At 38.6% G+C, this 72,089-nt stretch overlaps 3 protein-coding genes across 5 annotated transcripts; 1 reads left to right on the forward strand and 2 right to left on the reverse strand.

Annotated features, from left to right (window-relative positions):
* Positions 1–2,693: 2,693 nt before the first annotated feature.
* LOC148740311 (uncharacterized) lies at positions 2,694–12,505 on the forward strand. Its single transcript, XM_088750511.1, has 4 exons — positions 2,694–2,920; positions 4,785–4,924; positions 5,026–6,042; positions 11,260–12,505. Exons 3-4 carry the CDS (start codon positions 5,689–5,691, stop codon positions 12,307–12,309), a joined length of 1,404 nt encoding a protein of 467 aa, XP_088606637.1. The 5' UTR covers positions 2,694–2,920; positions 4,785–4,924; positions 5,026–5,688; the 3' UTR covers positions 12,310–12,505.
* Positions 12,506–18,041: 5,536 nt separating this feature from the next.
* Positions 18,042–36,776, reverse strand: LOC111319576 (uncharacterized). Of its 3 annotated transcripts, XM_088750467.1 has the most exons (12): positions 36,665–36,774; positions 33,169–33,964; positions 31,586–31,992; positions 29,828–30,536; positions 29,021–29,117; positions 28,268–28,517; positions 26,940–27,740; positions 25,405–26,635; positions 25,119–25,214; positions 19,499–19,755; positions 18,791–19,058; positions 18,042–18,466 (listed from the first exon to the last, which is right to left on the reverse strand). In XM_088750467.1, the coding sequence occupies exons 2-12, from the start codon at positions 33,956–33,958 to the stop codon at positions 18,462–18,464; spliced, it is 4,911 nt and encodes a 1,636-aa protein (XP_088606593.1). In that variant the 5' UTR covers positions 33,959–33,964; positions 36,665–36,774; the 3' UTR covers positions 18,042–18,461. The 3 variants fall into 3 exon arrangements, 2 of the variants coding, with proteins under 2 accessions (XP_088606593.1, XP_088606594.1); XR_015997105.1 differs by lacking the exons at positions 18,042–18,466; positions 18,791–19,058 and adding an exon at positions 23,896–24,196 and having other exon boundaries at positions 19,633–19,755; positions 36,665–36,776; XM_088750468.1 differs by lacking the exons at positions 18,042–18,466; positions 18,791–19,058; positions 19,499–19,755 and adding an exon at positions 23,518–24,196 and having other exon boundaries at positions 36,665–36,776.
* Positions 36,777–42,759: 5,983 nt separating this feature from the next.
* LOC148740312 (uncharacterized) lies at positions 42,760–62,302 on the reverse strand. Its single transcript, XM_088750454.1, has 12 exons — positions 61,691–62,302; positions 57,791–58,859; positions 56,205–56,623; positions 54,064–54,766; positions 53,029–53,125; positions 52,275–52,524; positions 50,608–51,408; positions 48,542–49,772; positions 48,259–48,354; positions 45,816–46,072; positions 43,449–43,716; positions 42,760–43,124 (listed from the first exon to the last, which is right to left on the reverse strand). The coding sequence occupies exons 2-12, from the start codon at positions 58,851–58,853 to the stop codon at positions 43,120–43,122; spliced, it is 5,190 nt and encodes a 1,729-aa protein (XP_088606580.1). The 5' UTR covers positions 58,854–58,859; positions 61,691–62,302; the 3' UTR covers positions 42,760–43,119.
* Positions 62,303–72,089: the final 9,787 nt, after the last annotated feature.

Consider the following 72,089-nt stretch of genomic DNA (forward strand, 5'->3'; position numbering starts at 1 on the left):
TATCACTTAACACGATCCAATGTACTGAAACGGTCAGCGGATAATTTAAATTCACTGAAGTGTGCTATTGATCAATACTGAGTAGTATGGCATTGGCCACATGTTTGCTCTTTTTTCTCGTATCTCCAAGATTTTGTTTCGATACAGACGTTGGTTACATAAATATTTCGTTGATAGTCATCCTCAGTGCTAAAACACAATATCACGCAAGGCAACTCCAAGAGTTGAAGTCGCTTTGTACCTCGCGTATCATCTAACGCGGGAACTTGCGGATTCGGATTTGGTTGATTTTTTGAGCGGATCGACGGATTTAGCCATTAATTGTAGCGGATCGGCGGATTTATATACCCCTATTCACCCCCCTCTGGAATGTACCGCCATCAAGTCAAAATTTTTTGGGCAGAATACTACTAATTTGTTACATGCGGGTTTTCACTGTAACTGTTGAGTGTATGTGCTACTGATAACTTGACCATGTGGCCTATTCTACATTGCAAACTTTGGAAGATGGAAAAATGTAAACTTTTACGTTTAATAAATCCACTTACTTTAACTCAATAAACTTCTAATTTGACACAGAAATGTAAGTCGATAAGCTTTATCTGATGAAAGGATCATAGCTTTGATTTTTTTTGCAGAATCAGCATTTTTTATCAAAACCAGGATAAAACGCCTTAAGTTCTTTGCATGTTTTCTTACTGTTTGAAACAAACTTTTGATATGTTAAGGATCTTTACCATAAAACGACACATGCAAAATTTCACGCTCACATCGTAAACGAAACTGAAAATACGCTGATGTAAAAAGTTAAATGTTTCGCCATTTGGAATTGTAAATAAGGACGGCTGATACCCTGAACATTTGAATTTTTCCCTTTGAGTGCCTGACACCCGGTTATCGATTGACAAGAACGTGTCCCTTTGTTATATTAAAACTTTCCGAAAAATCAGAAGCTAAAGCTGATTATAGTTTTTGTGGTGTCCTTACCCACGCTGTTGAACCTAAGGAATTTCAAGAGTTAATCGATAGGTGGCTTGATAAAAGAATGGAATGAAGTGTGATTGGGAGTAAAACCAGATTGTGTTATGTCTGACTCTGGAGTTTTCAATGCAACCCTGGCAATTCCGTTTATACGGTCAATAATCAAGGGCCCTGAACCGCTGACAGTATTACTGAGCTATCGGCCAATTTAAGAGGTCGTGACTGTAAGTATCGAGAATCGCTGGCCAGGCTAAAAAAATCGAAAATTCTGATAATTTCCCTGGGAAACCCCTTTAGGGAGATGTATTCGAAAAAAATATTTCAAAGTTTGAAAAATCAAATGTCTACGAGAAAATGGGGAAAAACGAAAATTCGGGTTTTTACCTAATTAATTATGCGAAAAATACAGTAAAATTGAGCAACTTTAGTGTGCTAGTACTGAGGGAGGACGTTTCGTAAGAAATCGGCGGTATTTTTAATGAAAAATATAATTCATTTGATTGTTATTTATGGCACTTTTAGGAGCTTTGGTTTAATTTTAAAATTTACATGTGATTTTTTAACAAAGTACTCTCAAACACTTGTAAAAAGCGAAAAATCGAGCAACTTCAAGCCTTGAAAACACGTCTTGGTATTTGAGAAATCATGTCAAACTGCCTGCTGGCACAAAGTTTAGTCCTTATACAAAAACAAATATGAAATAAAAGTTTTGGGTAATTCAGAAAAGTGCCGGCAAAATAAAAGAGTTTGCGACGCACTGTGGCTAAGGTCAGAAATTTGCATGATGATCAGTTGTAGAAATCGTACTGGAGAGCTACGAAGTAAACAAGATAGTTAAAGATGGTTAAAAAATTTTTGATATGGAAATGATATGAAATTATTCAGTAAGAAATCCGTAGACATTGCTGAAGAGGACTGTAAATTGATGTGTAGATACGAAATTTTCTGATAATTTGAATTTCAGAAGACTCTGTTATTGTTGACCCGCTATTTCAACAGCACTACCGACACCTAACTATAGATAAGGGCCGCTGTATAGTTCACCATTTTTGTTGACCAGGTGTTTATTATCGACATTATTCTTAGTTGAATAGCTACGTTTTCTGCAACTGCGATAATATGATTTCTTTTGAATTATCGCGGATATCTTGAAAAAAGTTGTGTGAGTAAACAAAGTCACGCAACACCGTAAGCTTCTGCCGTGTATTTTTTCACCACAAGATAACAGCCAAACTGTTTATTACGATATTTATCCTAATATTTTTCGGAAAAATGGCCACATTTCTGTCATAAAACTTGATAAAAAGGACTTATGTCACGGTAGCAGTTAAACCGTGTTGCAATCTGGGCCATCATTTTCCATGATGCAATCACGCTCTTCCTCTTAAAGATAAACACGTACTAGGTCTTTCACAGAGCAAGAAAAGATAACGATATCATTTTGTAGCATTGCTTCTCTTCTTGGGGGGGCTTTTGGTGCAAGTTCTGAAAATCCAAACGTGACCGACTTTGTCGAGTTGAAAGAGTGTACTAGAGATGTTACAGCTCACTTGAAGAGTTGTAACATTTTGACGGATGTTGAAAACGTCAGCAACGAGAGGAAATTATTACTTACACGGGCAGGTTAATAAAGATCATTTTGATTTACAATTTTCGATTACAACATGAATACATTTGGACTATTCATTTATACAGTAATAATTTAAGTTTTCTTTACCAGGGATTTTCATCACACAGGACAGTCAGTTGCATATGACGGTATGCCCTAAACACAGAGACGCGTGCGGTACTCGCTGGCGAACAGGCAAGACTAGATGTTGCATTCCAGCAGAAGTAGCGGGTCACAAGTCGACAACCTGTCGAGGTGATCGTGGAATTGACAGAAAACAATCTTGTTTTGTTTTTAAAGAAACTGGAATGCTGGTCACAGCTGGGTCGCGTAAGTGCAGTTAAACCGTACACTGCTTTAGTAGGAGAAATAAATATTTGTTATTTTCCGGCTGGGAGGTTCGTACGGTGAAAAACGGTGACCTCGGTTTTGAAAAGGTTGCCCGAAGCCGTAGGCCAAGGGCAGCCTTTTTAAGACCGAGGTCACCGTTTTTCACCATACGGACCGACCCTTAGCCGGTAAATAAACCTTTTTTTTTTTTTTAACTTAACGAAATTCTTTCCGAAAGAACCCGAATCGTGATTTAGAGCTGTAAATACAGCAAGATCTTCCATAAGCTGAGCAATTTTTTGAGCGAGTAAATGCCGTGGTTAAAATAGAGGTGATGCAAACTATAGAGAGATGCTTTACTGAAACATTTTCATTTGCGTATTGATAAAGGTGATTTAAAACGCTTCCAAACAAACTATAAAACATTATTTTTACAAGTATCTATCACAAACTGACACCTGTCAATTAGAGAGTGCGTAAGAAAAAAAAAGCGCAGGTACTCTTTTGAAAAATAACTAGACTAGTTTGGCAAGGACTGTCTAGTCTATGTTTTCTTTAAGAACAGTCAATGATCTTATGAAAACTAATGTTCACTCTCATCGAAAATTAATTGATGTACGAGGATTTACCTCTGTTCGTTAAGTAAACGGCGAGGAAAGTAATTGTAAGTAAATTCAAATTTTTTATTTTGAAGTTGTGAGAGTTTGCTCGTTTGTTTTCTGCAATGGCGTGTGTAAATCTGATCTTTCCTTCATAAAAACTAAATTCGAATGATACACTCCGACGAGACACAAGAGCATTTAATGCGGCCTTTTCTAATCGAATTCCTTCAGTTTCTGTTGTGCAATTCATGGTTAAAATTTTCAAATTGAACGGACTTGGAAAGACTCACCGAGAGCGTATATTTGTTGGAGAACTGAAATTAAAACTTTGCTTGCTCTTTTATTACGAACAAATTGTTTGAGAAAATTCAGATATTGAATGAATGAAAGTTCCAGCGATTAGTTCAGCTGTAACCAAATACCTCACATTTTAACTTTCTAGGTACTTTTTGTGAACGATTAAAATTAATTATAGACGGTTTTTAGACCCCTTGTTAACCAACGTAATGACACTATTGCTTATGCAAATGAATTCTGAAACCAATACGAGATATATTAATGAAAAATGGCAACGAAAGTAGGGATGTACTCGGCGACTCACGAAAGCGTTACCGTTACCGTGGGTAGAGATAGGAAAATACTGACCGGGTAAAGAACCAATCAGATTGCAGGATTCGTTACCGTGCCCTCTGAGAAAAATGAAGTAAATCAAATACACTGTTATTGCTTTGACCCTCTTTTGACAAATGAAAGGGACGCACTGTGCCCAAGAGGATGAGGAACGCCAACAAACGGCCAATATTGCAGACAACTGAGTCAGTGGTCTCTTTCCTTGCCTAAACTATCGTTGGAAATGCTCCTTCGGAGCAAAATAGCCGACCGAATAGCCATTTAGGGGTGGAACAGGGGGTCTCCTGTCGGGTTCGGTACGGGTATCTTGCCTTCCGGCTCCCACCCCTTTTTTTCTTAGCTTCCTGTCTTTATCCATTCTTCGATTGCCAAATATTTAAAAGCATTGTAGCGTGGTTTCAACAAATTTCTCCCACTTCCCACTATTTTCTAACTCGCTCTTCCTGCCCTTTCCTCTCCCGCCCCCTATTCTCCCGGGCGCTCACTTCCAAGTATCCCCTTTTAGGTTACGCTAAAGTACGAGTGAGCGTTAATCAGTAAGAAGGACTTAGAATACCACCGTTTCATTACCATGCCCATTTATCCTTCCCTAACTCTTCTGTTTTTTTTGTTTGTTTTTTTTCGATCCGTAGCTATTTGCAGGTAATGCCGGGATCATCTGGGTAAAATGATGATGTCTACTTCTGCGAACTCTACAGAAACTGCCTTTTCTTCACCAACAGTTGTTGTTGAACCCGTGTCCGTACAGAAAAGACAGGAAACATTTTTATTGGTAATTGTCGTTTAAACAGGTAGGCAGTCCACACGTTTAATCTGTATCTTGCATTAATTTGCGATCATTAAATTACTTTTCATATTTTTTCCTCCCATAAGGAAGCCGAGGCAAGTAGTACAGAAGATATATGTGAAAATGTAAAACACCTTTCCATTGACGACAGCTACATTTTTGGGTCATCCGAAAACACAAGTACAACTAGCTCAGGTGAAGTGGTTCTTTGTGCCAACAAACTTTTAAGGCTGCTTAATGAATTCCTTTCGGAGTGTGACGTAAAAGCGGTTGATAATCCACAGTTTGAGTGGTTAAAGAGTGCTGATAGAACGAAACGAAGGTACATACAACACACTAGAGATATCCTCGTCGCAGTGTTAAAGGTTGTGTCCCCCGAAAACTCAGGTTATCTTTGGTCAGCACTACAAGCTTCAAGGGCCGTCAATGATGAGCTTGGTTTAGAGGGTATAATGCTCCCATCCCAACGTCTTTACCTCGAGGCCATAGCAGAAACTTACAAAAATGCCGGCAGCTGGGACACACGGAGACAAATCCTTTCAATTATGACTGCCGCTGCGAGTTTTCCTACTATACAAGAATTTATTCCCGGTCTGACCCAGTAGAGATACACTGTGGCGAACTTACATCGCCTTCAGCATGGAGTAGCGACGCCCGTTCCTGTAGGGCCTTCAGCGAGGGTACGGATAGACGAGGCCCAACTTGACCATTTTTTGCAGTTCATTACAAGCCCACATATTATTCAAGATATGCCTTTTGGTCAAAGGAGTCTACGACTGTCCAACGGTAACGTATTGGAAGTACCAAATGTAGTTCGGTGTCTAATACCAGAGGGAATTGCTGTTCAATATGAACAATATTGCAAAGAAGTCGGATTTACCCCTTTCAGTAAAAGAACACTACTGCGTGTATTAGCTGCTTGTAGCGCGACGGTCAGAAAGACCCTCCAGGGACTGGACTATTTTGCAGCCGATGGAGCCTCTGCATTTGACAAGATGATTTCACTCCTAAATCAACTTAAAGGCCTGGTTGAAGATACCACGGTAAGAGGATGGCAGGAAAAGCTCAAGAACTCAAAACTTTACCTAAAGGCGGACTTCAAGGTAAGATATTGCTTAAAGAAATAATAGTCTACTTTCGGGTTTGCTATGACCGCTGAATGAAAGAAGTGAAGAAGCATTTTTTACAGGCTTAGCCTCCATCTGAAATTCCCATCCAACGAGAAGAAGACCTGTTTGTTATTCTATCCATTGTGTATTTTTAAATTTCAAACACTTACCAGCCGGAATTTGTGAATATTTCACCTTATGTCGAGGCTAACCTTGTATGAGTGCGTTCATAATGTCTGTCTTCAGCGGTAACTTTAAATTCGAAAATGGAGTAGTTTTTAAAGTTCATTAACTCCCATTCTCTCCCTGTTATTGATTTCAGGGTGGGCTTTAACATCGCCTACATTTGTGATTTTCTCTACCTCGGCCCTGATCATCCATGCTACTAGTAGTAGGGAAAACCGGGGTTCTGGGACATTTTTGTCAAATCATGTGCATCTCATGTTAATTTGACGTATTTTGATATTTTCACATCTTCAGCATTTTTTTCATTTATTGTGCATTTACGTTATTTTTATAGTAAATGCACCATTTTCACGACCGGTTCACGAGTTTTGTCCCAGATTTTATCGTCCTATCGCATGTGTGTGTATTTTGTCGGACAAAATGATTCGCTTGTCATCATCACCGGATAATGCAACTTTGTTGATCTCTTCCATGTACATCTCATGTCCACGACTTCGAAGGGTGTTCATTTTTCGTAACTGTTTTTCACCATTAAACAAACATTTTTTGTAGTTGTCAAGACTGATGGTTTGATCTACCACTCCTTGTTTTACCCCCTTACACTTCTTTGTTTCTTTTTTGCTGTCAAACATCTTGTAACTGTATAGTTTAGCCCTCAAACCGACAAACTCATCGATGATCTTTCCACCAGCTTCATCTTTGAACATTCCAATCACTTTCTTATTTACACCGACCGGTATTCCTGAAGAGTGACCTTTTCAAATGTTGCTCGTGTCAAATAGACGGTATACATCACCGATCACATCTTTGTAAAAATCTTCGGTTGTTATCTCATAACAAAGACTGTCAGTGTCTGTGAAAAGAAGCTTTGATTTACTCTCTGGGTATTTAGGTTTGATATAATTGTAGTGAAAATCATACATCAATGTCTTACTGATGTCGAGAATGCTCATCCCCAAATACAATGGTTTATTGAAGTAAATCTGTGTTTTTTTCATGTGTATTGCACATAAATCTTCAGAGAAGATGGTACAATATTTGAAGTTTACTTTGTTTGTTAATTTTTTTGCCTTTTCAGCTGTTGTGACAAGTCTGACATCGACACGATTTCGAATATTTTCCATGGTTTTTCCAAAGACTGAGTTGTTCATTAGCTTGTAAAAGTCTTTTTCAAAGTCGTTGTCTGCTTTGGCTCTCAAATTTGTGTTCAAATCAATATACTCTTTCATCCAAGCACTCTCTTCAAACCTGATGATTCTGTGAATCTTTCCAATTTCAACTCCCAGTGATTTATACATCTTCAACGTCTCATGATGAACGATGTAGTTCTTTTTTTCATTTAACGTGCAAACTAATTTTTTTACTTTACCGATCAACAGATTTTCAGGAGCTGGTGGATAGTCATTAAAATGATCTTGAAGCTCGTCTTTTATTCTCTCAAGGTCAACTTCAAGAATGCAAGGAAAGGTCTCCCATTTGTCAAAATCTTTTTCGTTTACCCATTTGAAACCACCTGTTGGTAATTTTTTACTCATCGCCCAACCATACAAATTATTTGCATCTAGATACGTGATAAACTTTGAAGGTTGTTTACAATCAAAGTCTTTTTCCATGTATTTGTTGTTTGCTTTTGAATACCTTGTTGGAATCATACTGACACCACCACGAATACCTGCTTCAAACATGTGTAACATGTTTATATCACTCAACAACTCAAGTTTTATTTCAGTCAACTTGAGACAAGCATCCCAAGCCAAACCAGGTGCGGTGTAATACCAACAAGGTTCAAGATCGTAGTTCTCTTTGCAAATTTCTCGAAAGTTTTCAAAAACATCGGCTAGTAAAAGAACATCACTTTGATTGTATAAATTATGATAATCTCGAAATGTCTTACACCCAAAACCTCTCCACACATTTTTAGCATGAGTATAATCTTCATCTGAGATACCTTTACCACTCAACACACTAAAAAAAGCTTCTTTTGGTGGAAGACATAACTTATCGAGCTTGTCTATCGAATTAACCCATTCATAAGGATAAACACCCTTTCGCATCAATAATTTAAGCTTTTCTCCAGAATAATATTTTCCTGTATTTTTTAAGGAAGACTCACCCTTTTTGACAAGGTTTCCAACAAGCTTGTCAAGACTGGAAGCCATGAATTTGAAGCTGTCAATGAATCTCAACTCTCTCTTTACCTCAACGTCTTTTTCTTCCTTTTTATTAAAAAACTTGTCAACCACAACGTGTTTCGTAAAGCTGATGTATTCGGTACACCTATTGAAGCTAGAAGAGTTCCGAGAAAACCTCCACTCTGACTTTTTGTCGGCTTCATTATCAAGTTACCACCAGAGTGAAGAGCATTTGAAAGGTCTTGTTTCTGCTTTTTTGATAAAGCGTCCACATACGGCAAAAGTTTCATAATATTTGAATTTGGAATCAACATACCGTATTGTTGTAAATACAAAGCTGGTATGTATATATTCACATACATTGACGGTGTCAAGTCTCAACATCTACATAATCTCAAGTTTACCTTGAGCAATTCGTTTGTCACCACAGCAAGCGGCATATTGATGCCGTTGCCCAACACACGAAACGCTTGGGTTAATACCGCTAATAGCGTTTTGCTGTATTTCCAAGCTAACACATCGCTGAGCATAGCGACTGATAACAGTGCTACTATACTCGATGGAACTGGCAACAGTTATCTGTTGATTGCGAAGCAAGATTAATGCGGCTTTGCCGCATTAATTAATCCTGCGAAGCAGGATTAATCGCGAAGCGATCGCCTTGTCCTGTGAAAAAAAAGCTAATTTTATTATGAGTCACTCATAATAAAATGTCTGACGCAGAATCGAAGATTTTCAACTTTAATCACATCGACTACTCTATCGGTGAAGAGAAGATCGATGAACTCAAGGCTTTATACAAACACTATCACAAGAAGTGGTGGTGCTCTCGCAAGATCTACACCATCTTCAAACGAAAGAGCCTTCTCTGTAAACTGGGGAGTACCACGCTCATCATTGTTGGTGGGATAGCCGGTGGGGTAACCCTAAATCCGATACCCCTCGCTACGATATCTGGCACCGGACTCCTTCTCAAAACGTTTACAGAAGTGAAAAAGTTTGACCAAAAGATCAATATGAGCAAATTTGCTTTCACTACCTATGAGAAGATATTGACCGATCTGAGAAGCTATCTGAGAGGAAGGACCTTCAACAGCGATTCGTTCCTCGATGAGGTGAAGCAAATCGATGACACCATCACAGATCTTTGCCCGATATTTCAGTCGAACAAAATCCTCAAGCAGTATGAAAAACGCTTCGGTAACCTCTAAGGTAGACCTCTTCCCCGAAGCTTCACTTCGGTGCTTTCCTTTTTTGTTTCGAAAAAGGAAAAAAGGTTGGAGATCGTCTGTTTCACAAATCTCTGCGAAAATTAACATCGACCCAAGCGGGGAGTGGTTTTAAAAATCCGCCGGATAACTGTCTCTGCGAAAAATAACATCGACCCAACCGGGGAGTGGTTTTAAAAAACCGCCGCATAACTGTCTCTGAGTCAATTGCATTGATAAATAATCACGACCATCAGATAGAAACATAGTGAAGAGGGCTTTCTTTTGTTTCTTTGTGAGAAGATCCATTGCTTCTTTGCGAGCTATGAACTTAGGAATGTCTCGGTCATATATGCGAAGGTACATGTCTGAGACCGGCTCTTCCTCAACCTCTTCTTCAACCTCTTCTTCAACCTCTTCTTCAACTTCTTGAAATATAATCTTATCTTCTTCAAGAATAACTTTGTAACTTGTGAGTTTTGACATGGTTGTAATACTTGTAATGAGCTTGCTTTTAGTTATCTTTGTAACTACTAAAGATAAAAAAAATCAAAAAAAAGAGTGGTTCCATACCGACCAAAAAAAATCAGCACACTTAAAGACAAATGTCGCGCCGTCAAAATTATACCATATGCGCAATAATTTGACGTGAATGTGCAGGGCCGAGCCGCCGGAAAGTACCAAATTATTGTATATTCGCAATAATTTGACGTAAATGTCTTGGGTTAGGCCATAAAAAGTACTAAATTTCGCTAATTTAACTTAGATTTACACTAATGTAACAAAAGTGAGCCGCACGAGGCCACACGAGGATCACGAGGATCACGAGGTGCCACTTAATAAACAATAAAATATCACGTGCAAGACAATAGGAAATTCCAGATGTCCCTAGTAACTGAAGAGGTTGAAACCGACTTGAAATTTTTTTTTCGACTCCTACGGTTGTTAGGGACGTCTATTGTCTTGCACGTGATATTTTATTGTTTATTAAGTGGCACCTCGTGAAACACGTTACACGCGAGACAGACCTTCACGTCTTATGATTACATCATCTAACCGGTATGATTGAAATTTGCATAAAACCACAAAAACCGGTCACACAACACACTTAAAGACAAATGTCGCGCCGTCAAAAATATACTATATGCGATCGGGTGAAATGATTGATAAAATCTGGGACAAAACTCGTGAACCGGTCGTGAAAATGGTGCATTTACTATAAAAATAACGTAAATGCACAATAAATGAAAAAAATGCTGAAGATGTGAAAATATCAAAATACGTCAAATTAACATGAGATGCACATGATTTGACAAAAATGTCCTAGAACCCCGGTTTTCCCTACTACTGCTACTTTTATAACTTTAGTGTATAAGCCTCGTATTTGTCTTTGCCAAGTTACTGCTGCACGTGAAAATCAAGCACGCGAGCCGCGAAGCCGCGAGCCGCGATAAACGATGACGTCGTGATTTGCAAACACGCTGGCTGAGATAAGAACTATACGGATGACAAAATGCAGACTGCAAGCAGTCTAATATAACTTAGAAGTGATCAGTCTTTTTTTACAAATTACAACTAATAGTAACAAAAACCATTTTACATACTTGAAACGGAGGGTGGGGCGAGTGCTTTAAGTTTTTGTTTTTCTGCGTTTACATACTAAGAAAATAATGGTATATTAATAGGTGCACGTTGACGATGAGGCTACCATAGCAGATCATTGTATGTCATATGCTTTGAGTGATCCGAGTGACAACTGTTTTCAGCAGAAGTGCCAACATACCCATGAGGACCACTGTTTTCAATGTGAAGAGCTTGGTACTGTTCTAGATGAGATTCAAGGGGCTGTTGAAGAGGCTTATTTTCACACGAAAGATGATCATGACGAAGCCACCTACTTGGTAAAACACAGCAAGGACGTAATTCATGCTTGGAAGGCTCACCAACTCCGTACAGTGAGGCAAGACCAGTCTAGATTGAAGATTCTCAGAGAGCTAGATAGTGGTTCAGGCTTTATTACCCAGGACTGGGTCATGAAATTTCTACCGCGCAAGTATCGTGAATCTCAGCCAGACTGGTTCGGTAAGCGCGGCATCTCTTGGCATATATCCGTTGTCGTGCGCCGCCGAGCCAACCAGTTTGAGTCACAGGGATTTGTACATATTATCCAGAACTGCACCCAAGGAAGTTCCGCTGTGGTCTCCATTATGGCACATATCCTTAGAACTTTGAAATCAGAGCACCCGGAAATCAATCAAGCATTTTTTCGTCAAGACAATGCAGGGTGCTACCATAGCACTTATACTTTATTGTCAGTGCCAACAATAGAAAAAGAAGCAGGATTTCACGTTGCTGAGATAGGCTTCTCAGATCCCCAGGGCGGAAAAGGGCCTGCTGATCGTATGGCTGCAACAATTAAAGGACACATAATACGATTCATAAACGAGGGGAACAATGTTACCAATACGAAGGAAATGAAACACGCGATTCTATCCCATGGGGGTCTACCAGGGATTCGTGTAGTGTTGTTAGACAGTCTTAGGGAACGCGAAACTGTTCCCCCAACGCAACAGAAGATTAATGGCATCAGTAAACTGAACAACTTCAGTTTTTATCCCGGTGGAATGAGGGTGTGGCAGGCATTTGATATAGGCCCCGGCAAATGCATCTCTTTGGAAGGAATTAATAGTAAACCTTACGTTATATTCTCTATCCAGTTTCTAGCTATAATGTAGCGTGATCTCTCTTTAGTTTTGAGACTGAAAACCTCAGCGAGGGAAAGCTTGAAATCAAGATCACTTAAAAACATCAAACCTGTCGTCAGTTTTTGTTATAAAAATTTATTTCAGTTTTTTTTTATTTAGAACACTATACTAGAAAAATAAACTTTTACTATGTGAATCGCAGGAAATCTCACTCTGGATAATGGTTTGGTGTGTTTGATTTTTTTTTTTAATCTTTGATGTTATTATTTTCCACAGAACGCTATTACCAAAATATTTCGGTTACTTTTTCCCTCGGAGAATTTAAAGAGATCGCCCCAAGGAGAAAACTTAAAGAGCCCACTAAAACTTTCACAACGGATCCCGCAGAGGAAGAGGACTATGGCCGTGAAGCGAAAGGCGATGATCAAGTGTTTCCATGTCCAAAAGAGGGCTGCACACGTATTTTCCAACGGCACTCTTCTCTGGAAAAGCATCTCGCGTTCGGAACATGCACAAAGACGGTTGAAAGAGAGACACTTCTTGATAAAGCGAAGGTTAAGTATGCTGCAAGGCTAGTGGAAGGTTCAAGTTCCGTGCCAACTATTCCTCTACTTCCTGAAACCTGTCCTCGTAGCACTGGATATGTGACACCGTCGGAAGGCTTCGCTTTAAAACAAGTTAAGAAAGCTTACCCGTTTGACGAAAAGCAACGAGAGTATCTAACTGCTAGATTTACCATCGGACAAGAAAGTGGCAAAAGGGTCGACGCGGAAATGGTTGCAACAGAAATGAAAAGAGCAAAGGGATCGAACGGGGAGCGCTTGTTCAGTGTCTCTGAGTTTTTGACAACTCAACAAGTAGCTTCATTTTTTTCCAGAATGGCAGCAAAAGTGAAACAGCAGACAGCCCCCTGCGCACAAGCTGTAACTGAGCAAGATCTGGTTGCTATGGAGGAAGAATCTAATTTTTCAAATGCTAAGGAGTCTATTTTTGAGCAGTTAAATGTAACTCATCCTATTAATTACCAACAGTACAGCATCTGTTCCATAGTCGAGAGTAACACACTCAAAAATCTCAAACTTGCAATCTTAAAACTCCTTTGCGAGAGTTTCAATCTTGCATTACCACCTAAGGTTGATCAGAGAAAAAAGACATCTTACATCGCTCTGCTCGAAAACCTTGTTAGATGCTGCTCTTGCAGTGCAGTTTAAAAGGCAAATGGCCAAAGGCTGCTTAAAAAAGATGATATGAATGTCAAAACATTGGAATCAAGCCCAACATTCTATAGGTATTGAAAAGAGCGTATATTCTACAAATTAAATAATAGATCATTTCAATGAATAATTCCGCACTCTGTATATTTCTTATAGAAGATAGATTTGTTATTAATTCTTATCTCTTTATTATTCCAAATTACATAATGGGAATAATTAATATCAGAGAGAGCATTTCTTAAATCTGCCTATCAGTCAAGTAACTGTTGATAAAAACCGTTTAAACTTAAATTGAGATCCCTTACATCATAATTGCATTTTAAGAGTAGAGTTCCTCCCTATTTTTTCAAATGAAATTCAATTGAAAATACCACTTCTATGGACCTACTCGCTCGTCAAGAACCTGTGGAATCCAGGAGAACCTTAGGGCTTTAATTTGGGCTTCAAGATCTGTAAGATTCAGACCACCGTTCTTCAGGGAGTTCATGACTGACAGTCTAGTCAATTTATCTGGACCTTTCCACAAAAATTTATATATTATCCTCTCCATCTGTTGAATGATTTCTTGTCGAGTTTCCAATATTGTAGAAACACATAACAGCTTTAATTTGGTATGACTGAGAAACGATTGTTTGATGTTCACTCTGCCAAACAAGGACAAACCCCTCAGGTTGATGGTTTTTTTTTTTTTTTTTTAATTTGTCTTATTTCTTACTTTCTTTCTGCTCACAGAAAATCGTTGTTTTGGTAATTAGTGGAACTCAGTGTTTTGCATAGTTAAAGATATCATGGCTAGAAATCATGTAAGGAATTAGCATTTATAGTGACTCTCAAAATTTTAAAACAAGTACCTTAAGTTTGATGGATAAATATGATTGCTCGGCTCTTTAAGGATGGTTGACTCATGTAATTGTTGAATAATTTTCACTAGAGTGATTCCTGTGAGGCTCACAAAAGCCGTGAAGCTCCATCAGCACGTGTTATTGAGCCTTTACCCATGGTAGCCCCCGCTCTAAACAACATGTGCGGTAACAGCAGTAGCAGTAGCAACAACAACAACAACAACTTGATTACTAGTCAGAAAGCAATGCTACCAAGTCGCTTTACTTATTGAATGCACGTTCCCTTTTTCTGAAGCTAGACGAATTAACAGCATTACTGGCAACGTATCCAGTTGACTTATTAGTCGCTATCACAGAGTCGTAGTTGCGTAGTAATATCGATGACAGCCTTTTATCAATCAGTGCTTTCGATCTCAGTCTTCCGCAAAGATCGAGTAGCTGGCCGAGCTGGCGGAATCTGCGTTTACTTGAACGACGCAATACCTTGTAGGCGGCGATTGGACTTAGAAAACCCGAACCCATTGCCTGTGGCTCACTTTTGCGCCCCAAACGCCTGCTTAGACCTTTATCTGGCATGGCTATCTGCGTTGTTTATCACCCTCCAGATAGACCTGCCTAAAGTCACAAAGAACTGAATGACTATTTATTTAATGCTACTGATCGTCTGTTTGACGAACATCCTGACCATGGTCTGGTTCTTCTAAACGATCTCAACGATTTCGATTGTAGCGACCTGGTTTCTCATCACAGTTTAAAGCAAGTCGTTCAACAACCTACTGGAGACTCTACTATCTTACATCTTATTGTAACAAATATGCATAACCTCTATAGCAGCCCACCTATCCATGCCCCGCGAGGCTCAAGTGATCATAACATCGTATTTTGGCAACCTAGTCTAGCGCACAGGCAGTCCCCGCGGGTTAACACCCCTAAGCACGCGGTGCATCGGCGTTCCCCAGGGAACAAAACTCGGTCCAACATTGTTCCCGCTAATGATTAACAATGCTGATGATGATCCACTGCACGTAACCTCCAACGCTAGCATTTCTGCAAGCCTTCCAGGCCCAGTTCTTCAAAGGCTGATTAGTGCAATCCCAGGGTTAATTAACCATGGTTTCTCTATTTCTTTGTTTAAAAGCCTTTTCGGACAATCTTCTCTTTTCTTTTCAGAACATCTTATTAACAAATTGTAGACAAAAAAAAAATCATATTGAATTTTCTTTCAAAGCTTTGAGATCTAAAATCAGATTTCACACTCACCCTGGGTTTTCTTAACCCATCTTTGAACAACCTGATTCCGGTGTGCAATCATGAGTGAAGTAATGGATTATGAGAGTGTAAGGGCTTATTCAAAAACTCAAAACAATACAATGAGCATAGTCGTTGGACCGACTGACTGTACGACTGATTGACTGACTACATGTCATCTTAGTGAATGACCGGCAACTGGTTGGCTGACTGCATAATATTTAAACAATATAATACTTTGAGTTTCCGAGCAAACACAGGAATAACTACACGGATACGAATAAACAAAACTACAAAACTTGACGTGTACTACAATCAAAACTCGTTTCCATGGATTTAATCAAATAAGGAGCGACATTGGAAATTGCAGTGGTATGTACATTCATATGACACAGCATGATACTCTACTAAGAGCAAATCCTAGACAGTAAAATGCGAATATTCCAAGGTAAGAAATATGCGTAAGAAGTAAAATGTACGCTGCTTTATCTTCATCTGCAGTCTTTAGTTACTGCTGGGGATCTCCTTTTTACTTCTTCCAGACTTGATGACCGAGGTTAGGTTCCTGTTTCACGCTTGATTCATTCTACAAACCATTCCATGAGATCCTCAGATCATTTGATAATGACACATACAGTGTACAATGAAAATTTGCGGGAGTTTCATCTAGCGGAGAGCAAGCTTAATTTTTCTTACTTTTTCTTCGGGAGCACATTCTTGAGATTTTCGCTTTGAAATCTTTACGAGTTTGATAAAGGGGTTTTCCGGATATTCTGTGTCCTCTTGAGGTATTAAGAGCGACTTTTTTTCAAGACCGCGTAAGAGGCGGCACATCGACCGATAAATGACTATCCTCATTTCAGTCAGAGACACCTTATGGTGAACATAGCGACGTGGTATGGTTTTTTTTCCACACATGCCTCTTCATCCTAAAAAATTCACAAAGACTAAAACGAGCGTCGGTAGCCGTGAAATGGCGGATATCAGTGCCCCGAGTAGAGGCAAATGAAGTTACTCATGAAAAGTGCGAAAGAAAGCAGGCCCATATTAATTTTATAGATTTGTGTACGAAGGATCGAGGTATTGTTTAAGTAAACGGGACCATTTCATTTAATTTGGAGCCCATGGTACGCTTTTGAAAATCATCAATATTCTAAAATCCAAGTATCGCATTTCGTAGGAAATTTCCAATTATCATTTTCCCCATGCGGTATAACTCACAATCGGTTCAGGTTAAGCTCAAGTCAGAACTGACCAGAACGCTCGGATTTACCACAACCCTGTCCTGCCATAGTAAGTTGTTATAACCTTCCAGCTCAAGGTATTTTCGTCAAAATTTTCTTTCTTACCGAGTTTTATTGTTTGAAAATACATCTCCTTGCAACCTTTTTACCTCGTGTTTGCGTTTTTCTGCTCGAATTTCATTGTAGGGAAAGATCCACTTATAATTTTAGTTTGTCTTTTTTTTATGTAGGTGTGGTTATTAACTCAATCGAATTATTTTTACTTGGCGTACTAATTGACATTCTTTTTTTAGATTTTCAAGTTAAAAAATTGTTGAATCGGTGTCAGTGACGCTGTACATCGATTAATTCGCAGCTTCACATCTGGGGCAACCCACGGGCTTTTGGCTGTCGTCCTTTGAACCTTACCAAGCTGGGGAAGGGAATTTGAACTGGAAGGGTCAAGCCTTTCCAGTGGAATAATGGTGGTTTATTTTTTAATATGGAGGCACTTAAAGCGAATGGCTCAAAAGAGAGGTTCTACAAGGTCTACGTTTTGAAGCTTGAATAGTCAAATCAATCGGTGGTCAATAAGTAGAAAGTCACGGTCACTGATCTTGCCTTTTACTACAGATGCGACAATCAAATGAGGGCCCCTAGGGAAGATGACTTTCACGGCTAACGTTGACATTGTGGCCATTTTATACGGCGAATGCTAAAATTCTCTTCCTAATCATGGCTATCCCCATCGACAGTTTTTCACGAAGTGTTCGCCTTAATGGGTCGCTGCAACTGAAGGGGGAAGGGGAGGGTAGGAGAGGAAATAATCAGGGGGGAGGGGTACACTTATTTACTTTCGCTGCCAATAAACTATCACTTGTACATTCGATAAATCTCCGTATAAAATTTCTTATCTTCCCTCCTCGTTCCCGCCCATCTCCCATACCCAGTCAACGGTGTGGCTATGATCACGGATGCTGTCTAAAACAGCTGCAGATATTCTTGAATTCTTTTTATCGGAAATTTAGAATAAGTATTAACAAAGCTGCATTGAGGGGAGACCTAGGAGAACAGAAACGCTAGTATCCCTAAATCGTGTCATAAAAAGCCTATTTGTTTAGATATTTTTGTGATTTGTGAGCACTAACCGCTCTAGCTGGGTTTACAAGATGCGTATACAAGCACAGCAAGTATTTAAGAAATAAATTTACTACACCAACAAAATGTTTCAAACCTACACTTTAAACATTGAAGTTTATTTAAAAATGCTTTATCGCGCTTTATGGAAACAAAAATATTCCACGTGAATTGTTCAAGTTGCGTGTTTTCAAATTGACCATCCACCTCGTCCACCGTCCATCTACAGTCTAAACCGAAATTAAAAATTTTTTCTGGCGCTTTCAGTAACATAGCGAAATCATTTGTCCGTGAATTGTCTTATCTTGATGATTTTCTGTTTTTACAGAATTATATACACCGTGACAAATACTCAGTTTATCGAGAGAGACTACTTCCGAAAAGAAAACTTTTAAACTTCTGAAAGACTTTGTCTCTTCTTTCGCCCAACGGGAAACGTTTGGAGAGATCGTCACTCGGTCGGGTTTTCTTTACAGAGGTCTGGGCCGAGTATAGTGACTGTGTAGATAGCCTGTCTTTTAACCTGTAAAAACAACAAACACAACAGAACGATTAGAAAGCAAAGGAGAATAAACTGCATGAAATGCCGTTTCAATCTAGTGGGCGATTAACCGTCAATTAGTGCTGGAAAGAAGTTTATGAAAACCACCCACGTCATCACGTATGTTAAATAAGCAAAGACAGAGAATGGATAGGAAAATGGAGAAAAAGCCTTGACGTTAAAGCCTGAATTTACTGTCATCTAAGAGTTAAGAGGACGATTTATAATTCTATGTAACACGTTAAACAAAATACACTGTTATGAAACTAAGCCTAAAATTACTAACTGTGCTGTAATGAGCTGTACCTTGAGCGGGTTGAAGGCTGACATAGTGCACCTCATGAATATGTCCCAGTACAAGTGCTTTGCTTTCGTCAACTGGAGAATGTGGCGTAATCATTACATCATTGCTATGGGGTAGACTGCTGACCACACGAATGCAGGTTTCATAGCAGTTTGCTGCGGCACACAGAATCACGTGATCACCCCAAGCGCCATCTTGTTCCATGTGTGTTAAGTATTCAGTCCATGTTTGATGTCCATGGACAAAGTGAAACAGATCTGTTCCATTCGGCTGTAAGAAAATCATTTCAAGAAACAAAGTTAAAGAGGATTGTGGATCGGAACTTGAGCGCGTGGAGTACGAGTCATGGAGTAATTTTTTGTAAGAATGGTACGAGACGACCGTTAATTAGCAATTTATTGTGGAATAACAAGGATTCGCAAACAGCAGAAAAACAACAGGAAAGATCCATTATCTGATGAATATTTAAGGGGGGCATTTTTTAAACCGAAATATTAAATGACTAAAACCGTAAAAGTCTGCTACTTCGAAGGCCACATTAAGTAACAAATGGATTCAACTGTAACCAACATCATTGTGCAGCTTCTTGAATAATAAAATTCTGCCGTGAACACTGGGATATGCTCTGGTGGTATTGACCCGTTTTCACACTTCACCTTAAAAAGAACAGCAAGTGACAAACTCCGTTTGACATATTAACGTCAACTTACTAGTTTTGGATTACTTCTGAGGTACTGAACCAAGGTTCGTCTTAACGTGCCATGTGTGATTTTGATTCCTTTAACAATTTCCAGTTGTTCTGACAAGGCATAGAACATGCAATTTCCTAATCCTTGATTGTCAGATATCGTGAAGCCCTTGTCTGATGCAGTAGCCATCAGCCCCAATGATAAATCTGTTCTGCTCTTGACTATGCTTGCCTTAAGTTGCATCTGCTGAAGTTCCCGGATGATTCGGTCAAGAGAACCTAGAAGGGACAAAAAGGTTTTTTTAATCTAACAGCATGATAGAAACGAAACAATTCCCCATCTTTACAGAGAGGTTTGGGGGTAAAAAAGGAAAAAAGGGCTTCAACCACTAAACAACCAGTGTATTGTCCAGCTACTGAGCCTTGAAATGATAAATTGTGACTTTTTATTTGCAAACGAATATACTAAAAGTCAAGAGAGAAGATGCAATGAGGAAAACTTTACAACAAGGTTTACACTCTGACATATTTGCATAACTAGAAAAAGAACCCCAGCGCCGGTCATTTAAACAAACTTCACTAAGCCGTTTTCTGACAAAACCGCGTTCTAAACTATATTAAATTTAGGAAGGCTATTTATTTAATGAAAACCATATTAATATATGATTACTTATTGATTAATATATGATTACTTATTGATTACTTATATGATTACTTATTATTTAATGAAAATCATATTAATATATGATTACTTATTGATTAATATATGATTACTTATTGATTACTTATATGATTACTTATTATTTAATGCAAACCATATTAATATATGATTACTTATTGATTAATATATGATTACTTATTGATTACTTATATGATTACTTATTATTTAATGAAAATCATATTAATATATGATTACTTCATTATTGTGTCGGAAAACGACTACACTCTGAATAGCCGGTACAAATACATGTTTTGATAGCAACAGCATTTAAACTTGGGCTTCGTTTCGGGAAAAATAAAAGGAAACTGTGAATCAGTTGTGGATACATCGCGTTGGAATGAGTTTTGAAGATAATTAAATTCCAATGGGTAACTCCCTGATACAGTTGAAACTACTTGGTATTTCTTTGAACTGCTAGGGTGACGTTGGATGAATGGTCAGAATTCACATTTTAGCTCAGTGTCGGTCAGTACAAAATGCAGACTGCAGATTGGGTACAGAATGCAGACTAGAAATTTTGAAAACTGTTATTCAAGTAATAATAACAACAACTGTTCCTTCGACTTGATATATTTTTAACGTTCAGGGGTGTACACACAATGATTTTTACAAATTAATTGTTACCAAACAGATGAGAGGTAAAACCATCAGAAAAGTAAACAATTGGCCAGTCACGAAAACAACGCCTTGCTTTCCCCTATAAAAATTCGCCGGTTACTCATTTTAGCGATATATAACGATGTAAATACTGACGGCTCGCAATGAGAAGAATGAAGGCTTGAAATTGTATAGAGCGTTTGCACATGACGTCACAAATTTCGCGGGAAAGTTGAGTCGCCATGTTGGTGTTCCACATTTTTCAACATGGCAGGATATCCTCTCTCAGATTATGCGAACACGCTCGATCCCCACGTGAAAAAACGTTACTTAGAGAAGATTTCTTGTGTTGGAATCGATCCTCTCTTGTTCTCAGACAAAAAATACGATCCAGAGTGCCTGCCTCTAGTCGAATCGATGGATTTATTGTTGTTTTTGGTGATTGACACGAGTTATTACAGTAAAGACTATTTTAAGGCTTATAGAAGTCTACAGAACATGGTTGTAAACATGAAAGTGTTGCTACTGAAACTTATGAAAAGATCATGAAGGAAAAGCACATCAACTTTCAGGTAACGAAATGTGGCACGTTTATCAATAAACAATATCCATGGTTACATGCCACACCTGACGTTTTGTGTAGGTGTGATTGCTGTGGGAATGGATGTGGGGAGGTCAAAAGCCCCTATTGTTTAAAGGATATAGACTTGGAGCTGTATATTAACAAATACAACTCATGCCTACTTTTACCAAATCCAACAGTAAATATTCACTGCTAAAAAGCTTTATTGCGACTTTGTTGTTTGTGGTTTTCGTGAGCAAATTGATCTCTTCTGTGAAAGAATTTTGCCTGATGTCAGACACTGGCACTCTGTCGTTACCAAACTTAATCACTTCTGGAGATACTGTGTGCTACCAGAAACTTTGGGAATGTGGTATACTCAAAAGTGAAGTTTGTCTCATTCATCCCCTTATCCCAATTGTTTTTGCTTGTTTTTGCAGACTGGCAGCTAGAGGGCCTGTGGTAACATGCACAAACCAAGCATGTCCCATCTCTACTTTTCATTTATCTTGTTTGAAAATTACAAAAGTACCTAACAAGTGGTTTTGTCACCTGTGTCTAAAAACACCGGCAGCCAAAAATGAAAAATCAAAATGCAAACAGACAAGAGATATTTTGGATGAAGCTCTCAAAGTAGATTTTATCTGCACATGCAAACAGAACCCACTGTTCAGATAAACTGCTGAAATCCCACAACCCATTTTGTCAAGGTAGAAAGTTTTTTCATTTGCCCTGCTTATACTTCAAGCTGGTGCTGAACAATGCAATGACAACTTGGGAATGTATGGTGTGTAAATCAGGGGGAAAAACTGAACAAAGGTTGTTAGTGACACTTTCAATGCATCTGAAGATAGTGTTGCGATAACTGGTATTTCAAAATACTCTTCAAAAAAGTCAGCATCACTCGCAAAGCTGGATGATGGGCATTACCAATTAACAATTGGTTCATGCTTTAGCGTGCACTATCGAGTTATGGAGCACGCGGGAAGTTTGGAGAGCACAAAAGAAGCGTAAGAGTTGCCCGAGGCGATAGCCGAGGGCAACTCTAGCTTCTTGAGTGCTCTCCAAACTTCCCACGTGCTCCATAACTCGATAGTCCACAGCTGAAAGCATGAACCAATTGTTTTAGAACATAGCCGGTGGAATTGTGCATCAAATGCGACGCGAAAAACGGACAACAATATCAGTTGAAGCGAATCGTGACGGCGCTGATACCGAGTCTCCTTTTCCTTTGTTTTTCTCTTCTTCTGCCTCATTTAAGAACTCTAGCCCATGGGAAAAGGTCGAAACATTGTCTTCGTTTTCGGACTAGCAGGCCGAGTTTCTGTTTGTATCCATTATTGTCGCGAAATGTATTATTTTTCCCCGCACCAGCAATGGCCGCTCGCGCGAAAAAAAAATTTCTGGCGAAGTCGGATTTGCTGACGCTATCAGCGTGCACTATCGGGATTTTGAGCACGCTTACGTATAATGAATTTGATTGCGCGACTCTGCTAGCTATGTTCTAATTGATTTCATCACCCAATGGTTGGCTTGACTGTGATATTATGCATGAAGTACATGTTTGTCTAAGAAACATTAATCCAGATGTGGAGGGCTTTCAGAGACCAACTTTAGGCCCCTTTAGAAACTTAATCAGGTTATTGGGGAATTTATTCAGATTCTGCATACTGGCAATGCCTACTGGGTATGTGTAAGCTCAGTAGGGTGTGAAGATGGCACTGTCAACCTGTATGACAGTTTGTATCATAACATTATTCTAAATGAAGTACAAGAGCAGGTACTCAATCTTGTTGGACGTTCAAATTTTACTAGCATTTCAAGTTGTCCCTGTGCAACAACAGACAAATAGCAGTGACTGTGAAGTATTTGCTGCCACCTTTGCTACATGCCTTGCTTATAGTATACACCCTGAAACAATGCAATTTGATGTCCCTAAAATGAGAAACCATTTATACCAGTCTTTAAAATCTGGTGTATTGAAAATGTTTCAAACAACAACAAACATATGAAACATATGTATGAACTGCGGTTATGAAACGTATATGTGCACGATCCTTCGCAGTAAAGCACTATTTGAGCAATAGTGAAAATCAGACTTGAAAAATAAATCAAGTCTGATTTTCACTATTGCTCAAATAGTGCTTTACTGCGAAGGATCGTGCACATATACGTTTCATAACCGCAGTTCATACATACGTTTCATATGTTTGTTGTTGTTTGATTTATCATCTACGGGTTTATGTCGAATTAATTTGATGGCCTGCTCCCAGTTGGCTTGTTAGCTCAATTGGTAGAGCGCTGCACTAGTATCGCAGAGGTCAGTGGTTCGAATCCCGTACAGGCCCAAAAATTTTTTTCAAGTCTGATTTTCACTATTGCTCAAATAGTGCTTTACTGCGAAGGATCGTGCACATATATGAAAATGTTTCCTAAATTTTAGACTGCTTAAGGTACATCTACAGTTAAAAAATTTTCGGAGAGAAAGAATACCCACTTTATTATAGTGAAAATAAAATAGTTGCCCGATGCAACGGACCTGCATACTTGAATGCTCAAGATGGAGGGCAGGAACCCAGTCTACGTTGAATCGATCCCAATCTTTCGTAGCTTCTTCTGAAACGAATGCCGGCTGCAGACCCTAGCGCGTTCTTAAATATCATCAGTTAAGTCATCTCTACTTATCGCACAGATCCACATTCTTCTTCGCTCAGAAGTAAGTTCTTCGGTGTACTCTCCTTGACTATACTGAACACGTGGGACACGGAAAAACATTACTTTTTCGACGTTAGACCACTTCTTCCCTGTTTTGTTTCCACAGCTAATGACAAGGCAAAGGACTGTGATAACGAAAATATAAATATTACACGATTGTCTTCTCAAAACCGTAAAATGTGCTCCAAATGTTTCCTGTCACAACACTCAGAGCTGATTATCATAGAACACCAACATGGCGGATGAAATCGGTTACCAAGACGATAAAGAAATTTGTTCAGGTGAGTGAAAACGCTCTTTTTAAGAACGATTGTGGTCTGGACACTAACTAAATATACCGGCGAACGGCGACGAATGTTCCACAATAATGCAAATGATGGCGAAAGATAATCGCGGAAAAGCAATTGCATTAAGCGTCTTCACTCATAGTTACACCTTAAGTCTTTCAAAGAGCTTTGACTCGGTTACACAATCATGTGCTAACTGCGACGAGTATTTTAATCAAAATCGAAACTCCTTCGAAGAAAGGTCGAGTTAAATTTTAACGCCGAAGCATTACTTCGGAAATGTAATAGAGGTGTTCTCGTATAATTTCGGAAAGTCGTTATTTTATCGATTTGTTTACATCTGCCCCATTCTCATAGTCGTTTGTACGCTTCGCGTACCCACGACTAAAAAACAACAAAAAAAAAACGCCCCAGGTCTTTCTGTTTTACGCAATTTATGTTTGCTTTCTGGTGAAATGGAATAAAAACTTCAATTGACTAAAACAAAAATTACATTAAGCCATCCGCCCAGATCAGAAATAAGAAGAAAATCAAACTAGTGTATACATGTCTTTGGATCATAACCGGAGAAAGTAGAGGTACAAAAATAACATATGTCTCTTCCGCAGTGCAAAATATTATCACAAGTGCCATTTTCAAAAAGCGTAGCTGGCCTAAAGTTGAAAGAAAAGAAAAGGAGAAATGTTGGATCTTCTTCAAACCTGTATGTTACTCTTTTGGGATGCCAATTGCCAAGTATTATAAATATTTTGTTACTCACTTGGAGTCAGTAATGAATCAACTGTTAGTTGTTCGGTTGGCGTATCGACATCTTGGCCCTCCTGAGTTCTAAATCTTGGGTCTTGTCTTTTGCAAGCTAAAAAGATAAAAAGAAATCTTTTTCAAATATCACACCAATCAATAAGAGGATAAAACAACTGATTACTATTCAGGTTAAAGATATTTTTTTATATGTAGTGTCCCAGCTTTCCATGACGCTTTATAAGGAACTGAAAGCCGAGTCGTCCCCAAAAACACTTTTTGAAGGGTATTCAAAATATTCTCACCACGAACAATGTCCCACATCTTCTCCACAAGAACGTCACACTGTTCCTCCCAGTTGAACTTCTCTTCATAGGAACTCCTCAGTTGCTGAATCTCATGGAGGCGGTCTAATCTTTCCTTCTCTCGGACACCAGCAATTGCCTTTGCCCACTCCTTAGGGTCCTCAGACTCCACCACAACTGATTTCCCTGCTGGTACAGTGCACAATGCCTCACCAAATCCTGAGTTGCCACTGACAAGAATGGGAAGACCGGCAGACAAAGCTTCTAATGTTGTCAATCCAAACCCTTCGGTTCTTGAGGGCATCATGCAAAGATCAACTTCACAAAATAATTCTTTCAATTTCTCTTTACTCTGCACGAATTTCCTCACAGACAGCTGCGTTTTATCAATTCCACTCTTTAGCAAATTCGCTGCAGCCTCATCCTGTTTACCGTCAGCTGCACCCACGAAGATCAGATGGTAGGATCTGTCTTTCAGTTCAACTATTGCTCTGGCAGAGATATCATAGCCCTTTAGGCTGAAGTCCTCTGGATCACCACGGCCAAACGTTAGAACCTTAAACTTGTCCATGTCAACTGCAGCTTGTTTCACATAGGAAAACTCACTGAACGTGCTTGGCGTCAGTTGAATGATATCTTGGTGCTTCTCGCATGAGCGCAAGTAGGAAGAGTAAGCCTTTGTCAACTTTGGTCCAACTGCTACCACAGCATCTGCCAACTTACACAACTCCACTTCAGTTGTGTTCTTCTCTTCACCTTTAGAAATAGCCTCAGGATAGTTTTTGTGCATTCCAAGTTCTTCAGGTGCAGTGTGCACAACCTGAATCCACTTGCAACTGTGGTACTTTCTGATAACTTGGGCTTGCTTACCAAGCTTAGCACCATGACCCAGTACAAAGTTAATGACGAGGTCTCTTGGTGGGAAACTCAACCAGTCAAGAGGGTCACTGTAGCCTGTAAGTTTCTCTGCTTCCCTGATGGAAACATTGAGGCTTCTTGCAGTTCTCTTGTCTTCTTCAGAACAGGCAAACTGCGGAACAAGGAGAGTGACATCCACTTCCGCATGTTTGGCCAACAGAATGGCAAGCTGTCTGTTTATGGTGGACAAGCCTCCCATTGATGAACTCCATTCACTGCCCAGGAGAGTCACCTTCAATGACGCGTCAGACTTCATTGGATCAATTTCACCTGCTTCACCTTGTGATCTAGCAGCCAGATTTGAAGATAAACCCTGAAGAAAAAGACGTCATGGAGGATTAGGACAATAAAATAAGATAAAATAATATGTGTGTTATCAAATAAATGTATGTTGATCAATACTTAACCGAGAGAAAAAAGAAAAGAATAAACTTCAAAACTAATTTCATCTTCATAAAGATTCTCTCACTTATATTTGAAACTGGAGACAAACTATCAGGGCTACCTTTCTCAACACTGATAACGGCACATTAAATTCTTAGATCAGGTAAAATAGAGGAGAAAACTTGCAAAGATAGATCAGAGGCTGGAAATCTGTGCTTAAAAATCGATCATACCTGCGTTCTTCTTTTCAAGAACCATTTCTCCAATCCACAGGGAGGAAGTATTTTATCATCGATATTTCTTTTACATATTTCCGCTTCGTCTTCATTTGCATCAATGAGGTGGAAGCAGTCCTCGTGGGTGCACGTGGTTTTCACGTGGTCTGAGCATGCACGACTTGGTTCTTCTGCCTCTTGATGGCAGTAAGGACATGCAACACACAGCCTATACTGTAGTCCCCTCAGGTACGGCATCTCTTGTGACAAATTATGAAGGGTGTCTTCAAGAAATTCACGAACGACACTTGCTAGTTCGGCGGAGTTCTGTCCTACAACCCGATGACTCTGTGTTCTTTGTCTCAAGATTACCTTCACAAATCCTGTTTTGCATATGAGGACAAAATCATGAATATCTTTGCCAATGATGAACCATGCTCCATTTTGGTACAGGGTAGGTTGATGCGCGGGCCATGTCTTTGAACACCAACGAATGGATCGTGAGACAAGCTGTAAGAAGAGACCATGAGGAACAAAGCCATGGACAAACAGGAGATACAATGGACAGGGATCTGCTGACGAAGGTTTCATCTTACAGAGTTTATCAGGTGATGACTTCAGCTGAGCTGGTACAAAGTACTTTACGTCAGTTGGGGAAACTGAGAACTTAGCAATCAAACCAAATCGCTCCATCATGTCTAAGATGTCTTCTTTGATGATTCCTTGTCCAATAAATTTGGAGAACACATGATCAACATGTTCCATGCTGAGGATGCCACTTACTTCAAGTTCCCGCCAATACTTAGCATTCAGGGGATTCTATAAAATGTATGTGGAAAAAATTCAGCAATTCTAGATAAGGGAAGGCTACATAACGTTCCTTTTGAACGTTTCCCACATACATGTAAAACAACTGAAAAAAAAGTCCATTTCAATCAATGCACTGAAATGGTCGGATATTAAACCTGGGCAAATTTGTATCTTGGGTTGCTCAGAGGTGAATACGCCCACTAGCACACGCAAAAAAGAACTATTAAATTGTGTGAATACAATTATTGTGAGCAGTAGGAAGTTAATGCAAGTCTCTAATTGTAAATAAAAAGGCTAAATCAATATATGACCTGACAAGCTGAAAAAAGTTGGTGAAATAGTATGGGGTCAACAAATCATACGATTATAATAATAAACAATAAAAAGACACATGTTCACAGTTTAAAGAGTCACAGTTTTTGCATTAATTACTTCTTTCTTCTGAAAAACAACATGCTTAGTTTCCTGTTGTTCTAACTTATTGAACGACATTTTCCAAGCAAGCTTGCTTTTCTATGATGAAATTTATTTTCTACCTGTTTATGGAAAGGTGGTATGGTTATCAGCTGCTTGAACAGATCAATCAACCACTGAGCCTTCAGTACAACTGTACTGCGGTGCTTGATTATCATCCCCAGGCCATGGTAAAAATTGATCATGGAGTCAACCTCTTTTGCATCTTCCATGAAACAATCTTTCCTTGCATAGTGCTCAAGTTGTTGCAGATTTCTGTGATAAATCTGTTTAGCCACTAAAGCTTCAATCACCTTTTCAAACAAAAACCACCTAAAGTGCAACAGAATCTTTAGAATGTATTATGGCATAAAATTAGGTATTGATTTCAGTCACTCAAGTATGTATCTGTAGTCTTCTAGTGTACATTCATTTTTGGCCTTATGAAATCTTCAACTTTCAGGAAGAATCAACCTGGCTATTTTTTGCCACAATGTCTCAATTAAAAAAACCCTGCCTTTTCAGATATCAATCACATCTTCTCATCTTTTATAATTTCATAATATTGTCTCCATGTCAAGAGTTAGAGTTGTTTTTGGTCTGTACTGAAATGACTGCTCTGTATTTGCACGATGTGATGTTTTAAGAATTTTGATGAACTTTAAGGTACTGGAGGTGAGATATTTTTGCATTGATATACATTTTCATGCATGTTCAGCTTTGCTGAATATGTGAATTATATTCAAAGAAATTTCATTGCTATATATTTTGAATAAATTATTGATCCTGAAGTGCTTGAACTGGAGTTATTCCAAACAAATTGTGTTCTTATTTACCTGATGGGTATTTTCTCACCCATATAAGGCTCCTGCCACAACACCTCCAGGATTGTGTTCTGTAATTCATTTATACCATCTACTTTTCCTTCTTGCCCTGCAGGATATATATAGAAAAGGAATTCAAAGCATTAAGCAACACATAAGCATGTGCTTACAATGAACATTATTTGTATTTTAATTGTCTGATTCCAGAGATTTTACAGCTGACAGCATAGCTAAGATGATTAACCCTTCAAATCCCAATATTTTAAGTCTGTGTTCCTTACTCCAAACTCTGAAATTAATGGATCTGTCAGCAAAAAATTATAGGACCCAGTATGGTGCCACCAGTATATAAAGCAGCTGAAAACTAAACAGAGTGCAGCTAATGAAAGAAAAAAAACCAAACATGCTTTCTTGCTTTCACTACAAGCCTTATCTCATTCTACAAGTCTTTTAATATTTTAGTGAAACACAACACAACCACTGAATGTGAGTCAGATAATATGAATGCTTGCCAAACAAATTATAAAGTGCTCTTTAAAACTGATGAATGTCAGACAAGTGTGTGTGCAGCACCCATGGGCAATATATGAAGAAAATCTTGTGTTCTGATTGGCTACCCAAGCCAGTAAGATGGACTCGGGATTTCACACTGATCCCACACATCCAAAAAAGTGTGTAGAGCGGACTTGCAAAGTTTGTAACTTTTTGTAAATATCCAGCCATCTTTACCTCACACTTGGGTCAATAATGCATATATACAGTCATCAATTACTTAAGAAACATATAACAAAGGATACAACATAAAGGCAAACATCTTACATTTTTTATGCTTTTTTCTCTGCTTTCGAATCTTCTGGATAAATTTCTTAATAAAGTTTAGTTGCTGTGATCTTGTGTTGTCAATACAGAATAGAGGTCTGACCACATGTCTCTCATATTCCATACCAGAAATTCTCTCCTTAATTTGTTTCTTTATTGCTGCTATGTCTTTAACTGGTTTGTCAGCATGTGTGCCAACAATGAACACTGGGGGGCGGAGGTAGGGCAGCTTGTGTTGTGCATCATAATCTGTGTCATTGGTTGTCAGGGCAACACTATGTACTGTAGCCAACCATGAGAGCAAATTCTCCATGTTTGTTTCATTGTTAGGGTTTTCCAATTTCACATCATTACTTCCTTGTCTCACACAGGGTTCAGCTGGATCATCCAAAGGCTTGCTGAGATTGTGCACCAATATGTAGAGAGCTCGCTGTGATAAGAAGATAGGATGGCTAGCATAGTACAAGTGCTGCCCTGCAAAGTCCCACACGTCCATTGTAACATAGGGTTCTTCTGTCAATAAAGCACTTTTGAAAGGTTTCCCCTGAGCATACTCCAACCACTGATAAACATGCTCCTCAGTATCAGGCGGTTGAGAAACATCAATCATCACATCAGGCTCAGCTTGCATGTTTTCAACTTTACATTCAGTAGAATGTTCATTGCCACTGTTTTGCAGAATGTCCGTGAAACCTTCATCTTCCTCAACCTGAATGGAGAATTAAATGAAACATTATGCTCACATAAGTGTACATAATTATGTATTCAAAGCTTGACATTATGAACAGGCTGCTAAATGGTAAAACATTATGATGAGCTCAGTCTAGAATAATTTTAAGGGCGTTAGTTTCTAAAAAAACTGTTGTGCTGCTTTAGTGAAGGGGGTATCACAAGATAACTTGGTTTACCAACTGAGTTGAACATGTAAATTGGTTACTGTAAAGAGTTCTGAAGCTGACATCTCAAGTGTAAGAGCCCTTAGACAGCAAGAAACTCACCGTATTTACCCGCATATAGGCCGCACTTTTTTGACAAAAAACCACCTTGAAAGTTTGCAGTGCGGCCTATACGCGGGTACAAGAGTTCAGAGAGAAACTTAATAGCATAGATTAAGACATAGAAGAACAAATCCTCCTACCATGGAGCTAGTCAACTCTAACAAGGAAATGTTTGTTGAGACTGCAGAAGTTACATAACATAACATAGCATACATTCACTGAAGCTCCTCCATTGAGATTTTATAGCCAAAATATAACAATAAATTATAAAAAAATTATATCATCAGATAATAAAAAATAATTACAACTAAAAATTTATTTATAATTGGAGAAAAAAAAAAAGATGCCCCTCGTTTTTATCATGGTAAAAGTTTTGCACGTATGCCTTCATTCCAGATGTTTAAATTAAAATTACTTGCAGTTCATTTTCACCTGATGTGTAAATAAAATTCTAGACTCATCTAAGCACTTGTGAAAACATCCAAAAGCAACAGACTGTTTCAGACTCATTTTGAATGTAAGAAATTTAGAATTTTCATAAAGAAAAGAATTTTGAAAAACAGCAAGTACTGTTGTAATCCTATTCATTCTCTTTAAAACAAATTTTCTCATGAGGCTAATTTGACTGCTTTCCTCCGTTCTACTCTATTCTTCCTCCCTTACTCTTCTGGCCTTCCCTAGAACAAAAAGAGTTAACATATAGACATACCGGTAATTATAAAATTCTCCCAATTAACTTAACTTAACTTAACTCTCAAACCTGCTTTGACTTGAAAACATCCTCAACCTCATCTTCTAATTCCAGTTCTCCTTCTTCAGTTGTCTCTTCCTTTAAAAATTGAGAAATATCTGCTCCACACATTCTGCCAACCACAATCTTTGCTAAATCTTTTGAACATTCCAATAGTCCTGGTTTACTCTCCCTGGTCAACTGCCAGTTCTTGACAGCTTGGTCAACATCAATTTCACATTTCGAAGGATCCACTTCAATCCCCTTAGTACTCTGTTGTTTAGGATCAAATGGAAGGCCTAAAAGACTCTTCTTCAAACTGGTTTTACCAGTGCGATCCTGACCAACCAGTATAATACGCCCACGGTAAACTTGTACATATCCATCTTTTAAAGCCGCTTCATAAGCCAACTGTGCTCTTTGTCTATCCACATGGTCTAATTAAAAAACTGAGTCATCATAATTGAGCCAAAGGAAAAAGGCTAATCAGAGGAAGTTGTAATTATTATTGTAATAATAACTCTAAAGGAAAAGCAACTTCTGTTTTCATAAGTTTCAAACACAATTTGAAACAGGCCTGATAAGTCAATTTAATTATAATTTATGTCCTTCATGCATTAAGTGAGAAACTATGCTAGTATATGCAAGTAAAAATCATTGCATCGGTGAGTTTGATAAACACATACACAATAATGACTATTAATTAAAACTGACTCAATGAAATGAAACACCAAGAGTTTGACTAAAATGTGAGTGATCAAACTAAACAAAGGCAATAACTGATATCAAATCTGCCAAATAGTAAGGAGGCAATAACAAATGAACTGTTTGGAAAACAGAAAAAAAAAAATCACATATTCTTAAAAGGTAACAACTGATAGATTCGTAAATATTACAAGGCCAGTATAAATTATGGTATAAAAATTATCACAATTACTCTAGACTAATTTATATGACAGAATAACTCTTGCATTAGAATCACATCCTTCCATGAAGTCTTTTTATTAAGCTTATAATGTTGTTAAATGTTTAATTAATTCCAATCAAATAAAAAGCAAAATTACAACTAAAATTATTCCTAAATGAGACATCACTTGCAATAAACTTTACCTTTTTTAATTCAAATCAAATATCAAATATAACAGAAAATTACAAAAAATTCCTAACTGAGAAATGACTTGCAGTAAACTTAATCCTTCGTTGAATTCCAGTCAAATTAGAGAGCAAAAATTGTAACAATTCCTAACTGTAAATTGTTTTGTAATAAACTTAATACTTCTTCGATTCCCTATAAAATTATATTACACTGTAGCTGAACTTAAATTTCAATGTCAGCCAAATTGTTAAAATAAAGCTTTTCAAAATATAACTAAACCTTCCAATTGATATAAATGTCCTGTATTTGTCAAGTGATGCCAACTTTGTTCAATCATACAGTATAACTGTGACAGTATTTACTTCATATTCTTCTCAAGCTTTATTATGAAACTATTGTCAGCTGCCTGTAATTATCAGTAACAAGCAGCATAACCACTTGCAAGTCAACCATTAGAACCAATTTAGTAAATGCACATGTCACAACATTAGTGTGAAGAGGAATTTCCTTTACTCACCTAGGACATCTGAATATACTCTGTCAATCTTATCCTTTAGCTCCATAACACTTCTCATTCCTTCAAATGTGAAAAGATTCCCTTTCACAAACAAATATTTGAGTTTCTTCAGCTGTTTTATAGCTGGACTCAACACAGTCAACAGGTTGTAACTCAGCACCAGTTTCTCCAGCTCCACCATCTCCCCAATAGCATCAGGGATGGTGGTTAGATTGTTATATGAGATGTCCAGCCATTTGACTTTCTTCAGCTGTTTTATAGCTGGACTCAACACAGTCAACTGGTTGTAACTCAGCCCCAGTTCCTCCAGCTCCTGCATCTCCCCAATAGCATCAGGGATGGTAGTTAGATTGTTATGTGAGATGTCCAGCACTTTGAGTTTCTTCAGCTGTTTTATAGCTGGAATACTCAACACAGTCAACTGGTTGCCACTCAGCTCCAGTCTCTCCAGCTCCACCATCTCCCCAATAGCAACAGGGATGGTGGTTAGTTTGTTACCTAAGATGTTCAGCATTTTGAGTTTTTTCAGCTGTGTCAAACTTGAAGGGAATATGAACAGTTGGTTTAAACTCACATCAAGTACCATAAGATTGTTTAGTTTTCTGATATTTTCAGGTATTGTTGTAAGTTTATTCTGTGACAGGTCAAGTTTCTCCAACTCAGTCAATTCAAACAAAGCTGCAGGCAATTCATGCAAACTTTGCCCAATGAGATGTAAACTCTTTCTTCCAGAATCCACTTTCATCTTTCTTCTTAACTCTTCTTTAGAAAGAAAGGCCATTTCATTCATGGGAAACTGTCAGAAAATAAAAGCTGTCATTAAAGGTGAGTAACTTAAACTAACTTCCTTTGGCATTATAACCATCGAAAAAAAATTGGAAAAAAAGTGAGGTTTCTTATTTACTTCTACTAAACCAAACTGATGAGTTATTCCTCTAAGTAAAATCTTTGGAAGCCATCCACCCTTCAGTGTTCTTTTAAACACTCTGAGTAAACACTGCTTATTTGTAAAAGCTCTAGTTATTTATTTTCATGTCAGACATTTTGACTTAAGTCTCACTGTATAATTTTTTTTGTCAAAAATAAACAACTGCTTGCGTTATGCATGTTAACAACAAGGCTATTATGAACAAGAAAATACTTGAATTTTAAAACAGAGTTCTCCTGACTCTTTAAAAACAACATGAAGATTACTTTTATTGTAAAGGTTAATATCTAACAGGAAAGAAATCATTAGTGCAAATCTATGGTTGGTTATGTTTGGATGTGATAACCTTACACAGTTGTAATATAAACCAAAACATGAATGATTTCCAAGCTGAAAATATTCAAACCAAGTGGCTATTTCCAGACCTGTTATTTCATTTTATCCTCTGTAAGTTGTTTTCATTTGCAATTGACACAGAAAATTACTCAGAAGATGATCCTGCAGGTTCTTTAACAGAAACTGATTTCATAAGTCCTTCTTTCTGACATAATTCATTGTTTGGAATACGAAAAAAACAGAATGAGAGCCTTGTTTTTGTTTAATTTTTTTTTTTTGTCTTTTTTAATTTTTCTTTCTTTATTTTAAGAGTTTGTCACCCAGTAAGATGCTTTTGAGACAACAATTTTCAATTTATGATACATCTTGCATGAGATCTAGGTCAGCAACAGTTGTTGTACACATTATGTCGTGTAATGATGTGGTTGATGCAATAAACAATTTAATTAAAAAAAGTAAAGAAAACTGATAATAATTTTTTGTTTATGTTTAAAGCATAACTAAAAATGGGAAGCAGCTCCACAAAGGTACATGATGAACTTGCTTGGAAGCCTCTTAGTTTGAGGAGAGAACTACATACATTAAGCCAATTTTACAAAATAGTCAAGAATCTTGCTCCACATTATTCAACTTAGCTAGTCCCTAAACTGTCAAGTGGATACGCATATTTTTGTCTTAAATCAAAAGAAAACTTCACTCAATTTCCTTATAGAATTCTACATTTCAAAAGTCTTTTTTTTCTATCCATTATCACTGGCTAGAATTTTCTGGACCTAGTTGTCCCAATCTCTGTATCTCTTCCCACTTTGAGATCAAACCTGGTAAATTCTCTTTCTGAATACTGACACTAAGTTATATGATTGTTCTGTTACATAGCATGCATCTGTTGATCACACCTACCTCAGACTGGGTTCCTATTTTCTTTGAGAATATCTCCTGAAAATTAATAGCTGTGCATCACCTATGTATTTCCCAGTGTAGTTTTGACTCTGTAAATAATAAACCCCTCTAGCTTTGCAGGTTTAACTCATTGTTATTGCCAATGGAAGGTTGTTTGTGTGTCTGTTTGTCTGTGTCCCTGAATAAATTGGATAAAACTTGTAATATTGTAATCCCCTCCTTAGGCCTAGGTGATTTTGGGGAAAACAATGAAAAATGTGCTTAAATAAAAAAAAAAAAAATTTAACATTCACTGGAAATATTGCATTTATCATGTCAAGTATACACACTTTAGTATGTTGATTGAAGGCTCTCAACCAAACAGGTTTTTCATGGTATGTCCAAAGTATAATAATCAAAGTTATTGAATACAAACAGGGAAGCGTTTGTTGCTTTCGCAAACAAGAAACGTACAGCAGGCCAAATACTGGAATCAAAATTTTTTGGCTTGAAATGCACATTCAAGTATGCTTTAGTTTCTACATCTTACAAAAAAAGCTTGTTAATGAATAAAAAATGAGTGAGTTCGAAAGTTTCTAAGAATTTGACTTGTACTTTTTCACTTGACAATTACCGAAGCAGAAAGCGAGCAAGTATCAATTACGTGACATATTACTGCCTGTAGATCATATAATCATGCCTACACTTGGTTACTTAACAGACCTTGGCGGTTTCGAGTACATTTCTAACTTCTATTAGATAAAATTAAAATGAAGTACAATCCAGGGAATCATGCAAAAATTTTGCTATCAGTTTAAACGCTATCATTACTTGTTGTGAATACTAATCCACGCTCAACAAGACAGATAACGATTAGACCTAATTGACGTCAACACGATCAGAAACAGTTTCTCTGGTGCATTCCCATTCCAATATTGTACCGTTAAAAACGCTATCATAACTTAAAATTACTGTTTCCCTCTTGCTGTTGCTTGGAGTTTCTACTTCAACTCGTCTCTTACAGAACACCGACTGATTCCTGCAAGATCGTATGACGAAAGTGCTCTGCATTTGACGAGCGTCGTTTAACTTTAAGTACGAACAACAGATCAGAACCAAGCAAACTTAGGATACAAAGCGAAAGAGAATCGTATCGAAGATACCAGAGAATGAGATTAAACTAATGGGAAATGTCGACTAAAACACTCAAGGGGAAATTACTTCAGTTTCATCGGGCGGAGAGTCCGAGTTAATTCCCAGCTGAAACATCTTTGTTCGTGTTTCAGGAGTCTAGCGAGGCTACAGTTTACACACATAAGCTAAATTCTCATCTGTGTTGAACATAATACTTACGTCTCAGCAAAGTAAACAACAACAGCGGCGAATTATGACGAAATCAAAGACAAATTGAAGACAAACTCGTTGTAGATACTACCCGACTCTCAAATTAGGTCGATTTACATCACAATGCTTCTCACATTTCACGCGACCAGGGTACTTGGGTAGACTAAGACAGGGAATGGGGGAGTAGTTGTCTCTTCGCTACGTCAGCGGACTGGTGAAGAAGTTAATTCATGTTTCAGAAGGTATCAAAGTAATATTTGCTGAATGTAAATTGATCGATCTTAAAAAGTGATAAAAACTTATCTGAAGTTTACAATTCATCTCAACAAAGCAATGTGGGGTGTGATGGCAAGAAAACGTGACTGGAAGTTTCGGGAGGCGGAAGGGCACTATTTAAATAACTCGGTTACTCTTGGTAATCTTGGATACTTTTAAAAGGTAGCGATAAAAATTCATGTGGGCTTTAATGCGTACTCCGCCTTTAATGCCAGGTACAGTAGTGTCATTATCAATCTTTGGTAGAATAGTACTTAATGAGGCAAGACTTTTTGGTGCGTGTACCCTTAAACGTCCGAAATCATTTAGAAAGACCATTTAGAGACCCTCTCTGGTATTAGTGTTATGAGGTCAGTGGTGCATCACTATCAAAGCTTATTCATGTTTCTGGAGCATGGAGAATGCCGGGATGCTGATCCACCACAAGTAACCTCCAGTATAGTATAGGGGCTTACTCAAAAACTCAAACATTACAATGAGCAAAGTCCTTCGAACGACTCACTGTACGACTGATTGACTCACTGCATGTCTTAGTGAATGACCGGCAACTGATTGACTGACTGCATGTCTTAGTGAATGACCGGCAACTGGTTGGCTGACTGCATGTCTTAGTGAATGACCGGCAACTGCTTGACTGACTGCATGTCTTAGTGAATGACCGGCAACTGGTTGACTAACTACATGTCTTAGTGAATGACCGGCAACTGGTTGACTGACTACATGTCTTAGTGAATGACCGGCAACTGGTTGACTGACTACATGTCTTAGTGAATGACCGGCAACTGGTTGGCTGACTGCATGTCTTAGTGAATGACCGGCAACTGCTTGACTGACTGCATGTCTTAGTGAATGACCGGCAACTGGTTGACTGACTACATGTCTTAGTGAATGACCGGCAACTGATTGTCTGACTACATGTCTTAGTGAATGACCGGCAACTGGTTGACTAACTACATGTCTTAGTGAATGACCGGCAACTGCTTGACTGACTGCATGTCTTAGTGAATGACCGGCAACTGATTGACTGACTACATGTTTTAGTGAATGACCGGCAACTGGTTGACTGACTACATGTCTTAGTGAATGACCGGCAACTGGTTGACTGACTGCATGTCTTAGTGAATGACCGGCAACTGGTTGACTAACTACATGTCTTAGTGAATGACCGGCAACTGGTTGACTGACTACATGTCTTAGTGAATGACCGGCAACTGATTGACTGACTGCATGTCTTAGTGAATGACCGGCAACTGATTGACTGAATGCATGTCTTAGTGAATGACCAGCAACCGATTGACTGACTACATGTTTTAGTGAATGACCGGCCACTGATTGACTGACTGCATGTCTTAGTGAATGACCGGCAACTGGTTGACTGACTGCATGTTTTAGTGAATGACCGGCCACTGATTGACTGACTGCATGTCTTAGTGAATGACCGGCAACTGGTTGACTGACTACATGTCTTAGTGAATGACCGGCAACTGGTTGGCTGACTGGAAAATATTTAAACAGTACTTTGAGTTTCCGAGCAAACACAGGAATAACTACACGGATACGAATAAACAAAACTACAAAACTTGATGTGTACTACAATCAAAACTCGTTTCCATGGATTTAATCAAATAAGGAGAGACATTGGACACTGCAGTGGTATGTGTATTCAAATGACACAGCATGATACTCTACTAAGAGCAAATCCCAGACAGTAAAATGCGAATATTCCAAGGTAAGAAATATGTGTAAGAAGTAAAATGTACGCTGCTTTATCTTCATCTGCAGTCTTTAGTTACTGCTGGGAATCTCCTTTTTACTTCTTCCAGACTTGATGACCGAGGTTAGGTTCCTGTTTCACGCTTGATTTATTCTACAAACCATTCCATGATCCTCAGATCATTTGATAATGACACATACAGTGTAGAATAAAAATTTGCGGGAGTTTCATCTAGCGGAGAACAAGCTTAAGTTTTGTTAATTTTTCTTCGGGAGCACATTCTTGAGATTTTCGCTTTGAACTCTTTTGGAGTTTGATAAAGGCGTTTTCCGGACTTTCTGTGTCTTCTTGAGGTATTAAGAGCGACTTTTTTTCAAGACCGCGTAAGAGGCGACACATCGACCGAAAAATGACTATCCTCATATTTCAGTCAGAGACACCTTATGGTGAACATAGCAACGTGGTATCGTTTCTTTTTCCAGACATGCCTCTTCCGAAAAAAATTCACGAAAACTAAAATGAGCGTCGGTAGCCGTTAAATGGCGGATATCAGTACCCCGAGTAGAGACAAATTAACTTACTCATGAAAAGCGCAAAAGAAAGCAGGCATATTAATTTTATAGATTTGTATACGAAGGATCGAGGTATGGTTTATGTAAAAGGGACCATTTCATTTAATTTGGAGCCCATGGGTCGCTTTTGCAAATCATCAAATTTTCAAAATCCAAATATCGCATTTCATAGCAAATTTCCAATTATCATTCTCCCCATGCGGTATAACTCAGAATCGGTTCAGGTTAAGCTCATGATAAGTGAAAATAGTGTTGTTTTCGAGGATATAAAAGTTAGTTTGGGGCTTTTCATTTCCGCACGGAAAAGCCAGGCTGAACTTTGTAAAAATCGCAACATCGGCATTTACGTTACGACATGATCTAATTAGGCACCCTGTGGTTAACTCCGGAATTCCAAGCACATTTTAGCAGTTAACACCGTGTTCGATCTGGAAATCAATACAATAAGCTAGCCTTGCATAGTTAGCGACGACTGACTGGTTTTTAGCCCTGCTTTCGTTTCAAATTCTCATCTATTTCCCATGGCAAAAACTGTTTACAATATCACATTCCGTAAGCTAGCAGAGGGCGTCTATTTTTGTTAGCATATTCGTACACATTTAGGTTTTAAGAGAGTTCTAGGGTATGATTGAGTTTCACTGTGGAACGGAAAGAGGACAAGTCGATCATTTATACCGGTAGGTCAAATGTTCCTAGCCGAAGACGTTGAAGACGGGAAACAATCTGACGCTAGTGTAGATGAAACACTCTCAAGCGTTTGACACCCAATGCTAAAATTATTTCAATCTTCTTCCCAGAGCTAATAAGCAAAACACAAAACAACAAAGAGCTACAGCAGAGCAAAGGAAACAGAGGTAAAAATTATGAAAAAAAAGAAGATTAGGGAAAGGGTCAAAAGTCAGAGTAAAGACGAAACAGAGGTAAAGTACAAAATGACTGAGAGAAGAATACCAAGGTAAACTAATACAAACAAAGAATCTTAGTTGAATTAAGAGAGTTCTTCCCAATTGAGAGCTTTTAGTTACAAAACTCACGGAAATGCAAATCAATCTTTTCAGGCGTTGTTTAGGCTAGAAACTTTTCGCAAACTAAAACAGCTGTGTCGAGAAAAAGGTTATGCTTATGATACCTAATATCGTGGTGTAAAGTCATTTCTGAACACCTAGAGGCTGTCAGCAATACCAATGTTGAGGCGATAGTAGATCAGATTTAATTTCAGATCGAGCGCCAATTCTTAACACACCCTCCAGCGATCGGACCAGATCGCCCGTTCCAGGCATCACTGTTCTTTAGGCGTTGGATGAAGGGGAGTGTCACAAAGATGCGGTGCATTCTAGAAGGGTTATCCAGCCATACTAAAGGAATAACGCGCTAGGCTGATAGCAGAATTAGGCTTTTTTGCAGGTCAGTTTTATTACATTTTTCAGGTTTTCTTTTCTAAGAATTATTATTTAGAGGAAGTTTTCCAAAATGTTGCAGAGGCCCGGTCTAGTCAAACAGCCAAAAAGGCACTGCACGTTGTTCAAGATTTTTTTCAAATTTGTGGTTTCCTTGCAGGTGGAGGAGGACAGGGGGGCGGGAGCTCGAGAGAACAGGGGGCGAGAGAGGGAGAGAAGCGGGAGAACAGGGGGCGAGAGAGGGAGAGAAGCGGGAGAACAGGGGACGGAAAGCGGTATCTACATAACGGCGGGAAGCGGGAGCAAAATGCAAGAAAAGCAACGTTATTTGTGAAATTGGTGAAGATTCGATACTACTATTCAATGGTCGTTTAGAGCTAACTGGAGAAAGATTTTTCCAGATCCTTTCAGACTGCCGAGGTGAATGTGATTTGGAACCAAATGAAACTGAAGAAAATCAAGAATGTTATCTTGACTCGAAGGAAGAAGAGGCAAAACTTGGAGTAGGAAGAGGCCAGTGCGGCTTCCCCCGGCGCATGGAAGCTGGACTTCAGTCTAACCTTAAAACTTTCCGCAGAGGTTTAAACAAGATTTCAACGTATCGAAGAAATCTGATAATCAGTCGAACAAGACTGTACAATCATGCTTCACTAGTACTCAAAATGAACGCTCAAAATGCAAACGGGCGGTTCAACAATTGATGTACTAGCTACGACTGGTTACTTACGTCAAAAAGGGAAAGCAAGCACGAACAGATGAGAAGCAAACTCGAAACGTTACGTCTGCCTCTCGACTTTTTCATTTGATTTTCAAATGGCAATAGCTATTACATCACACAGTGAACTGAGACTTACGTCTCTATAACGAGATGTCAGAAGCGACGATCAAACTGTGATAACCCGATTAGTGAAACTTAGTTTAATTAAGAAAACAGACCTGTAGTAAGTTTCATCGGGAACCAATGATCCCCCGCGAAAACAAAGGCCAGAAAATGAACAAGAATATGAAGTTTTGGCACAGTTTGAAAGTTAAACCCGAGTTTCTGATCCTCTTGATTAATCTTAAGACGGGAGCAACACAATGAAGGGCGGGAGTCGGGAGGCAAAGGGACACAAAAGTACGGGAGGCAGGAGAACGTGGCACGGGAAGCGGGAAGCTCGGAACCCTTTGGCCGTCCCCCCCCCCCCCCCTTCCCACTTGCAGAGACTTCACTTCATGAGGCAGCCTTCTTTATTACGGAAACTGTGTTAAGGAAGACAAACAGGCAGTTGCCACAAAGAATAACTTCTTACTAACTTAGCGTGATGGCCGTACTGGGGATTACTGGCCCGAAATCGTTGCAGTGCGGAGCGAGTGTAGCGAGATCCGTAGAGAAACGACCGAGGACCAATACAGTTTGAGCAAGTGATGTTACTAAAATATTTTATTATGTGGCACTCGGGAAAAAAATTCTATTGTCACTAATGATCACGAGTTTGTCTTTTTTTTTTATGTAGGTGTGGTTATTAACTCAATCGAATTATTTCTACTTAGCGTACTAATTGACATTCTTTTTTTAGATTTTCACGTTCTAAAGATGTTAAAACGGTGTCCCCAAGGTGGGGAAGGGAATTTGAACTGAAAGGGTCAAGTCTTTCCACTGGAATAATGGTGGTTTATCTTTTAATGTGGAGACACTAAAAGCAAATGGCTCAAGAGAGAGGAAAAGGAAAGGGTAGGAGAGGAAATAATCAGGGCGAAGGGGGTGCACTTACTTACTTTCGCTGTCAACAAACCATCACTTCTACATTTGATAAATCTCCGTACAAAATTTCTTATTTTCCCTCCCAGTCCCAGTCCCCGCCCATCTCCCATACCCAGTCAACGGTGTGGCTATGATCACGGGTGCTGTCTAAAACAGGTGCAGATATTCTTGGATTCTTTTTATCGGAAATTTAGAATAAGTATTAACAAAGCTGCATCGGGGGGAGAGCTAGGGGAAAAGAAACGCTAGTATCCCTAAATCGTGTCATAAAAGGCATATTTGTTTAAATATTTCTGTGATTTGTGAGCACTAACCGCTCTAGTTGGGTTTACAAGATGCGCATACAAGCACAGCAAGAATTTAGGAAATAAATCTACTACACCAACAAAATGTTTCAAACCTTCACTTTAAACTTTGAAATTTATTTACAAATGCTTTATCGCTCTTTATGGAAACAAAAATATTCCGCATAAACTTTTCAAGTTGCGTGTTTTCAAATTGACCATCCGCCTGGTCCATCGTGCAGCTCCAGTCTAAACCGAAATTAAAAATTTTTCTGTGTTTATAGAGAATTAAATGCACCGTGACAACTACTCAATTTATCGAGAGAGACTACTTCCGGAAAGAAAACTCTTAAACTTCTGAAAGACTTTCTTTCTTCTTTCGCCCAACGGCAAACGTTTGGAGACAACTTCACTCGGCCGGGTTTTTTTAAAAAGAGATCTGGGCCGAGTACAATAACTGTGTAGATAGCCTGTCTTTTAACCTGTAAAAACAACAAACACAACAGAACGATTAGAAAGCAAAGGAGAATAAACTGCACCAAATGCCGTTTCAATCTAGCGGGCGATTAACCGTCAATTAGTACTGGAAAGAAGTTTATGAAAACCACCCACGTCATCACGTATGTTAAATATGCAAAGAAAGAGGATAGATACGAAAATAGAGAAAAAGCCTTGACGTTAAAGCCTGAATATACTGTCACCTAAGAGTTAAGAGGAAGATTTATAAATCTATGTAACACGTTAAACGAAATACACTGTTATGAAACGAAGCCTAAAATTACTAACTGTGCTGTAATGAGCTGTACCTTGAACGGGTTGAAGGCTGACATAGTGCACCTCATGAATATGTCCCAGCACAAGTGCTTTGCTTTCATCAACTGGACAATGTGGCGTAATCATTACATCATTGCTATGGGGTAGACTGCTGACCACACGAATGCACGTTTCATAGCAGTTTGCTGCGGCACACAGAATCACGTGATCACCCCAAGCGCCATCTTGTTCCATGTGTGTCAAGTAGTCAGTCCATGTTTGATATCCATGGACAAAGTGAAACAGATCTGTTCCATCCGGCTGTAAGAAAATCAGTTCAAGAAACAAAGTTAAAGACGATTGTTGATCAGAACTTGAGCGCGTGGAGTACGAGTCATGGAGTAATTTTTTTAAAGAATGGTACGAGACGACCTTTAATTAACAATTTATTGTGGAACAACAAGGATTCGCAAACCGCAGAAAAACAACAGGAAAGATCCATTATTAAGAGAATAACTGGAATTCTGTTTAGTGTTATCTAATGGAGATTTAAGGGGGGCATTTTTTAAACCGAAATATTAAATGACTAAAACCGTAAAATTCTGCTACTTCGGAAGTCATATTAAGGCCCCGTCCACACGTATCCGAATATTTTTGTATCCGCAAATTTTTTTATGCGGAGACAAAAATATCTGCGTCCACACGTAGCGTATACGAATCGTATATGACCGTCCACACGTATCCGATTCGTATCCTGACATCTCAAAGGATTAGTCAACAGAGCATGCGCATTACAAAGAAGAAAGCTGAGCTTGCGATAATTTTGGCGCCAAATTCGCGGCTTTCTTGTTTGTTTACTTGAGGTTTCAACACGTGTGAGCTTGAAGAGCGAAAAAAATTCCTGTTAAAAAAACACCATAAAAAATGTCTCAGTTAAGAGAAAAACAGAAAAAAACCAAAGACAACTCATTTGTTTGGACGGACGATGAAGTATTGCTGCTTCTTAAAGTGACATTGGATTACAAAACAGCATAGACTATGGAAAATATCGATTGGGAGTCGTGCCAAACCAAATATTCTGACATTTTAGATCTCTTCAATGACCAATATCCTTCACAAGAAAATGCTTCTTCAATTGGGAATGATTACCCACATAAGAAAGGGGAACTAAGTCAATTTTGACTTCCAAGCTGAAACAAATTCGTCAAAAGTTCCGTCAGGCTGTTGACAGTGGTAGAAGAAGTGGTCATGGCCGTGTTCTTCTGTTATACTTCGAGCAATGCGAGTTAGTCTGGGGTGGTTCGCCTGCCACAGAAACCATACCGTCAGGTGTAGAATCTACAGATATTGATGATACCAATACTACTCCTGAATCTGTTAGTACTAACTCTTTTGACGGTGAGGACGATTCATTTAATACTGACCAGGAGTCAGTGGGTAGTCCTGTAAGTTTTATATACTTCTTTCCAAGATGTACAGTGATGGCCTTACATACTTTACGTACAATCTTAGATACAACTTGTCTTGAAATACCAAAGGCATTGGCTGTCTTTCGTAACCTTCCCTCATCACTCAAGTAATACAGCGTGACTGCAACTTGTTTTATGACATCCACTGGAGTCCTCATTATTGTTCGTTTTCCTTCGATATATGGCCTCAGTTCGTCGGCTAATTTGTAGAGAGAACCACGGCTCATTCGAAAATTCTCTCTCCACTCTTCCACAATCATTATTCCACGCACAAAGTTGTCCCACCAAGCACTAGTTCTTCCTGGTCGGACCCAGAATCTTCGTGGCCGTGCTAGTTGTCTTCCCGCTCTTCTGAGAAGTCTTTGGCGTCTGATTCCTGAATCAGATATAGCTAGAAGCCGCATAATGCTTAGACGTCTTCTCAAGTAGTTAAAGTTTAGATTTAACATTGCAACATTTAGTTGGAGACACGCTCTTAGGCTTGAAAGTAGTCCTAATAGCATAGAACACAAAACGTTTCTGCTCGCCGCCATTTTGGAAAATCTCGCGCGGAAAAAGACTGGTTCTGATACTGTGACGTCAGCGTATACAAAAATATAAGGATACAAGCGTCCACACGTATCCGGATACACAGCGTATACAGAAATTTCCACTCTGGAGAGCGTATACAGAAATCTCCGGTTACACCGAGCGTAGACGGCGGACACGTGTGGACGCTAGGTGTATCCGCATAAAAAAATTTGCGGATACAAAAATCTCCGGATACGTGTGGACAGGGCCTCAGTAACAAATAGATTCAACTGTAACCAACATCATTACGCAGCTTCTTGAATAATAAAATTATACCGTGAACACTGGGATATGCTCTGGTGGTGTTGACCCGCATACACACTTAACCTTAAATAGAACAGCAAGAGACAAACTCTGTTAGACATACTAACATCAACTTACTAGTTTTGGGTTAATTCTGAGGTACTGAACCAAGGTTTGCCTTAATGTGCCATGTGTGATTTTGATTCCTTTAACAATTTCCAGTTGTTCTGACAAGGCATAGAACATGCAATTTCCTGATCCTTGATTGTCAGATATCGTGAAGCCCTTGTCTGATGCAGTAGTCCTCAGCCCCAATGATAGATCTGTTCTGCTCTTGACTTTGCTTGCGTCAAGTTGCATCTGCTGAAGTTCCCGGATGATTCGGTCAAGAGAACCTAGAAGGGACAAAAAGTTTTTTTAATCTAACGGCATGAAAGAAACGAAACAATTCCCCATCTTTACAGAGAAGTTTGGGGGTAAAAAAGGTAAAAAGGGCTTCAACCACTAAACAACCAGTGTATTGTCCAGCTACTGAGCCTTGAAATGATAAATTGTGACTTTTTATTTGCAAACGAATATACTAAAAGTCAAGAGAGAAGATGCAATGAGGAAAAATTTACGACAAGGTTTAAACATTTTTGCAGAACTGGAAAAAGAATCCCAGCGCCGGTTATTTAAACAAACTTCACTGTGCCGTTTTTTGACAAAACCGCGTTCTAAACTATATTAAATTTTGGGAAGTACATTTATTTAATGAAAACCGCGGTTAGGGTTAGACCTCGTATAAATGAAGGATTAATCGCATTAATATATGATTACTTCATTATTGTGTCGGAAAACGACTACACTCTGAATAGCCGGTACAAATACACGTTTTGATAGCAACAGCATTTCAACTTGGGCTTCGTTTCGGGAAAAATCAAAGGAAACTGTGAATAAGTCGTGGATACATCGCGTTGGAATGAGTTTTGAGGATAATTAAATTCTAATGGGTAATTCCATGATACAGTTGAAACTACATGGCATTACTTTGAACTGCTGGGATGATGTTGGGTGAATGGTCAGAATTCACATTTTAGCTATCGGTCAGTACAAAATACAGACTGTAAACCGGGTACGAAATGCAGACTGGGTGCAAAATGCAGACTACAGACTGCAGATTGGGTACAGAATGCAGACTGGAAATTTTGAAAACTGTTATTTAAGTAATAATAACAAAAACTATTCCTTCGACTTGATATATTTTTAACGTTCAGGGGTGTACACACAATGATTTTTACAAATTAATGTTTGCGTAGTTACCAAACAGATGAGAGGTAAAACCATCAGAAACTTAAACAATTGGCTAGTCACGAAAACAACGCCTCGCTTTCCCCTATAAAACTTCGCCGGTTACTCATTTTAGCGATATATAACGATGTAAATACTGACGGCTCGCAGTGAGAAGAATGAAGGCTTGAAATTGTATTTAAGACCGACTGTGGCCTGGACGCTTTGTCGAAAAAAAATATCCCAGGGAACGGCGAGGAATATTCCACAATAATGCAAATGATGGCGAAAGATGATCGCGGAAAAACAATTGCATTAAGCGTCTTCACTCATAGCTACACCTTTAGTATTTCAAAGAGCTTTGACGTCGCAGTTAGCACATGTGCTAACTACGACGAGTATTTTAATCAAAATCGAAACTCCTTCAAAGAAAGGTCCAGTTAAATTTTAAAGTTTATTTATTTAATTTATTTAAATAAACTTAATTTATTTAATCACTTTCACCAGAGTATGGTGAGGGTCGCACAACAGAGCGAGGCTCCAAATTAAGCGCGCCCAATATCCCACCCATCCCACCCCAGAGGAGGACATCCATCACACAGTAATCTCGTGTGTGGGAAATTAACGTCTCCTACCCCAACCCTGCAGGAGACGGGACCTCCATTTATTCGTCCCTATCCGAGAAGACTAGAATATCTAACCATTTCTTGATGTTATAGAAAGGTAGCAAATTCTTCTCAATTATTTTAAGACACTGAGTGTTGGTCCGGCCGGGGCTCGAACCCTCGACCTCCCGGAAATGTAATAGAGGTGTTCCCGTATAATTGCGGAAAGTCGTTATTATTATCGATTTGTTTACATCTGAGTGAGTGACACATTTGCATATTCTGCCCCATTCTAATAGTCGTTTGTACACTTCGCGTACCCACGACTAAAAAAGAACAAAAAAAAAAAAAAAAACGCCCCAAGTCTTCCTGTTTTACGCAATTTATGTTTGCTTTCTTGTGAAATGGAATAAAAACTTCAATTGACTAAAACAAAAATTACACCATGTCTTCCGCCCATATCAGAAAGTAGAAGAAAATCAAATTAGTGTATACATGTCTTTGGATCATAACCGGAGAAAGCAGAGGTACAAAAAGAACATCTCTCTTCCGCAGTGCAAAATATTATCACAAGTGCCATTTTCAAAAAGCGTAACTGGCCTGAAGTTGAAAGAAAAGGAAAGGAGAAATGTTGGATCTTCTTCAAACCTGTATGTTACTCTTTGGGGAAGTCAATTGCCATGCGTCATGAATATTTTGTTACTCACTTGGAGTCAGTAATGAATCAACTGCTAGTTGTTCGGTTGGCGTATCCACATCTTCGCCCTCCTGAGTTCTGAATCTTGGGTCTTGTCTTTTAGAAGCTAAAAAGATAGAAAGAAACCTTTTTTTTAATATTACACCACCCAATAAGACAATAAAACAACTGATTACTATTCAGGTTAAACATTTATTTTTGTAGTGTCCCAGCTTTCCATGATGCTTTATAAGGGACTGAAAGCCGAGTCGTCCCCAAAAACACTTTTTGAAGGATATTCAAAATATTCTCACCCCCAACAATGTCCCACATCTTCTCCACAAGAATGTCACACTGTTTCTCCCAGTTGAACTTCTCTTCATAGGAACTCCTCAGTTGCTGAATCTCATGGAGGCGGTCTAATCTTTCCTTCTGTCGGACACCAGCAATTGCTATTGCCCACTCCTTAGGGTCCTCAGACTCCACAACAAATGATTTGCCTGATGGTACAGTGCACAATGCCTCACCAAATCCTGAGTTGCCACTGACAAGAATGGGAAGACCAGCAGACAAAGCTTCTAATGCTGTCAGGCCGAAACCCTCCGTTCTGGAGGGCATCATGCAGAGATCAACTTCACAAAATAATTCTTTCAATCTTTCTTTACTCTTTACAAACTTCCTCACAGTCAGCTGGCTTTTATCGATTCCACTCTTTAGCAAATTTTCTGCAGCCTCATCCTGTTTACCGTCAGGTGCACCCACGAAGATGAGACAGTAAGATCTGTCTTTCAGTTCAACTATTGCTCTGGCAGAGATATCGTAGCCCTTCAGGCTGAAGTCCTCTGGATCACCACGGCCAAACGTCAGTACCTTGAACTTTTTGCTCTCCTTTGGGCGTTGTTCTACGTCTGAAAATTCAAGGAAAATTCCAGGAGTCAGTGCAAGGATGTCTTCGTGATTCTTGCATAAGCAGAGCTGAGCGGAGAAAGCGTCTGTTAACTTCGGTCCGACTGCTACCACAGCATCTGCCAACTTACACAACTCCACTTCAGTTCTGTTCTTCTCTTCACCTTTACAAATTGCCATAGGATAGTTTTTGTGCATTCCAAGTTCTTCAGGTGCAGTATGCACTACCTGTATCCACCTGCACTGGTGCGATTCTTTAATAAATTGAGCTTGTTTACCAAGCTTTGCTCCATGACCCAGTACTATGTCAATGGCCAGATCTCTCGGTGGGGCACTCAGCCAGTCAAGGGGGTCGGCATAACCCGGGCGTCTTTGTGCCTCTCTCAAGGATACATTGTGACTCGTTGCCATTCTCCTCTCTTCTTCAGAACAGGCAAACTGTGGAACAAGGAGAGTGACGTCCACTTGCGGATGTTTGGCGAACAGAATGGCAAGCTGTCGGTTTATGGTGGACAAGCCTCCCATTGATGAACTCCACTCACTGCCCAGGAGAGTCACCTTCAATGCCGTGTCAGACTTCATTGGATCAATTTCACTTGCTTCACCGAGTGATCTAGCAGCCACATTTGAAGATAAACCCTGAAGAAAAATACGTCATTTAGCATTAAAACAATTACAGAACATAACATATTATGTGTGTTATGATATAAATATATCAAACAACAAATATATATGAAATACATATATATGAACTGCGGTTATGAAACGTATGTGTGCACGATCCTTCGCAGTAAAGCACTATTAAAGCAATAGTGAAAATCAGACCTGAAAAAAAAAATTCAGGCCTGTACGGGATTCGAACCACTGACCTCTGCGATACTAGTGCAGCCCTCTACCAATTGAGCTAACAAGCCAACTGGGAGCAGGCCATCAAATTAATTCGACATAAACCGGTAGATGATAAATCAAACAACAAAAAAATATATATGAAATACATATACGTTTCATAATTGTTGTTTGATTTATCATCTACCGGTTTATGTCGAATTAATTTGATGGCCTGCTCCCAGTTGGCTTGTTAGCTCAATTGGTAGAGCGCTGCACTAGTATCGCAGAGGTCAGTGGTTCGAATCCCGTACAGGCCTGAATTTTTTTTTTTTTTTTTTTTTTCAGGTCTGATTTTCACTATTGCTTAAATAGTGCTTTACTGCGAAGGATCGTGCACATATACGATATAAATATGTGTTGGTCAATACTTAACCGAAGGAAGACAGAAAAGTATAAACTTCAAAAATAATTTCATCGTGATAGAGATTCTCTTACTAATATTTGAAACTGGATATAAACTATTAGGGCTACCTTTCTCAACAATGAACATTTGATTATCACATCAAGTAAAATGGAGGAGAGAACTTCCAAAGATGAATCAGAGGCTAGAAATCTGTACTTGAAAAATCTTTTTCATCGATCATACCTGCTTTCTTCTTTTCAAGAACCATTTCCCCAATCCACAGGGAGGAAGTACTTTGTCATCGATATTTCTTTTACATATTTCCGCTCGGCCTTCATTTGCATCAATGAGGTGGAAGCAGTCCTCGTGGGTGCACGTGGTTTTCACGTGGTCTGAGCATGCACGACTTGGTTCTTCTGCCTCTTGGTGGCAGTAAGGACATGCAACACACAGCCTATACTGTAGTCCCCTCAGGTACGGCATCTCTTGTGACAAATTATGAAGGGTGTCTTCAAGAAATTCACGAACGACACTTGCTAGTTCGGCGGAGTTCTGTCCTACAACCTGATGACTCTGTGTTCTTTGTCTCAAGATTACCTTCACAAATCCTGTTTTGCATATCAGAACAAAATCATGAATATCTTTGCCAATGATGAACCATGCTCCATTTTGGTACAGGGTAGGTTGATGCGTGGGCCATGTCTTTGAACACCAACGAATGGATCGTGAGACAAGTTGTAAGAAGAGACCATGAGGAACGAAGCCATGGACAAACAGGAGATACAATGGACAGGGATCTGTTGACGACGGTTTCGTCTTACAGAGTTTATCAGGTGATGACTTCAGCTGAGCTGGTACAAAGTACTTTACGTCAGTTGGGGAAACTGAGAACTTAGCAATCAAACCAAATCGCTCCATCATGTCTAAGATGTCTTCTTTGATGATTCCTTGTCCAATAAAGCTGGAGAACACATGATCAACATGTTCCATGCTGAGGATGCCACTTCCTTCAAGTTCTTGCCAGTACTTAGCATATAGGGGATTCTAGAAAATGTGGGTGGAACAATACAACAATTCTGGATAAGGAAAGGCTACGTAATGTTCCTTTTGAATGTTTCCCACGTACATTTACAAGCAATAAAAGTTTATTTCCATCAATACACCGAAATGGTCGGCTATAAAACCCTAGTGGGAAAGTTTGTATCTTGGGTTGCTCAGAGGTGAATAAGCTCACTAGCACATGCAAAAAGAACTATTCAATTGTGTGAAGACAACTATTGTGAGCAGTAGCAACTTAATGCGAGTCACTACTTGTAAATAAAAAGGCAAAATCAATAAATGGCCTGACAAGCTGCAAAAAAGTACATAAAATAGTGTGGGGTCAACAAATCATATGATTATAACAATAAACAATAAAAGACACATGTTTACAGGTGTTATCCAGTCGTTTCGTAACCATGCCGGATCTTTCGTGCCTACACGATTCGTACCTAGGCTCAGACATTTCGTACCCACTTTCGATCAGTTGGTCCCCAATCCTCTGGTCGATTCTTACCCAACAAATTATAACACATTGGCGCAACCATGGGTAGCCTAAAACCAGAAGCTAAGACGGAGCCTTCACAGCAGTTCGTCGGTTACATCGAGGAAAACTGGATTCGCAGCACAGTTTAGCCCCTCAAGTACTGGGGCGTATTTATGCAATCAATCAGATCAAACAATGACATTACGGCTGACATCAGAAGAGCCGCTGGTCGATGCTGTCTACCCCTCTACATGTTCTCTATAGCTTTTGAAATAAGTGCCCATTTCTTCGAAGAATCATCCTGCTTAGTTTCCTGTTGTTCTAATTTATTGAACAACAGTTTCCAAGTAAGCTAGTCTTTCTAAAATGAAAATAGTTTTTCTACCTGTTTATTGAAAGGTGGAATGGTTATCAGCTGCTTGAACAGATCAATCAGCCACTGAGCCTTCAGTACAACTGTACTGCGGTGCTTGATTATCATCCCAAGGCCATGGTAAAAACTGATCATGGAGTCAAACTCTTTTGCATCTTCCATGAAACAATCTTTCCTTGCGTAGTGCTCAAGTTGTTGCAGATTTCTGTGATAAATCTGTTTAGCGACCAAAGCTTCCATCACTTTTTCAAACAGAAACCACCTACAAAGCAACAGAATACCTATAATGCATTATGGCATAAAATTGGGTCTTAAATTCAGTCCGACATGCATGTGTTTAAAGTCCTCAAGTGTTAATACATGTATTGCCTCGATCATACTATCTTCAACTTTCAACTACAACAGACATGATTATTTTTTGCAACATACAAAGTCAATTCCAAGAACTGTGCCTACTCAAATATCAATCACATCTTCTTATCTTTTAGGATTATAACATTGTCGTAATGACACAAATTTAAATTTTGTTTGTCTGCACTGAAGCAACTGCTGCGCATTTGTACAATCTATAGTTTTGCAAATTTTGATGTATTCACAATTTAATCCAGTGGTGGAAGGATATTTTTTATTACTTACCTGCACATAAAATTATGCTAAATACACTGCATACCATTTAAAATCTTTATCATGGCTGATTTGAGGGAAAAAATCGATTTTGAAGTGCATGAACTAGGGTTTTTCCGAATAAATTGTGTTTTTTACTTACCTCACTGGTATCTTCTCTCCCATATAAGGCTCTTGCTTCAACACCTTCAGGATTGTGTTCTGTAATTCATTTATACCATCTACTTTTCCTTCTTGCTCTGCAGGATATATTTAGAAAAGGAATTCAAAGCCTAATACAACACAGAAACATGCGCTTACAATGAGAATAGTATGATAGCATAATTTTATACTTGTATAATTGCAGAGATTTTACAGCTGACAACTTAGCTAAGATGACAATCTCTTTAAATCCCCACATTTTAGCTCTTCTGTTCCCTATAATTATTCCATACTCTGAAATTAATGGCTCCATCTCCAAAAATTAATTGGACTCTATATGATGCTGCCAGTATATTCAGAATATAGAGTAGCTGAAAGCTTAAAGCAGAGTGCAGGTTATTAAAAAAAACAACAACAACAAACAACTCTGACTTTTTTCCACTACAATCAAGTCCTAACTCATTCCACCAAGGTAATATCTTTTAATCCCTCCACAACTTCCACTAGAAAAATTGTTCTGTCTCTCTATCTTCTTACAATTCAAACTCTGACTTTTTTCCACTACAATTAAGTCCTAACTCATTCCACCATATTAATATCATTTAATCCCTCTACAACTTCCACTAGAATGTTCTGTCTCTCTATCTACTTGCAATTCAAATTATAATGAAGCACACCACACTGCCTGCTGCTGGATAACATGTAACAATGTGAGTCAGATAATAATTACTGTATGCTCAATGCTTGTCAACCATCTGCCAATATTGGGCTTTTGGTTACAAAAATTGCTACAAATCAAGTGTTCTTGAAATTCACCCAAAGATAAGCTTTTATACAATTATAAAGTCAACAATTACTGCAAGTAACCTATGGTTATGGATACAAAATGAAATCACTTATCTTACCTGTTTTATCATTCGGGACAGTGCCCAGTCCAATACTACATATTGGACTGGCAATGGAGCATTTTGATTGGTTGATTTTAGTTATAGGCCCTCTGACTGCCCGAGTTGTGTGATAAAATCATTTATCTTACCTGTTTTATCTTTTACAATCTGCTTTCCAATATTTCGGATAAATTTTTTCATCAAATTAGAACTCTGAGTGTTGTCAATGCAGAATAAGGGTTTGACCACATGCTTCTCACATTCCATACCAGAAATTCTCTTCTGAATTTGTTTCTTTATTACTGCAATGTCTTCAACTGGTTTGTCAGCATGTGTGCCAACAATGAACACTGGGGGGTGGAGGTAGGGCAGCTTGTGTTGTGCATCATCATCTGTGTCATCGGTTGCCAGGGCAACACTATGTACTGTAGCCAGCCATGACAGCAAATTCTCCATGTTTGTTTCATTGTTAGGATTTTCCAACTTCACATCATTACACCCTTGCCTCATACTGGGCTCAGCTGGGGCATCCAGAGGCTTGCTGAGATTGTGCACCAATATGTATAATGCTCGCTGTGATAGGAATATAGGATGGCTGGCATAGTACAAGTGCTGCCCTGCAAAGTCCCAAACATCCATTGTAACATAGGATTCTTCTGTGAGTAAGGCACTTTTGATGGATTTGCCTTTGGCATACTTTAACCATTGATTGACATGCTTCACAGTATCAGAAGGTTGAGAAACATCAATCTTCACATCAGGCTCAGCTTGCATGTTTTCATCTTTACATTCAGTAGAATGTTCATTGCCATTGTTTGGCAGAATATCTGTGAAACCTTCATCCTCCTCAACCTGAATGGAGAATTAAATGAAACATTATGCTCACTTAAGTGTATATAATTATGTAATCAAACTTGACATCATGGACAGGTTGCTAAATGATAAAACATTATGATCACCTCAGTCTAGAATAATTCTAAGGGGGCAAGTTTCTAATAAACTGTTGGACTAATTTAGTGAGGGGGTATAACAAGATAACTTGGTTTACCGACTGAGTTGAACTTATAAATTGGCTACTGTAAAGAGTTCTGAAACCGACATCTCAAGTGTAAGAGCCCTTAGATAGAGATAAACTTAGATTAAGACATAGAAGAACAAATCCTCCCACCCTGGAGCTAGTCAATTCAGACGAAGAAATGTTTGAGATGCAATGAATATATGAAGATCATATATTTTTTAACTGCGGTATTACAAACGTATGATGCACGATCCTCGCAGTAGATAGCGCTATTTAAGCAATAGCGAAAATCAGACCTGAAAAAAATCAGGCCTGTACGGGACTCAAACCACTGACCTCTGCAATACTAGTGCAGCGCTCTAAATAGCACTATCTTAACTGCGAGGATCGTGCATCATACGTATGTAATACCGCAGTTCAAAAAAAATATATGATCTTCATATATTCATTGTATCTCATTTATCACTTTCACGGGTTTATTACGAATCAACTTAACGGCCTGCTCACAGTTGGCTTGTTAGCTCAATTGGTAGAGCGCTGCACTAGTATCGCAGAGGTCAGTGGTTCGAGTCCCGTACAGGCCTGATTTTTTTCAGGTCTGATTTTCACTATTGCTTAAATAGCGCTATTTTCTGCGAGGATCGTGCATCATACGGAAGAAATGTTTGTTGACACTGAAGTTACATATTAAGCATTAGCATATATAACATACATTCATTGAGGCTCCTCTGTAAGGATTTTATAGCCAAAATGTAACAAAAGTTATCAAAAAATTATATCAGAGAATAAAAAATAATCACGACTGAAAATTTAAAATTTTAGGTGATTGGAGAAAAAAATCTCAAATTTCCTTTCAAGTTGACTGAAGATGCCACTGAAAAAGCAATTCACAAATGGAAAAATCAAAAGATGCCCCATCATTTTTATGGTAAAAGTTTTGCATGTACGCCTTCATTTAAGATGTTTAAATAAAAATTACTTGTAGATCTTTAATTCTTTTCTAGACTCATCTAAACACTTGTGAAAACATCCAAAGAAACAGACTCTTTCAGGCACATGCTGGATGTAAGAAATTTAAAATTTTTCATAAAGAAAAGAATTTTGAAAAATATCAAGTTTAAATCTTACTCATTCCCTTAAAAAAATATTTTCTCATGAGGCTACTTTGCACTCCCTTCTCTTCTTCCTTCCTTTCTTCCTTCCTAAAACAAAAAGAGTTCTACAGACATAGGACTCGTGTAAAATTCTCAACACTTTACAAAACTCTCAAACCTGTTTTGACTTGAAAATATCTCCAACTTCATCTTTTAATTTCAGTTTTCCTCCATCAATTGTATCTTTCTTTAAAATTGTCTTTCGAGAAATATCTGCTCCACACATTCTGTCTGCCACAATCTTTGCTACATCTTTTGAAGATTCCAATAGTCCTGGCTTACTCTCCCTGGTCAACTGCCAGTTCTTGACAGCTTGGTCAACATCAATTTCACATTTTGAAGGATCCACTTCAATCCCCTCAGTACTCTGTTCTTTAGGGTCAAATGGGAGGCCTAAAAGACTCTTCTTCAGACTGGTTTTACCAGCGCGATCCTGACCAACCAGTATAAGACGCCCACGGTAAACTTTTACATATCCATCTTTTAAAGCCTCTTCGTAAGCCGACTGTGCTTTGGTTCCTTTTGCTCTTTTAGAGTCTAATTTAAAAAAAAAAAAAGTTGTCATGATTGAGCCAAAGGAAAAAGTCTAATCAGAGGAAGTTGTAATTTATTTTTATAAATAAGAAACCTAAACAAACAGCAATTTTTGTTTTAATAAGTTATAAAAGAATCTGCAACAAGCTTAGAAGTAGGTAAGTAAATTTAATGATATGTCTACTAGGTATAAATTTAAAAACTATGATTGTATAGATACATAGAAAAGTCATTGCATTGCTGGGTTTGGTAAACATAAACACAATGACTATTTTAAACTAACTCAAAGAAATGAAACAGTAAAGAGTTTGATTAAAATGTGAGTGATCAAACTAAACAAAGGCAATAACTGATGTCAATTCTGCCAAATGGTGTTTGGAAAACAGAAAGAAAAATCACATATTCCCAAAACGTAACAATTGATACATTCTAAAATATTACAAGGCCAGCATAAATTATGGTGTAACAATTATCAAAATTACTCCTGACCAGACAAGACAAAAGTTTTATTCCCAATAACCTAACCTCTCGTTTTAAAATCATATCAGTCCATAAATTCTGTATGATATAAGCTAAATGTTGTTGTACACTTAATAACTTCCAATAAGATAAAGCAAAAATTACAGTCACAACTATTCCCAGATGAGAAATGATTTGTAATAACCTTAATCTCCCTTAATTAAAATCAAATACATATAAAGTACAAATTACAATCGCAATTCCTACAACTGTGAAATGATTTGCAATAAACTTCTTAAATTCCAATCAACTAGAAAGCAAAAATTACAACTTACAATAATCCCTTACTGTAAAATGATTTGTAATAAACTTTATCCCTCCTCAATTCCCTATCAAATTATAGTACACTGTAGTTCAACTTAAATTTCAATGTCAGCCAAGTTGTTAAAATAAACCTTTCAAAATATAACCAAACCTTCCAGTACAAATGTCATGTATTTCTAAAGTGATGCAAACTTTGTTCAATCATACAGTACAACTGTAAAAGCATTACTTCATATTCTTCTCAAGCTTTATTATGAAACTATTGTCAGCTGCCTGTAATTATCAGTAACAAGCAGCATAACCACTTGCAAGTCAACCATTAGAACCAATTTAGTAAATAATGCACATGTCACAACATTAATGTGAAGAGGAATTTCCTTTACTCACCTGGGACATCTGAATCTACTTCGTGAATCTTATCCTTTAGCTCCATAACACTTCTCATTCCTTCAACTGTAAAAGGATTCCCTCTCACATGCAAATATACTAGTTTCTTCAGTTGTTTTATACCTGGACTCAACACAGTCAACTCGTTGTGACTCAGCCCCAGTCTCTCCAGCTCCACCATCTCCCCAATAGCATCAGGGATGCTGGTTAGATTGTTACGTGAGATGTTCAGCATTTTGAGTTTCTTCAGCTGTTTTATAGCAGGACTCAACACAGTCAACTTGTTGCCACTCAGAGTCAGTCCCTCCAGCTCCACCATCTCCCCAATAGCATCAGGGATGGTGGTTAGCTTGTTATGTGAGATGTCCAGGCTTCTGAGTTTCTTCAGCTGTTTTATAGCTGGACTCAACACAGTCAACTGGTTGTGACTCAGCCCCAGTCCCTCCAGCTCCACCATCTCCCCAATACCATCAGGGATGGTGGTTACATTGTTATGTGAGATTTCTAGCACTCTGAGTGTCTTCAGCTGTTTTACAGCTGGACTCAACACAGTCAACTGGTTGTGACTCAGCCCCAGTCTCACCAGCTCCACCATCTCCCCAATACCATCAGGGATGGTGGTTAGATTGTTATGTGAGATTTCTAGCACTCTGAGTTTCTTCAGCTGTTTTACAGCTGGACTCAACACAGTCAACTGGTTGTGACTCAGCCCCAGTCTCACCAGCTCCACCATCTCCCCAATACCATCAGGGATGGTGGTTAGATTGTTATGTGAGATGTCCAGCCATCTGAGTTTTTTCAGCTGAGTCAAACTTGTAGGGAATATGGACAGCTCGTTACGTCTAACATGAAGTACCGTAAGATTGTTTAGCTTTCCGAGATTTTCAGGTACTGTTGTAAGTTTATTCAATGACAGGTAAAGTTCCTCCAACTCAGTCAATTCAAACAAAGCTGCAGGCAATTCATGCAAACTTTCCCCAGTGAGATATAAACTCTTTCCTCCCAAAGATGTTAACATCTTTCTTCTTAACTCTTCTTTAGAAAGAAATTCCATTTCATTCATGGGAAACTGTCACAACAAAAATAAAAGCTGTCATTAAAGGTGAGTAACTTAAACTAACTTGCTTTGGCATTATAACCATTCAACCAAAAATGGAGAAAATGAGGTTTATAATTTAACTTCTACTAAACCAAACTAATGAGTTATATTTTACTCCTCTGAGTACAATCTTTGGAAGCCATCCACCCTTCAGTGTTCTTTTAAACACTCTGAGTAAACACTGCTTATTTGTAAAAAGCTCTAGTTATTTATTTTCATGTCAGACATTTTGACTTTACTCTCACTGTATAATTTTTTTGTCAAAAATAAACAACTGCTTGCGTTATACATGTTAACAACAAGGCTATTACGAACAAGAAAATACTTGAATTTTAAAACAGAGTTCTCCCGACTCTTTAAAAACAACATGAAGATTACCTTTATTGTAAAGGTTAATATCTAACAGGAAAGAAATCATTAGTGCAAATCTATGGTTGGTTATGTTTTGATGTGATAACCTTAAACAGTTGTAATATAAACCAAAACATGAATGATTTCCAAGCTGAAAATATTCAAACCAAGTGGCTATTTCCAGACCTGTTATTTCATTTTATCCTCTGTAAGTTGTTTTCATTTGCAATTGACACAGAAAATTACTCAGAAGATGGTTTCTTTTTTTTTAAGAGTTTGTCACCCAGTAAGATGCTTTTGAGACAACAATTTTCAATTTATGATACATCTTGCATGAGATCTAGGTCAGCAACAGTTGTCGTACACATTATGTCGTGTAATGATGTGGTTGATGCAATAAACAATTTAATTGAAAAAAGTAACGAAAACTGATAATAATTTTTCGTTTATGTTTAAAGAATAACTAAAAATGGGAACCAGCTTCACAAAGGTACATGATGAACTTGCTTGGAAGCCTCTTAGTTTGAGGAGAGAACTACATACATTAAGCCAATTTTACAAAATAGCCAAGAATCTTGCTCCACATTATTCAACTTAGCTATTCCCTAAACTGTCAAGTGGATATGCATATTTTTGTCTTAAATCAAAAGAAAACTTCACTCAATTTCCTTGTAGAGTTCTACATTTCAAAAGTCTTTTTTTTCCATCCATTATCACTGGCTAGAATTGTCTGGACCTAGTTGTCCCAAACTCTGTATCTCTTCCCACTTTGAGATCAAACCTGATAAATTCTCTTTCTGAATACTGACGCTAAGTTATATGATTGTTCTGTTACATGGCATGCATCTGTTGATCACACCTACCTCAGACTGGGTTCCTATTTTCTTTGAGAATATCTCTTGAAAATTAATAGCTGTGCATCACCTATGTATTTCCCAGTGCAGTTTTGAATCTGAATTAGTGAAATACTCTTTCTTGTTTTTCTAAGGTACACTGAGCTCAACGTGATGTCCTAATTCTACCTCTGCTACAAACATTCTAGGTGAAGCATGGTCACTGAGCAGTGATGCATCAGGAAACTAAATTTGTATTGTATGGTATTCAGTCTGTAAATTACAATGTCAACTGTGGTTTTTTTCACAAAGTACAAAGTTTGATAATTAATACTAATGGCTTCTCAGAGGCCATTATTTGATTGTTTAAATAATAAACCCCTCTAGCTTTGTAGGTTTAACTCATTGTTATTGCCAATGAAGGGTTGTTTGTGTGTCTGTTTGTCTGTGTCCCTGAATAAATTGGATAAAACTTGTAATATTGTAATCCCCTCCTTAGGCCTAGGTGATTTTGGGGAAAACAATGAAAAATGTGCTTAAATAAAAAAAATAATAATAAATTCAACATTCACTGGAAATATTTCATTTACCATGTCAAGTATACACACTTTAGTATGTTGATTGAAAGCTCTCAACCAAACAGGTTTTTCATAGTATGTCCAAAGTATAATAATCAAACTTATTGAATACAAACGGGGAAGCGTTTGTTGCTTTCGCAAACAAGAAACGTACAACAGGCCAAATACTGGAATCAAAATTTTTTGGCTTGAAATGCACATTCAAGTATGCTGTAGTTTCTACATCTTACCAAAAAAGCTTGTTAATGAATAAAAAATGAGTGAGTTCGAAAGTTTCTAAGAATTTGACTTGTACTTTTTCACTTGTCAATTACCGAAGCAGAAAGCGAGCAAGTATCAAATACGTGACATAACTGCCTGTAGATCATATAATCATGCCTATACTTGGTTACTTAACAGACCTTGGCGGTTTCGAGGGCAAGAGTACCATATAACTTCTATCAGTTAAAAATAAAATGAAGTACAATCCAGGGAACCATGGAAAAATTTTGCTGTCAGTTTAAACACTCTCATTACTTGTTGTGAATACTAATTGATGCTTAACAACTACTAGACAGATAACGATTAGAGCTAATTGACGTCAACACTATCAGAAACACTTTCTCTGGTGCATTCTAGTTCCAATAATATCCCGTTAAAAACGCTATCATAACTTAAAATCACTGTTTTCCTCTTGTTGTTGCTTGGAGTTTCTACTTGAACTCGTCTGTTACAGAACATTGACTGATTCCTGCAAGATCGTATGACGAAAGTGCTCTGCATTTGACGAGCGTCGTTAAAGTACGAACAATGGATCAGAACCCAGCAAACTTAGAATACAAAGGGAAAGAAAGAGTATTGGAGATACCAGAGAATTAGATTAATCTTACGGGAAATGACGGCAAAAACACTTGAGGGGAAATATTACATCAGTTCGATCGGGCGGAGAGTCCGAGTTAATTCTCAGCTGAATTATCTTTTTTCGCGTTTCAGGAGTCTAGCGAGGCTACAGTTTACACAAATGGGCTAAATTCATAACTGTGTTGAACATAATACTTACTTCTCAGCAAAGCGAACAACAACTGCGGCGGCGAATTATGACGAAATCAAAGAGAGATTGTGAACAATCTAGCTGTTCGGCTACAAGTAGACACTCCCTGATTGACAACTTAGGTTTGATTTACATCACAATGCTTCTCACATGTCACGCGACCAGGTAGACTACTACAGGGGATGGGGGAGTGCTTGTCTCTTCGCTTCGTCGGCGGACTAGTATAGTGAAGTAGTTAATTGATGTTTCAGAAGGTATCAAAGTAATATTTGATGAATGGAAACTGATCGATCTTAAAAAGTGATAAAAACTTATCCGATCGTTTGCATTTCACCTCAACAAAGGGATGTTGGGTGTGTTCTGCGGAAAAAATGGCAAGAAAACGTGACTGAAAGTTTGGAACTGTTAGACTGAACCAGAGAAAAGACAATACACAGCAAGTGAGGTAGGTTTACATTTATCTTGAGCCTTAACAAAGACATTCGTCGATATAAGTTTACGATATTACGACTCTTCAACATTCTCCCATACATTTCTTTATATTTCGAATAAACGACCAGACACGCCGCTTCATCATCGTTTCATCATCATCGTTTATTCATAATAAAGCAGGTGTAGGGATAGGCAAGACATTACGTCTTGATGTGGACCTGCACCAATTAAATTATCAATTAATAAAAACCTAAATAGTGAATAAATCGAGAATGGGTATGTAAATAGTGACCGTGAGTTGAAAGAAATATTAATAACGATACAGAGTAAATATTAAAAGTATCTAAAGTCAACAGTTTTGTTGGAAACACTACAGGAAGCTTGTGTGAGCCCCGGCTGTGATTTAATCAGCTCGGTTACTCTTGGCAATCTTAGATACTTTTTTATGGTAGAGATAAAAACTCGAGTGGGTTTTACTGCATAGTCCACCTTTAATGCTAGGCACAGTAGCGTCATTAAGAAGCTTTAGTAGAGTAGTATTTACTGATGCAAGACCTTTTGGTGCCCGTGCCCTTCAACGTCCGCGACCATTTAGAAAGGCCACTGGGCTGTTTACCTCGATCTGTTGGCTGGGGAAGATGACTGATTACCGAGGGAGAGAGGGTGAGAAGCTCTTTATTACTCCACCAGGACAACGAAGAGAGATCCAAGAATCGTTTCTTTCATTTTCCAATGTTTTCAAGAGGTAAAAATGATTACAATGGTCTTAGCGACTCATTTCTACAGAAACGAATCCTATACTTTTAAGTCTTTTCTTTATTTCATTTACATGAATCAAGTTTATTCCCTTAAGGTACGCATGATAAGAAAAACACATAATAAGAAACCATCGAAATTTCCTTCAAGAATCAGGCTATAAAACAAAGGACTACGGGTTCGAGAATCAACTGTCACGAGTGGAAATCAACAAGGAACAATATGATGGTTTGTGGAAACCTACTTGTCGCCCAAAACTTAGAGAGATAGATCGTTTACTGAGTAATACTTTGCAGTCGTAAAACTGAATTGCGTATTTTACAGCCAACATTGGTTAAAATATAAAGCTAAATAAAATCATATAAATGTAAATGCCTAATATAATAAATAAATCTAGAATAGGTATGAATATCTAAAATTAAAGTCGACTTTCTCTGAAACTTTAGGAGCCATTGTGCGCACCCTGGGACATAGCATAAAAGAATGAGCGTCGAAAACGTTTAGTGTGAGAACGTGGAAAATTATATATATCTTGACGCCTTAAATTAGAGCTACATTTTTTCCTTGATGGAAGAAGATGGTATAACTTATGTTCGGGATTTTTAACAATATAATCGAAGAAATGACAACAGAGTTCTATGCGTCTATCATACAACGTTGGCAGGCCTAAACTGTCAAGGCATTCCCAATATGACATTTCAGGTGAAATTAGAGCTCATCTTAATGTGCGAAGCATTTTGCACAAGATGAATCATGTTCGACTATTATTTAGTGACAAGAAATTCGACATTTTTACTTTTTCTGAAACATGCCTCAGCCCATCTATAAAGGATTCTGAAGTAGATATTACTGGCTATTCAGTACTGAGAAATAACCGAACAGGTAAAAGAGGGGGCGGCACGGCAATTTACGTACACGATGGGATTCCCTGCAAACATATAACGGATTTGACTACTGAAAATATTGAAACATGGATTGAAGTACATCGACGCAAGTGCAAGAAATCGTTTATTGCTTGTGTATATAGGCCACCTGACGTCTGTTCTGAGACATTCATCGATGCACTAAATGACTCACTCACTCTCGAAACTGCCAGCGGGATCGGAAATTGTCGTTTTGGGGGATTTCAATATCGACTATTTAGCTGTAGAAGACGACTCTGCATTTAAACTAAAACGGCAACTGCAAAAATATGCAATAACTAATGAATTTGAGCAGTTAATCAACACCCCGACCAGAATATCTGAACAAACGAAATCCGCCATCGATCTGATCTTTGTCAACAACAACCATCGCATTTTTGAAAGTGGTGTAATTCATTCTGCAATTAGCGACCATTCCATTGTGTTCTGCACCATAAAATCTGCTGTCCCTAAATCCCAGCCAAAAACAGTTGAATATCGTTCGTACCGCAAGTACGATAAAGATGCCCTCGTCAAGGATTTAGCTGAGACTAACTGGAACTTAATTGATATAGATAGAGATGTAGATCCTGCTGTGGAAACGTAGAACATCCCTTTTACTGATGTTGCAAATAGACACGAGCCGATCAAGAAAACTCGCATCAAAGGAATAAAAACACCCTTGATGACTTCTGATCTATCAAACGCCATGCGAGACCGAGGTTTTCATCATAGAAAGGCGATAAAAACGAACTCGAAATACCACTGTGGTTTGTTTAAAAAGATCAAGTGCTTCGTAAACAAACCGGTGAAAAAATGTAAAACGGACTATTAGTCGGATTTAATTGACAAGAAGAAAGGCAATCCCAGTGAGCTTTGGAAGACTCTAAATGAGATCACGTCAAAGAAATCCAACTCTACCGTTTCTCTAATAGAGGCTGATGGCGTTTTTCACACTGAAAAAAGCGCCATAGCTCGGGTTCTAAATGAACATTTCTTCCTTACCGGAACCAAACTAGCTGCAAAATCAAAGAAATACTGAAATCTACAGTTAACAACAGTATAAACTTTTTCTCACCCTCTTACTCTCATTGCATCGGAAAAGAAAACTTGTTCACCTTCTCTACTATCACTGAATCATTTGTTCTCAAGCGACTGAAAGCTTTACGAACTAACAAAGCCCTTGGACTAGATCGTATTAGTGCAAGATTATTAAAGGATTCGGCTCAGTGTCTCGCACCCATGCTGATCAAATTATTTAACCGGTCAATTGAGACAAGCACCTTCCCATCGATCTAGAAACTTGGCAAAGTATGTGCTTTATTTAAGACAGGTGAAAGAACGGACTGCAACAAATACAGGCCGAAAACTGTTCTCCCAGCCATCAGTAAGATTCTTGAACGAGCCGTGCACCGGCAACTTTACACTCTTCTATCAGACTTCAAACTACTTACTCCAAATCAGCTAGTTTGGTTTCCGTTCCAAGCTTTCAACTGAAACTGCCCTTGCCCATTTCACTGATAATATACTTCAGAGTCTTGATAACGGCTGTTTTACGGGAGCAGTTTTCCTAGACCTCTCCAAGGCGTTCGATGTACCGTAGACCGTATGCTTCTTGTTAAAAAAACTCAAGGCTATTGGTGCTGGTTCTCAAGTCGTGGAGTGGTTTGTCTCATACCTCAATAATCGGTACCAAGTAACATCTGTTGAAGGCTACCAGTCCCCTCCTTGTGAAGTTCATGTTGGAGTGCCTCAAAGTAGCATCCTAGGCCCTCTGACTATTCTTTATCTACATTAACGATCTTCCGAACTGCTTAGAACACTGTCGAGGTCCTGGGTTCAAGTCCTCCACCCTGCCACTTACTGGATTTGTTCTCGGTTGCCCCTGGTTCAACTCCTCGGCTGCGCTCTGTAAATAGCCCACTGGTCTGCCTCCTGCCAGTGGGGATTTTTAAGTTCTTAGTTAGTCTACATTGTGGCTGAGAAGCCCTTAAGGGGGAGCTTCAATTAACGTATGTTATTATTATTATTGTTATTATTATTATTATTATTATTATTATTATTATTATTATTATGTATGCAGACGACACTGTGATATACTCAAGTGGAAAACGCTGCCAAGATATTCAATACCATCTAAATGCCGACCTTTCCAATTTAGCTCAATGGTTTGACAGTAACTATCTGACACTGAACACTAAAAAATCAAAACTTTTATTGTTTGGTAGCCATCGCAGATTGCAAACCTGCCAAGGTATCAAGCTTGAAATAGATAACAAAGAACTTGAAAATACGGATTCAATCAAATATCTCGGTGTAGTCATCCACAAGAACATGACATGGCTCGAGCACATCGAATCATTAATCACCAAAATAAAACAAAGAATTGGTTTACTAAAACGAGTCAAGCATCTGTTACCTCTAGAAACGCGAATTATATTGTACAATTCCTTAATAAGTCTACTTTTTGACCATGCCGACATCATTTGGGGAGACAAGAATAACGCCACTATCATAGAAGATTTGCAAATACTACGAAATAAAGCTGCAAAAGTTATCCCTGATTTGCCGAATCACGCCTCATCCACAGACGTTCTAAATTCTCTGAACTGGCCAACACTGCTCCAACGGCGTCTTGTACACAGATACATTGCCACCCTTAAGTACATTCACGGCCTTGTGGATTGTAGTTTTAATATCCCAAGGAATTCTTGCCTCCATAGATATAATACAAGAAGAAAGAACGATTTCCGCCTCCATCGTGTAAAAACGAACTATGGAAAACAGACAGTTTTATATATGTGCGCAGGAGAATGGAATTTCTTAGACACTTCTATTAAAGAAATTGACTCCTTTCTCATTTTTAAGCATAGAGTGGAAAATCATATATTTAGTTAAGTTAGCGTTGAGATCTGATTTTATCATGTTCACACACCCTGTATATTACTTAGTTTTTGTTTGTAATTTGTTTTCCATTTCTATAATTTTATTTTACATATTTTTAGTTTTACAGGGCCTCACAGAATACCATTCCCCAGTGATGTGAGCCCCCTGTATAAAGATTGTCATTATTATTATTATTATTATTATTATTATTATTATTATTATTATTTTAAAGCATGCGTTTCTGAATTCTTTCTATATCCTCATTAAGATAGGCCGGGAGTGCATGATGGAACAGTGGAGAGTAGTTTTCTAGTATATGTCTAATTGATGTACAATACCATTCCCCAGTGATGTGAGCCCCCTGTGTATAAAGATTGTTATTATTATTATTATTATTATTATTATTATTATTTTAAAGCATGCGTTTCTGAATTCTTTCTATATCCTCATTAAGACAGGCCGGGAGTGCATGATGGAACAGTGGAGAGTAGTTTTCCAGTATATGTCTACTTGATGTACAATAGAAGTTCACAATGTCCTTAAGGGGAACACGGTCCCTTTTCAAGAAAACAATAAAATACAAGCGCTTATTTGCTTTCTTAACGCAATCTACAATATCCTTGTTCCATTTCAAGTCACTGGATATCGTAGCACCTAATATCTTCACGCAGTCGGTGACAGGAAACTCGTGACCATCTACTTTGAGAGGGGAGAAGTTATAATCATCCCCTTTCACTTGTCGGCATTGAGTTGCATCCGCAGAGACCGAGACCATTCCTCCACGGCAGTAACAGCGTGTTGCACGTCACCCAGAGAGCCGCGGGGTATGGTTTGGGAGATTATCGTGTGGTCAATATACTTCCACATGGGAGCGATAACCTTGAGATCATTGATCATGAGCAAGAAAAGCCAGGGGCCGAGCTTGGTCCCCTGCGGAACTCCGGCAGGGACTGGGCCCCACTCAGAAAAGCAGTCAGAGGACAACTTGACGCGTTGGTGTCGATTCATCAAAAAGTCAGTCACCCAGGCTTTGATGCTGTGTGGTATGTCGAGGGCGATGATCTTAGCGACAAGTATCTTATGATCGGTAAGCTAACCGCCTAGTTGTCTCAGAAAAGCAGTCAGAGGACAACTTGACGCGTTGGTGTCGATTCATCAAAAAGTCAGTCACCCACGCTTTGATGCTGTGCGGTATGTCGAGGCCGATGATCTTAGCGACAAGTATCTTATGATCGATGAGCTAACCGCCTCCGGTTAGCTCAACTGGTTAGAGCGCTGGACTGTTGTGCGGGAGGTCGAGGTCGATGGTTCGAGCCCCGGCCGGACCAACACTCAAAGTCTTAAATTAACTGAGGAGAATGCGCTACTTTTCTATAATCGCAAGAAATGGATAGACATTCCAGTCTTCTCGGATAAGGACGAATAAACCGTAGGTCTAGTCTCCTGCATCTATTAATTAATTAATTTGGTTAGGCAGGGGACGTTAAAGAACCCACTCACGAGATTACTGTGATGTGGTCTGGCCTGTTTACTGGGAATTTGGAGAGAGGGGGCATCTTCAAATAAATTTTCCTTCGATTGTTTGTAAACTGCTGATGCAGTCCGGCCAAAGTCCCCCGAAAAGTGTTGTGATGCGCATTTGATCATACTCACGTGTTAATTTGCGCAATATAAATATCAAATTATTATTTTTATTATTATTATTATTATTATTATTATTATTATTAAGGCCTTGCGATAATAAAATAACACGACTCTAACGGCTGCCTCGGTACCGTCTGTAGCTTGTGACTAGTGGTGAAACATCGAGATCAGAGCGAAAAGGGTGGAGGATTTAGGGATAGCACCGTATTGATCACGGTCAATGATCTTCAATACAGCGGGGCCAACATCATGGGTCGATACAACAAAACCTTCCGCGAGTTTCGAGATGGCGGGTGTCAGGGAGATGGGGCGCAGCTGCTTGCTGAGGTCTCCTACAGGCTTCTGCTTCGGGAGCGGAGCGACGTCAGCTAGCTTCCAGAGTGAAGGCAGTCTTTGCTCTCCATAGCTAGAGTTTTTTGGAGAAAAAATCTCCAAAATATCAATTTATGCTAATTAGGATTACCACAAACTACATATTCTGACAGGTATAACGTAGTATTTAGCTAATGTACGGTTGCGAATTATTGACATTTGTGACAGGCTGTACGTATGAATAAATATTTGATTGATCTGCGTTTAGTAGGTTTTTGACTTTTTTTCAACTGGCACGCGGAAGAATGGTGAAGAATAAAGACAACAGAGTGTTTATGTCTCGGAACTAGCATAATCTCCCGAGAAGCGAAATATTTGTTTTAAGAACATCAAATTTTCGCGGGGCAACTATCAACCGATAGTTCCTCGACAGAAATACACTATTCTTTAAATAGAGAGCGTTTAGGGCAGTCAAGCAGATTGCAGTATTTATAATGTAGCGTCAGTAGATAAATAGTAAAAATTGTTCGGATCATTTTTACCCAATTACACTTACTTTTGAATCAGCGAAGTGAGCAAGGGTATAGAGTTTATTCTTCAGCTATTTTAATGTCAATGCGTTAGACTTATAATGAAAAGGTCCAGTTCAGCCATTAGAGGAGTCAAGTTGTACTGTTCCTGGAAAATAAAGTTTACTGCTAAAATGCCTCTCCCTCAAGTCACTCTACCCAGGAGTGTCCCCAGGAGTGTCCCCAGGAGTGTCCCCAGGAGTGTCCCCAGGAGTGTCCCCAGGAGTGTCCCCAGGAGTGTCCCCAGGAGTGTCCCCAGGAGTGTCCCCAGGAGTGTCCCCAGGAGTGTCCCCAGGAGTGTCCCCCAGGAGTGTTCCCAGGAGTGTCCCCAGGAGTGTCCCCAGGAGTGTCCCCAGGAGTGTCCCCAGGAGTGTCCCCAGGAGTGTCCCCAGGAGTGACCCCAGGAGTATTAATGGTCCAAGTGAAATGATAAAGAAATGAGAAAAAAAATACTGTGGAGCTACCTGTCAAGGAGTAGTAGGATCCCGTCCAGGGGTGGGTGAAAATATTCTTGGTCACTTCATATCACAGAAACTTGGATTGATTAGCTCCCTTCACTATGTAAGTCATTCTCTTATGCAGACCTCTACCTTTCACCGCACGAACGACTTTATGTATACTTTATCATTTTTTAACTTCAGCTCGGTACATGAACAATATAAATTCTTTGATAGTCATGTGTTTAGTCAATTTAATTAGCCTTTATATTCAAATAAATCTGATTTAGCCACAGTGATTGCCGTGTGTTTTAATAGGAATTGTTGTTTTGAATAAATAATATATCAGTGATTGGTTAAGATCTAGCCTTCAAAATATATTGATGTCAGTTGAATAAGATACTTCTCAAACTAACGTAACCCCAATAGTTTTTTGAACACAAATTCTTCTCCTCTGAATTTTTCGTTATTAAAACTAAGTTATAGCCTCAAGAGGACTGTTAATTCTTCATGAAACTAGCACTCACACGGCTACTGAGAAAGCTCATGGCAGTTATTGTGCTCTTTGGCTTCTCTGATTTGTCTCATTTCTTACTTTCTTTCAGTTCACAGAAAATCGTTGTTTTAGAAATTGGTGAAATTCAATGTTTTGCTTGTTAAAGATATCAAGCTTAGAAATCATGTAAGGAGTTAGCATTCATGGTGGCTCTCGAAAGTTTGAAACATTTTAAGTTTGACGGATAAATATGATTGCTCAGCTCTTTAAGCATGGATGACTCATGTAACTATTGAATAATTGTCATTATTTGTAAAGATTTAAAGGTCATCTCTGGTATTAGTATTATGAGCTCAGTGGTCCATCACCGTGATCAGAGCTTATTCACGCTTTTGGAGCATGAAGAATGCCGGGATGCTCATCCACCGCACGTAACCTCCAGCATATCTGCAAGCCTCCTCGGGCCCAGTTCTTCAGAGGCTGATTAGCACAAAGCCCAGGGTTAATTTTTACCCTTGATTTCCCTATTTAATTGTTTAAAAAGCCTTTTTCAAATAATTTTGTCTTTGCTTTTCGTAACATTTAATCATCAAATTGTGAACAAAAAAAATTATATTTAATTTTCTTTCAAAGCTTTCAGATCTAAAATCGGATTTCACTCTCACCGTGGATTTTCTTAACCCACCTTTGTGTAATTTTTTGGGTTATTTTCTAGTCAGTCCTGTGCAATCATGAGAGAAATAGGGGACTGTGAGAGTATAGGGGCCTACTCAAAAACTCAAAATAATACAACATGATGAGCAAAGTTGTTCAACCGACTGACTGTACCACTGACTGGTTGGCTGACTGGACGATTATATAGAACAATACTTAAAGTTTCCGGGCAAACGCAGGAATAACTACACGTACACAAACAAACAGAACTTAAAAACTTGACGTGTGCTACAACCAACTTAGAATAAAACCCGTTTCCATGGATGTAATTAGAAAAGCAGAGACCTTGGAAACCGGACAGGCGTGTATATCCTTATGTCACAATATCGTGCTCTATTGGGGTAAATCACAGATAGTTAAATGCGAATATATTTTAAGGTAAGAAATATCTATAAAAGGTAATATGTATGCTGCTTTATCTGTCTTTGGTCTTGACTTACTGCTGAAGGTCTCTCTTTTACTTCTTCCAGACTTGGATGACCGAGATTAGGTCCTTTTTCACGCTCAATTTCAAACTATTCCAGGATCCTCAGATCACTTGACAATGACACATACCGTGTACCATAAAAATTTTGTGCGAGTTTTACTTAACGAAAGAACAATTTTAGTTTTTCTTTTGGGAACACAATGCTGCGTTTGATTCTTGAGGTTTCTGCTTTCAAATCAATTTTTGTTCGATAAAGATGTTTTCCGAAATTTCTGTGTTCTTGAGGTCTTAAGGATATTCCGACTTTTAAACTAATCTGAATTTAAAATCGATCTTCTCCTCCTGATCGTTTCTTTCCTCATACCAGCAGAAAATATATTTACGTTCTAATTTGCTGCGCTCAGACGAACGTAAAATATTTTCTCCTTAAATACTATAGAAATACAACACCAAAGGAATGATGGTTGGATGCTCAGGCAATCCAACCCAACGTGATACATCACAAAGAAAATAAAGGTCCTCCCGCGAAAAAGCTGAACATCGCTAGCAGCTTTAAAATTTTTAGAAGCATTGTCAGAGTTAGCTTTAGATTCCCTCCTTTTATTTTCTGTCGATATCTTAGCCTTCCGAGTTTTCTTTTCATCTTCAGAGTCGGAAGCAAGTCCGACTCGTATTCCTGCCCAACCAGCCACCCGTCTTTGCTTCTATCTGCGAGCTTTATTAACTTCTGTCGTCTCTTTATGAGCTGTCGCCCTTCTGCCACCAGCTTGCGGATCTCTTGCCGTTCGTTCAGGCTGACCTCTATCTGACCAAAGATGTGGTCCAGTAGGGCA

The sequence above is a fragment of the Stylophora pistillata genome, chromosome 2, assembly GCF_964205215.1.
Source record: "Stylophora pistillata chromosome 2, jaStyPist1.2, whole genome shotgun sequence".
Classification (NCBI taxonomy): Eukaryota; Metazoa; Cnidaria; class Anthozoa; order Scleractinia; family Pocilloporidae; genus Stylophora; species Stylophora pistillata.

Excerpts from the sequence above, each read along its gene's own strand:
- LOC148740311 (XM_088750511.1), top strand. The coding sequence starts at position 5,689 with ATGCCTTTTGGTCAAAGGAGTCTACGACTGTCCAACGGTAACGTATTG. Across the intron at positions 6,043-11,259 it reads ACCTAAAGGCGGACTTCAAG|GTGCACGTTGACGATGAGGC; the intron begins GTAAGATATTGC and ends GTATATTAATAG.
- LOC111319576 (XM_088750467.1), bottom strand. The coding sequence starts at position 33,958 with ATGAATGAAATGGCCTTTCTTTCTAAAGAAGAGTTAAGAAGAAAGATG. Across the intron at positions 19,756-25,118 it reads TGATTCATTACTGACTCCAA|GTTCTCTTGACCGAATCATC; the intron begins GTGAGTAACAAA and ends TGTCCCTTCTAG. Across the intron at positions 19,059-19,498 it reads TCAGAAGTAATCCAAAACTA|CCGAATGGAACAGATCTGTT; the intron begins GTAAGTTGACGT and ends ATTTTCTTACAG.
- LOC148740312 (XM_088750454.1), bottom strand. The coding sequence starts at position 58,853 with ATGAATGAAATGGAATTTCTTTCTAAAGAAGAGTTAAGAAGAAAGATG. Across the intron at positions 54,767-56,204 it reads ATATTTTCAAGTCAAAACAG|GTTGAGGAGGATGAAGGTTT; the intron begins GTTTGAGAGTTT and ends TTCTCCATTCAG. Across the intron at positions 52,525-53,028 it reads GGAGAGAAGATACCAGTGAG|GTGGTTTCTGTTTGAAAAAG; the intron begins GTAAGTAAAAAA and ends GTTGCTTTGTAG.